At 43.8% G+C, this 72089-nt stretch overlaps 1 protein-coding gene and 1 long non-coding RNA gene across 3 annotated transcripts; both read left to right on the top strand.

Annotated features, from left to right (window-relative positions):
• Nucleotides 1-34615: 34615 nt before the first annotated feature.
• LOC119776105 lies at nucleotides 34616-40076 on the top strand. The gene is made up of 3 exons (XR_005279736.1): nucleotides 34616-34744; nucleotides 34836-35071; nucleotides 39948-40076. It is a non-coding gene; the product is annotated as an uncharacterized LOC119776105 (long non-coding RNA).
• Nucleotides 40077-59412: 19336 nt separating this feature from the next.
• Nucleotides 59413-70617, top strand: lrrc2 (leucine rich repeat containing 2). 2 transcript variants are annotated; one of them, XM_038274333.1, is made up of 10 exons: nucleotides 59413-59490; nucleotides 61507-61661; nucleotides 63855-63979; nucleotides 66034-66113; nucleotides 66183-66339; nucleotides 66458-66594; nucleotides 66668-66813; nucleotides 69045-69197; nucleotides 69274-69443; nucleotides 69612-70617. In XM_038274333.1, exons 2-10 carry the CDS (start codon nucleotides 61525-61527, stop codon nucleotides 69659-69661), a joined length of 1155 nt encoding a protein of 384 aa, XP_038130261.1. In that variant the 5' UTR covers nucleotides 59413-59490; nucleotides 61507-61524; the 3' UTR covers nucleotides 69662-70617. The 2 variants fall into 2 exon arrangements, with proteins under 2 accessions (XP_038130261.1, XP_038130262.1); XM_038274334.1 differs by having other exon boundaries at nucleotides 59480-59590.
• Nucleotides 70618-72089: the final 1472 nt, after the last annotated feature.

Below are 72089 nucleotides of genomic sequence, written 5' to 3'. Positions count from 1 at the left end.
GAAACAGCCACATTAATGGGAGCAATGAAAGGGGCCAGTTCAGGTTGAGCAAGTTCAACTACATCTAAAGCAATCATTCCAATATCAAGAGCAGCGTCAATGTATCCCAACGTGTCTTTTCTCTTTAAATCTTCCTCAACACTGTAAATCGCAAATCCAATTCCTACTATTGGAAGGACTTTCATTGTTCCTTTCATTGCAGGATTTCTCATTATTGTTGCTGCAGCCTTGGCATATCGGGCCTCTGAGGACAAAGCTGTTCTAGCGATAGCAGATGTTGCTAAACCCGTCGCTCCATGAACTGTTTGCACAGTTCCCATCACACCATCTTTGGTATCACCTTGTTCAAAAGCACGGACTGCTCCTTTTGCTCCCAGCATGAGACCCAGAACCCCAACAGCATTCCCTACATGCTCCACCGTCTTACTGACTGAATGGCTGGATGTTAAACTGTGCTCTTCCATTTCCTGAATGGATCTGTCCATGTTTCTCTGCAGTTCTTCGTGAACCTTTTGGGTTTTTGCTGATAACTTGGCTCTAAACTCAACAGGATCTACTGAACTGGACTCAAGCTGACATATAAAATGGCCATTTTCAATCCTTTCTGTTCCTTCCTTAACATGCATTCCCCCCAAGTCTTCTCCAAATCTGTTCCTAAGCTCAGTATGGATCTCCTCAGCCACTGATGCAGATGCCTTGGAGTAAAATGCTTCATGTTTAAATGAATTTTCTAATTCTGAGGCAGACTTTAAGTCTCTCATTGTTACAGAGCCGTCATCATGACCACTCAATGCTCCAGATGCTGAAGGTTGTCCAGATTGTGTTAAAGGTTCCACACGCTGCACTTTTTCTTTGAAATACTCGTAATTACTCTTTATCTCTGAGCTATCCTTAGAAATCTTATAGTTCTCAAACATTTCAAAAATACGATCCTCTACATTATCATTACTCTCTTTCCACTTTGTGAATATATCAGATTCTAATGTTACAATTTCTGTGAGTTTCTTAAATTTTTTCTTTGCCAAAGGATCGTTGTTTCTGACTTTTGCTGTTCCACTAAATCCTCGCATGCTTGGATCACTCCAGCTTCCTCCTCTTGCCATCGGATGATCTTCAAATAGAAACTTTAAATCCTCTTCGACATTGGATCCCCTGTGAATCATGTCAAGAGCCATAAGCATTAAAGGAAACGTACGGAAATTTCGGGCAGATTCAGCTATAACTGATGCAGCAAAGTACCAGGAGCACCACCGTTCCTGCTCAGCGGGGAAGTTTTGTGAGTTGGGTTCTCCAAGAAAAATATTTTTCACATGATCAGCATACAATTTTTTTCCTTGAATGTCACTACTGATGCTGGTGTCGATTTTTGTGTCTTGAATGCCATTCCTGATGTTTTCGTACATTTCTTTGCCTTTTTTATTCTGCTCAACAATCCATTGCATCACTTCTTCCCTGTTGACCAGTTTTTTTCCCACTGGATACACATACAAATTTGATGGATCAACAAGAAATATCCAGTCACTGATCTTCAGGTAAGTCGGTTTATTTTCTCCAGTCTTTGCATAGTGATGAATCACATGAAGGACATCCTCTCCAGAATTAATCTCATAACAGTCATAAAGAATGTTCTTTAGTTCCTTTGGGTCATTGACTGGTTCTATATTATTCCCATTTTTTTTCCCTATTATGTAGTCATATTCTGGATGTTCCAGGTTTTTAATATCGACTTTCTTTGGTTTTTGATGTTCTTGGTGAAACAGGCCCCAAGAAAGAGCCTCAAGTTCTTCAGAGGCCTGTTTTATTTGGTCAGCTTCGTTCTGATCAACTTTGTTATAAACATCAGGGTCAATAAATCTCCTTGGTTCTTCTGGCCAGCTGTTTTGGTAGTTTTCAGTTTGCTCATTCAGTATTCGTCTCTGTTGATCTTTCTTTGGTCCAAGAAAGTTTCTTTCATTGTTGAAAATTGCTTCTCCTTTACTGCCAGCTTCATTTCTAATGATGACATCTCCATTTTTATCCATGGTTGCCACCACTTTCTTGCTGTCATCTTCATGTCTCCAGATTTCTCCATCTGAGGAAAATTCTTGGGTGATTTTCTCTCCTGTGTGCTTAACCTGGACCAGAGAGTTCCTATAGTGTAACTCTGTCTCTATGCCGGCTTGATGAAGCCCTTTAGCCAGTTGTTTTACAAAATGTTCATCTGATCCCACATCACAGGCCACAACACTGGTTGTTTTAATTTCATCACTCACTCTATCAGTACTCTCAATGACTTTGATCACTTCTTGGGATGTAAATCCTGCCAGTCTCATCTCTCCTGACTTGTCTCTGTTTCCGTGACCGACCAGAACCAGTCTGCTGTTTTCTGAGAGAGGAGCTGGTTCACCTTGAATCAGTCGTGGTTTCAGGTTGTTATCAAGAACATAGAGTGAACTGACTGTTGGATGCTTCTCATAAAGAGATTCAGCAGCTGTTCTCACCACTTGGTTGTCTTGTAACATGATGATCTGCTGGTGGTCATACTGGGTGCTGTGGTCAACTGGTCTCTTCGGGGTTCTGTAGGTGGTGACTGTGTCGGGTTCTTCCATTACCGTGTACATGTGGTGATTGTCGTGAACAGTTTCTAAAGCCGCTTTGACTCCACGGACCATTAAAGTTCTGATGAAGCGGTGTTGAAACTCAGTGGTTGTGTTTCCATCCAGAGAGAAAACTCCTGCAGCTTCCAGTGATGGTTTTAGGATCAGTTCTGCCAGTGATGAACCAGTCAGACCAGAAATAGTTTGCCCATCTTCTGAAACACTTCCAAATACTTTGACAACAGTATTTATGTCGACATCTGGGACACAGGAATCATTGTTCAGGCATTCAACCTGAACTATCACTGAGTACTGAGGGTCCATGCTGTATTCCTGTCTAACTCTTTCACTTGTCGAAGGTTCTTTGTCAGTTAGGACCAGAAGCTTCTGTCCGTAGCTGTGTGAGATCTCTGAAGCTGTAATCAACCGATCATCTGTCTTCTGCTTTTCAAGATGTTCCAAGAAGGCTTGAAGATCCTGAAAAATAAGATACACAATGACTATTACCTAACATCCAAGCATCAATCAAGCCAAACACCCGCAACATCACAATAAAAGCTTTTGTTATCATAACTTTGGTTTTGTTTGTTGGTAGATTATGTGGACAGTATAAAGTTATAGGCATTAATTTCTTCTTTGACCTTTTCCCTGGAATGAGAACACCTGCCACCTGGTGAAGAAAGCTGAAATGGACCAACTATCTAATCAACTGCTCACAAACTTTTGGGCAACAATTAAAAGCTTCCTTTGCCTCAGAAGGACAGTGTTGTATGGGGGCTTCAGATGGGTGGTGGGGACCACACCAGGGATTGATGGATTTATGCTGCATGAATGCATAAAAGGACCTGATTCATTGCCACAGATCCCAACCACCCGCAAAATAATCAGTTTATCCCACTTTCATCAGGAAAGCAGTTCAGGGTGTGTAAGTCTATCACACCATGATAATACCTGCCTGTTACCTGTCAGAACTAATATTTTCCCAAGTAGTTTATCTAATTAGGACAGTTCCTCTATCAGGATAAAAAGTCAACTTGAGTCTGTACTCGGCAAAGATTTAGGAATGGAATGAAAGCAATATCCTTGATCTAAGACCATAGTGTAATATTTTGATACGGTTGGAGCCATGGATATCTCCCCATCTGCAAACATGTATGATGTAATGATGTGATGATGTGGCAGATTGGAGATGTTTAAAATGCTTCTTTAACTGTTGATCGTGGCCACTTCACGAGATGTGAGCCCTGAGGTGAGCAGCTGCCTTCTGTAACTCTAAGCAACTTCTCTGATCTGAGTAAGATTATAATTTCTGTTAAAATCTGTTGTTATGTCTCCTCTTTATTTAATACATAAACATTATGAAGTGTTATTTTAAGGGTTTGTCCCGAACAGTCTTTGCTCAGGAAAAAAAAATGGAGAGAGAAAGCTTCAAGGTGGAAAAAAAGAGCTTTCACTAACATCAGGGACTTGAAATCCTAAATGTTTGCTCCGACATATATGAAGGAAATTATTTAATTTAGTTTTTCTTTTTTTTTTTTCTTTTTTTTCTTATTTTTTCTGGTGCATGTAATTTATGGCTGTGTTTTACATGTGCATAAGCCTAAAACTGTAGGGTGGTGACTTAGGCTACGTTCACACTCCAACCTGAAATGACCCAAATCCCATTTTTTTGCTCATGTGTGACCTGAATCTGATCTTTTCATGACAGCCTGAATAACACAGATCTGATTTTTTCCCATATGACCCAGGACACTTGGCTCTGTGGTTCTGAATCCGATACGAATCTGATCAAATGCGACCTGTGTCTGAACAGCAAGGTCGCATTCATCTGACCTGAACGTCATTAATACTCAACAAAGATCATTCTGTGTCTTGCTACGCAGAAGCAGGAAGAAAAACAACAAACATGGAGGAAGATAATGCGGAGAGCAGTATTTTTTAACCATCCTAAGGTTGGAAAAGAAGATAGATGTGCTCCAGCATCCATGTTTACCTCTGTAAACCCAGAGCATGCTGGCCTGTGACGTCATTGCATCCTCTACTGCGCATGCAGGACATTTGCGTTGCATGACTGCAGTTCACACAGGAGATCAGATAGAAGTGCATATTTTTGGAAATGGGAAACGCCAACGCAAAAAAAAAAAAAACAGATTTCACCGAAAATCAGAATTGAGCATCAAGGCCTGTAGTGTAAATGTAGCAATAAAGACAATAAACCTATAATATAAGAAAAAGGCTGACAGTGTTGGGATCTGGAGGTCTGTCCACTTTCCTCCAGCAGAGGGCGCCTCTAGGTCTCCTGGAGCTGAGCTGACGACCACACCTGCGATCCATCAGTCATCAGGAGACCAGCATATAAGCAGCAGCAGGACTACACTCCAGCACCAGAGTGTTAAGTCAGTTATGGAAGAAACCTGACTGAACCCTGGAACTCTGGAAGAGTTTCTCTGCTGAAATCTGCCTGCCGGCTCTCAAGAAGAGGATCGAAAGTTAGACTCTGGATCTGAACACTGATAAGTCCGAAGTCAAGCCCTGCCGCTGCTTAGCCCTCTGCCAACTTCAAGCCTCTGGACCCAACTCGGTTCCCTCCCTCAGCTGCTAATCTGAATCACGTCACAGGTACAAACCTGCACAATTCCTCTGGCAAAGATCTACAGCATCCTGGCTAACCTAACTGTCCTTCTCTACAGAGAACCCTGTGTGACCACTCCCAGATCTGTTTCTCTGATTAATTCATTTAACTTGTGTTTATTTTCAATAAACAGTCAAACTTTTCACCTGCCTCCGTTGTGTTCTGCATGTGGGTTAGAACCCTGAACCCAATCATGACAGACAGATTCTTTGTGTACCAGAAACGAGGATTCTAAAATTTGCTTTTGAGATATTTGTTCAAATCTATTTCAGTACAGAAGTTTGTGTTGATAAGCACACCTATGGGCTGAACATAAAATAAAATCACTATCATTACTGTAGATCAATATATCTGATTATAAAGAAGCAAATTGCACTTTGATGGTTCAAGAACACATTTAGCATCTAAAATCACATTTGAGGGAAACTTTTGAGGTCATCTTATCCTATGACTGCTTTATAGATTTCTCCACAGTTTTACCAACCTTTTCCTTTGCCCTGAGATAATCTGCCCAGTTTTCACCGTCCTGAGGTCCATCCAGCAAACTTGAAACACTCTGATCAACGTTCCTGCCGAAAAAGAAATATGGAAATAAATTTTTCCAGAAACATGATTGACAATTAAATCTTCTGTAAACATTATCTGTTTCATCAGACTTTACATGTATCTTAATTAACTACCCTACATTTTTAGGAAGACAATAAGAAGCAGCTTTATTACCTATTGCCTAATTTTCTGGGACTTAAAGGGGAGCAATGATTTTTTTTTTTTTTTTTTTTTTTACATTGGACCCTTAATTTTATGTTATAACATAATGTTCTACTCACCCATATGGGTTTTGTGACTGGAGTTGTGACAGGCAGCCCGGGCCTCAGGCGGCTACGCTCTACTCCTTCTATTCATTCTAGCTAATCTGAATCGTCCATTTGGAGAGCGAGATCATCTGTGGTAGCAGCACTAGACATCTTCCAGGCATGTGAGGAAAACTAGCAGCAGTTCAGCAGACAGGATGAATGAACGGTAGCCGGCGTGCGCGGATGACGTCATACACGTGCCGCTTTGTTTTTAGAAGATATAAATATAAAAATATAACTGCGGATGTCTGGGGGACAGTGATTGGCCTCCATGTTCTGAATGCTGCGTACCATAAATTAAAATGATGAACAGTTTAGTTTGTGCCTTCAAGTCGTTGCCCATAGGAAGACGTTACTGGATATAACCTAACGGAATATCTTCAGAACGGCTCCAAATGACACTAAACTCATATGGGTGAGTAGAACATGATGGAATAACGGAAAATCAAGGACCAATGGAAAAAAAAACAACAGAGTTCCCCTTTAACATTGTAATTCTGTAATGTCAAACCAAAAGAAAATGTTGGACACTTGTATAATTGAGGCTCCATTGACATGGAGATGAGATCAGGTGCGCTGCAAACATAGTTTCAAATTAAAGCTCTGAATCAAAATGGATCCAGCATCTTCAAATTATTCCTGCAATCTTTATATGTATGATGTATAGAACTTTAATTATACACTATAGAAACTATTATGAGCTTATTAAGTGCATCTTTCGGGAAAAGTCCTCAAAGTGTAGAGAAAAAAAATCCTTTACCTGGAAACTGATCTTCTGACTCTTGTTGAGTCGCTGAAAGTGAAAAAAACATTCCTCATTATTACTATTATTATTATTAACATCATCATCATCACCATTATTATTATTATATTAAACATTTCTTTACAGGAGCCATTTTGGTTACTTAGGAGCAATAGGTCCCAGAGACTGTATGAACCATGAGGTCTCACAAAGAACACAGGTAGCCTTCCAGACTAGACTAATGCGCTTTAGGCTATTAAGTAGCTAGCAGCCCTAAGTTAGCTTGAAACTCCTCATTATTTCCCATTATAGAGAAACAGATGTAGCAGGTCTGACAAAGATATTAAAAGCTTTTCTAGCTTAAGAGTTGTTTTTTAATGTTTCTAATAATTACACGTTTTACTGTTCTTTAAAAGTCAAGCAGCACTATCCGAGCAGAACCAGAAGCTAACATATTTATGCTGTTGTTGATAAAGTTATGGCAACTCTATTTCAATCTGAAAAATTCGCTGAGAACTCGGCAGGAAAAATTAGCACTGTGTTTTGCTTTGATATGCATAAGCAGGGGTATAAGAACAGGGACATTCCCCCCCCAGGCCTGAAACTAGTGGTGGAGTGGAGATGGATGAAGTAGGTTGAGTCCATAGACTGTTGGTTGGCGAGACGGTCTGCTTGAGCTGTATTGGTGAGATCAGTAGACTGCATGAGCTAAGCTTCACTCAGGGACCTGGAAGATGGAAGTCCAGCTTGGATAACACAGGTTGAGAGAACCTGTCCATGCTGAGCAAGCATGAAGCGACAGTGGAGAGGAAAAACTCCCCTTTGGGAAGAAACCTCTGGCAGAACCAGGCTCAGTGGTCTTCTGCCAGACTGTGTCATGATCTTGGCGCTAATGGTTCAGTTTTTTCCTTTACTCCTGCTCTCCTGTCTAATTGGGCCTGCGGCTGATTAACGGTGATCTTTTCCATCTGGTTCCTCTGCTATTTATGTTGTTTGCTTACCTTTCATTAGCACCAGGTTAATCGAGCAGTGTGGTGAGATTAACTGTAGCATTCTGATTGCTGTTCTGTTCTCCTGATTGTGACCTGTTTCTGCCCTGTGGATCCCGAATTTCGCTTTGCCTCTTTCTGCTCTGTTTGTTTGATCTGTTCTGGACTGATTACTGCATTCTATCGGTTCTGGACCTGGACCTGTCTTCTGACTCCGTCTATGGATTTCCCATCAAGGAGACTGTTGCTGCTCAACGTCGGCTGGCGCCTGCTCTAGTCTCTCACTAGGAATTTTGGGGGGGCCGGGCCCCCCACAGGCTCAGGGAGTAACCGTCACGGCTTAGTCCTGAGCAGAAGCAGCACCGCATGCGGGCTAAGCTTTGTTTATACTGTGGTGAAGCCGGCCATTTTGTTTCTGTTTGTCCCCTTCTGCTAAAAGCCAGGTTCCACCAGTAAAGGCGAGGTTACTGGCGGACCAAAAAATCACTCCCACTTCTCCTTGTCTACTTTTGCCAGCTTCAATCCAAATAAACAATAAGTCTCTCTCTCTATCAGCACTTATAGACTCCGTATGTGAACAGAACTTATTGGATTCTTCTTTTGTGCAACAGATAGGTATCGAGACCATACCCCTACAAGCCCCCCTTCGAGTTTTTGCACTGGACGGCAGAAATCTGCCCCATGTAACTCATCAGACTCGTCCCATTCAACTGTTTTCGGTAATCACACTGAGCACATCTCCTTCTATGTGTTCCCAACTGCTAATTCTGCCTTAATTTTAGGGTTGGAATGGCTCCAACTACATAACCACATTATTAATTGGGCCAACAGACACATAGACTCATGGTCTGTTAACTGCTCCTCATGTTGTCTCCAATCCGCAGTTCAGGTTCTCAACCGGCTGAGGGATTTGAGGCAGACCCTCCTGGTCTCTCCTCTTTTCCTGCTGAATACCATGACCTCGTTCAGGTATTTAGCAAGTCTAAAGCCTGTTCTCTGCCTCCCCACAGACCCTATGATTGTGCCATTGATCTGCTCCCCGGAGCACCTCTGCCCAGCAGTCGCCTGTTTAATATCTCCAAGCCTGAGAGAGAGACAATGGAGAAATACATTCAGGAGTCCCTGGCTGCTGGCATCATTCGACCTTCTTCTTCCCCTCTAGGAGCAGGTTTTTTCTTTGTGGGTAAGAAGGATGGTTCCCTGAGACCCTGCATTGAATACAGAGGTCTGAACCAAATCACAGTTAAGAATAAGTACCCTTTGCCCCTCTTATCCTCCGCTTTTGAGCCTGTCCAAGGAGCTACGGTGTTCACCAAACTGGATCTAAGAAACGCCTATCATCTTCTTTGTATAAGGGCGGGGGATGAATGGTAGACCACCTTTAAGACCCATAGGACACTTTGAATATCGGGTGATGCCTTTTGGTTTGACTAATGCTCCTGCTTGTTTCCTGGCGCTAGTCAATGACATCCTGAGAGACTTCCTAAATGTCTTTGTGTTTGTCCAAATGGATGACTTCTTATCTTTTCTAAGAACCTGTCAGAGCACAGGATCTACGTTCGCCAAGTGCTTCAGCGCCCCCTGGAAAACAAGCTATTTGTCAAGGCTGAGAGGTGTGAATTCCACAGACCATCAGTCTCGTTCCTGGGCTTCATCCTAGAGGGCGGAAAGGTAAGACCCACAGAGGAAAAGATCAAATCAGTTTTGGAAATGAGACAAGAAAGCAATTGCAAAGATTTCTGGGATTTGCTAACTTCTATCGGTAGTTTATCCGCAATTACAGCCAGACAGTTCTACCCCTTACAGCTTTAACTTCCACCAAGACCCCCTTTAACTGGACTCCTGAGACTGACGCAGCTTTTAACCATTTAAAAGGCCTGTTTGCTAATGCACCTGTTCTCATTCAACCAGATCACTCCAAACAGTTCATTTTAGAGGTGGACACCTCTGATTCTGGAGTTGGAGCTGTCCTCACCCAGATGTTTGATACGGATCAGAAGATTCATCCTTGTGCCTTTTATTCCCGGAGACTGTCACCTGCCGAAAGGAATTATGATGTTGGGGACTGTTACGCCCACCAAGGACACAACATATTTGAGGACACGAGACAAAAAATGAGGGTTCAAAAAAAGATATTTTATTAATAAATTCTCTCCGTTTTAGTTGTTCTTGGTTCGGCTTCTTCAGATGTTCTGCGAAGAGAAAAATAGTTAACGGCCCTCAAATCCCGTGCCCCAAAAAAAGAAAAAAAAGAAACCCAAAGTAACAACAGAAAGTTGGACCTGGCAGGCCGATCAAACAGAATAAAACGGTACAGCAGGGGGCCAACCCTATACAGGGCTGTCGAAGCCCCTACTGGTACCGGACTAAAGGCAAAAAATAACCTAAGCGAAAGAAAAATCGAAAACAGGACTACCGGTCCCGCCAGGCCAAAAACCTCAAGAAAAAAGTAAGAAAAAGGTTAACAAAAATACCACATGGCAGGCTGGAACGTCCGCTGCAGGCCGCAGCGACAAGACAAGTGCGCACCGCGCACGATGGAGCAAATGAAGCAGGTGGGAAGTGGCGTCCAAACGAGGTTGGAAAGGAACGCGCTAACGTGCTGAAGGCCAGCCTATTTATAGGCGGACGACAGCACCACAAATTAACATAATTAACTTGCTAAAAGAATCCCAAAATATATTAACAAAAGATCCTTCAACTAAAGTTTATAAGAAACAAAGAAAAGAAATGGACAAAAATCATAATGTGCCCGAAGCACATAACACCCCCACCCAAAGACTCTGAATGGGGTCTGAAGTAAAAAAAAAAACCCAACCCATTCAGAGAAAAAAACAAACGGGACTAGAGACGCGAGAGTGCGTCGGCCACTACGTTGTCTTTACCACGAACATGCTGTATAGAGATGTTAAAGGATTGGAGTCGCAAAGACCAGTTCATCAAGCGGCGGTTTTTATTCCGCATGCGAGCCAGAAAAACTAACGGATTATGGTCCGTAAAAACAACCACAGATCCGCTAGAACCTCCAACATACACCTCAAAATGTTCCAAAGCAAGGATCAACGCTAATGCCTCCTTCTCAATGGTGGAATACCATCTCTGATACTTATCCAGTTTCTTAGAAAAATAAGAAACCGGATGTTCCACCCCATCAGTACCATCCTGGAGCAGGACAGCTCCGACACCAGAATCACAAGCGTCCACAGCCAACTTAAATGGTACATCAAAACGAGGAGCAGACAACACAGGAGCATTAACCAGCAAATGCTTAGTTTGCTCAAAAGCAGATTGACACCGATCAGACCAAATAAAAGCCACTTTAGGGCTAAGTAGGTCTGTCAACGGGGCAGCCACAGAGGAAAAGTTTTTACAAAACCCCCTGTAGTAGCCAACCATCGCCAGATAGCGGCGTAGCTCAGTACGAGTGGTGGGCACTGGGACAGAAAGAATAGCCTCTACTTTAGCCTCAACGGGGCGCACCTGACCTCCCCCGACCCTTTTTCCAAGATAGGTCACCGTCGCGTGGCCGAATTGGCATTTAGAAAGATTAACCGTCAAATTAGCCTCACTCAGACGCGTAAAAACAGTTTTTAAATGGTCAACGTGCTCAGTCCAGGTAGCAGAACAAATCACCACGTCATCCAAATAAGCCTCACAGAATGATAAACCCGACAAAACAACATTCATTAGCTGTTGAAACGTCGCTGGGGCGTTACGCATCCCAAAAGCCATCACGGTGTACTGAAGGAAATCATCGGGTGTGACAAAGGCGGAAATCTCCTGGGCTCTCGCCGTTAAGGGCACCTGCCAGTACCCCTTTAGCAAATCCAGCTTCGTAACGAACTGGGCAGCCCCCACATGGTCCACACAATCCTCCATACGAGGGAGTGGATAGCAATCCGGCCTAGTCACCCCATTTACCTTCCTGAAGTCCGTACAAAAACGGTCCTCCCCATTGGCTTTAACAGTCAGGAGACATGGTGAACTCCACGCACTACTGCTGGCAACAGCAAGTCCATGTTCCACCATGTACTCCACCTGCGTCTGCAAACGGCGCCGTTTGTCTGGGTTCACTCTGTACGGGTGTTGTTTAATTGGCCTGGAATCACCAACGTCAATGTCATGGCTGAGCACACGAGTCTGAGTGGGAATATCTGCAAACAGAGACCTATGAGACTGGATCAAATGAACCACATCAGCCTGCTTGGAAAAATCAAGGTGTGACAACAAGAGAGGCAAGTTCCCCAACACCGCTGAATTTGGAACCCTCCCTTCAGTAACAGCCGGGGAGAAAACGTCATCTTCAGGTTCAGCACCGGACAGCTCCTCCCGTGCATCTGCAGCTGCCCCGACATCTGCGTCATCTCGTTCACTGGAAACACAACTGATAGATTTATGCAGAGCAGATGCACGTTCGACGTACGGCTTCAGCATGTTCACATGACATAAGCGTGAAGTGCGCCTCCGATCAGGAGTAGAGATCAGATAATCACGATTACCAACCTTTCTCGTGATTGTATAAGGCCCACTATAGCGCGCTTGCAAGCTGGAACCAGGAACCGGAAGTAACGCTAACACTTTCTCCCCAGGCTGAAAAACTCTCAAAACTGCCCTTCTGTCAAACAAGGACTTCATTTTAGCCTGTGCAGTTTTAAGATTCTCTTTAGCAATCTCACACGCACGATTCAACATCATCCGGAAATTACTAACATAGTCTAACAAATTCAGGTCAGATTTGTCACACAACCACTTCTCTTTCAACAGCCTTAAAGGGCCGCGAACAGTGTGAGCAAAAACCAAGTCCGACGGGCTAAACCCCAGAGATTCCTGAACCACCTCCCGAATAGCAAACATTTGTAAATGTACACCTTCATCCCAGTCTTTTTCAAACTCCAAACAGTAGGTGCGAAGCATTGTTTTTAAAGTTTGATGGAAACGCTCGAGTGCGCCCTGACTCTCTGGGTGATAAGCGCTGGAATGACAGTGCTTTATGTCCAATTGACGTAAAACCTGTGCAAAAACTCTAGACATGAAATTAGACCCCTGGTCAGTCTGCACAACCCGAGGTAAACCAAACAATGAAAAAAACTTTGTCAATGCTTTAACCACTACGGGCGTAGTTATTTTACGCACCGGAAAAACCTCTGGAAAACGAGTAGAGGTGCACATCACCGTTACTAAGAATTTATTCCCCGCTTTGGTTCGAGGCAACGGACCCACACAGTCAACCAATACTCTCTCAAATGGTTCAGTGATGGCTGGGATGGGATACAAAGGAGCAGGAGAAATCGTCTGATTTGGCTTTCCAGACACTTGACAAAAGTGACACGAATTACAATAGCGCACGACATCGCTCTTCAATCCTGGCCAAAAGAAATGACGCAAAATGCGATCATAGGTCTTTCTGATGCCAAGGTGACCCGCTAACGGATTATCATGTGCCAACCGCAAAATTCCTGAACGATATGGAGATGGAACAACAATCTGCTTCACCACACTCCACTCTTCAACAGGAGACACATTCAAAGGGGTCCATTTACGCATCAGAAGACCATCATCCAAAAAATAGCCAGTAGAAATGGAGTCAGGCTTATCAGTTAATGCATCGCCGAACAATGACTCCAAACTCTTATCACTTTTCTGGAGCTCGATCAACTGCTTCCTAGACCATGATAGCGTATTCACATCCAACATGTCATCCTCCACAGTTCGCTTCAATGGAACATGTTCGGATTCAGCGTTGAACAAAAAACTTCCACTCAAGTCAAACTCATCTTTCCTCTCGGCTTGATGACGTTTAAGTGCTGCACGCGTAACTGCGCATGACGTGAAAACACCTGGGAATTTACGGGCGAGCGCATCTGGACAGTCGCTCAACACCGGAACAGGTGTAACCTCTGGGGTAACCAATACTCGACCCCCAGCCAAATCGTTGCCCATGATCATGGAGACGCCCGCTATTGGAAAACTAGGACGCACCCCAACCACAGCGTCACCAGACCACAGCTCAGACTGGATCACGATTTTATGCAGAGGAACGCAGATTTCTTGCATGCCAAAACCACGCACTGGAACATCAGAGCCAATCGCAGTGTCGTTATTCAACGGCAAGATTCCCTCCATAATAAAAGATTGAGAGGCAGCAGTGTCTCGTAATATTTTTACAGAGATCTTTTCACCAGTTAGAGACAAAGAAACAAATCCATCCATAATGAAAGGCTTAAAATCAGCATACTCGCAAGGCTGTGTTGAAAGCGGATGAACATCGTCTTTCACAGTTTTAATTAGAGCGACGGGCTTAGTGTTCTTTTTCTGCAAAACCGGGCAATTGGCTATAACGTGTCCACCCTTTTTACAATAAAAACACGTCCCATTAGTTTTTAATTCCAACCTGTTATCCGATTTGCCTCCCACGCCACCGAGCGCAGCAGATACATCTGTTTCAACAAGCGAGGCAGTTTTGGCCCACTCCTTCCCATTATTTTCAGAGTGGTCAAACTTACTAAAGAGATGTGAGCGCTCAAAATTACTTTTGTGCGTTAACATGTACTCATCAACGAGCACCGCAGCTTCTGACACATTTGAGACTTTATTTTCATTCAAGTAGGTGGTAACTTTCTCAGGCAAATTATTTTTAAAGTCTTCCAACAAAATAAGTTGCTTAAGCTGCGCAAAATCGGCAACCTTCTTAGAAGCGCACCAACGATCAAAGAGAATTTCCTTATCTCTAACAAAATCCACATAAGTTTGATTGTAGCGTTTTTTTAACTTACGAAATTTCTGACGATAAGCCTCTGGTACTAGTTCATATGCCCTCAAAACAGCACTTTTAACTTTTTCAAAATCAAGGCTATCAGCCACAGAAAGAGACGCATACGCCTCCTGCGCTTTGCCACTTAATGCACACTGTAACAACAAAGTCCACACATTTTTGGGCCACTTAAGTGTGAGTGCCACTCTTTCAAATAAAGTAAAGTATTTATCAACATCCCGCTCATTAAATGGAGGAACCAGGCGAACATTTCTACTCACGTCAAAATCAGTCGATTTGGGTTGTGAGGACTCAGCACCAAGCTCGAGTTCCTTCAAACGCAGTTCGGCTTGTATCTCTAATCGTCGCTGTTCAAGATGCAGCTCCTTTTCTCTCAAAGCAAGCCGACCCAATTCAACTTCCAGTTCCTTCAAACGCACCGGGTCATCTTTCAACGAAGCCTTCGATGGCGATCCAACAGGACTTTTCGGAAAAACTGTAGCAGGAAAAATTCCTATCTGCACCAGCGCTTCTAACAACTCAGCTTCAACTGTTCCCCTCTTAACGCGTTTATCTACGGTAACCTTGAAATGCTCGGCTATTAACAGCAACTGATCCTTTGTGCAGTTACGCAAAGTATCCAACGTGGGCCCTCGAACAAACTCATCCAGGTCAAACTCCATGTCTACCCCTGGAATCAAGCCACACCAAATCAGGAACACCTCTGCACAAATGAAGCTACAGCACCACCAGAACCGAATGCTCTAACTAATCAGCGCAACGCGCGTCAGCTGCGCAAAAATACACACAAACCCAGCACAACCGCCAACAAACAAGAACCAACCGTAGGACACGACCTGTCTCTAAAAGGCATACTTTGTTTAAACAAGCCCCCAAAAATATGTCACGTCCACCAAGGACACAACATATCGGAGGGCACTAAAGGCAAACATTGTTTTGACAAGCCCCCAAAAATATGTTACGCCCACCAAGGACACAACATATTTGAGGACACGAGACAAAAAATGAGGGTTCAAAAAAAGATATTTTATTAATAAATTCTCTCCGTTTTAGTTGTTCTTGGTTCGGCTTCTTCAGATGTTCTGCGAAGAGAAAAATAGTTAACAGCCCTCAAATCCCGTGCCCCAAAAAAATAAAAAAAATAAACCCAAAGTAACAACAGAAAGTTGGACCTGGCAGGCCGATCAAACAGAATAAAACGGTACAGCAGGGGGCCAACCCTATACAGGGCCGTCGAAGCCCCTACTGGTACCGGACTAAAGGCAAAAAATAACCTAAGCGAAAGAAAAATCGAAAACAGGACTACCGGTCCCGCCAGGCCAAAAACCTCAAGAAAAAAGTAAGAAAAAGGTTAACAAAAATACCACATGGCAGGCTGGAACGTCCGCTGCAGGCCGCAGCGACAAGACAAGTGCGCACCGCGCACGATGGAGCAAATGAAGCAGGTGGGAAGTGGCGTCCAAACGAGGTTGGAAAGGAACGCGCTAACGTGCTGAAGGCCAGCCTATTTATAGGTGGACGACAGCACCACAAATTAACATAATTAACTTGCTAAAAGAATCCCAAAATATATTAACAAAAGATCCTTCAACTAAAGTTTATAAGAAACAAAGAAAAGAAATGGACAAAAATCATAATGTGCCCGAAGCACATAACAGGGACCGAGAGCTGCTAGCTATTAAACTAACCCTTGAGGAGTGGAGGCACTGGCTAGAGGCCGCAGCTCATCCTGTAGTGGTTTGGACAGACCACAAGAATTTGTCATATATTCAGTCTGCTAAAAGACTTAACCCTCCTCAATCCCGTTGGGCTTTGTTTTTCTTTCGATTCAACCTCTCCATTTCCTACCGTCCAGGTTCAAGAAACATTAAGCCTGACGCTCTATCTAGACAGTTCACCCCAGACGACTCAGAGAAGACTCACCCTCCTATTCTCCCTCCTAGCTGTTCAGTTGCCACTGTAACTTGGGAGATTGAGGACCTTGTAAGGCAAGCACAGCAGTCAGAACCTGATGAAGAAGGATCTTTCCGTAACTTCTGTCCAGTACCATATCCGCCGCTTCAATACAGTTTGGGACAGGACTGCAGCGGCTTTAAATCGCACTACGGAGCAGAACCGTTGTTGGGCTAACCATAGGAGGAGGGTCGCTCCTACATTCACCCCTGGCCAAAAGGTTTGGCTATCTACTAGAGACATACCTTTAAAGTCAATGTCCAGAAAATTATCTCCCCACTTCATTGGCCCTTATGAGGTGGATAGAATTTTTGGCCCATCAGCTGTCTGCCTACGCCTGCCTACCTCTCTCAGAATCCCTTTCTACCACTAGATGGTGGAAAGGGATGGCAAACACTCTACCTCGACACCAGAGTGTTTGCCAGAATTGGGTACTCTAGCGAAAAGTAGCTGAGTCTAACTGTTGTCTAGACTCTCTGAGTCTAAGCTTTGCCTTTGTCTTTTTTTCTCTGGTAGGATGCCTTCCTGATCCACTGGATAAGCCTTGACCTTCTACCCCCCTGGAAGGAATTATTATAGTCACACTGAGCAAGCGGAAACCTCCACCAGATCCGTTTAAGTATACTTCAGGAAAACCTAGTGACAGTCTGCTCCATTGCTCCTCTGGACCCAACGCTTGTCTGCCTGTCCGCTATCCAACGAGTTCATTCATCTCTGGATTTAACCCCAGAAGCCCATAACCCCCCCAAATGTGGGTCCAATTCCTGCAGATCATAAGTCTCAGTCATATTTCCTACGGCCCCTGAACTGATCATTGTGATCTCCCCTTCAGAGTTTCCGGTTCCGGTTCACCAGTCCGCTGAGGTACAACTGAGTTTACCCTGCAGAATAATCCCTCTCTCTGTTTTTGTAAACCTCCAATAAACCTGTTAACTTTTACCCTTGTGTTTCTCTGCATGTGGGTGAGATCCTTAAAGCCCATCATGACAGTTGTAATTTGACTTGTTAATACACGTTTTTCCCCATCCGGCTCGGCAGCTGAAGATAATCATTTTTAGTGTCTCTTTTTCTCTTAAGAGAATTCTACCATTTTGAGCCACAACAAAGCATATGCTAAATTTTTTATAAATCCTTAAAGCATCAAGGGTACAAGGTACTTTACATTGGAAACTCCATGGGTTTCTTCAGAAGTATCACATTACACCACACTCCACTATGTAAGCATCCCCTGCAAACTTGATGCTCAACAGAGAACTGCAAAAAACATTGGATCAACTCAAACCTCCTACCCTAATGGACATTGTGCAGTCTGAGCATAGAAAACAAATAATGCACAGAGACATGCATTCCAAAGACCGAGTTTTACATCCTGGAGACACAGTGGTCACAAGGAACTACTTGGCTAAAATAAAGTGGGGAATTGCACAAACTGGACCAGTTTCATACACAGTAGAGGCAACTGATGGTGTTTGGCGCCACCATGTGGACTAACTGCTTATTGCACTTGCTATCACTCCTAAACTTTCTGATGAGGGCACTGTTGATACGTTTCTACATGCTCCATTACCTGCAGTGATCATAACCAATCCCGACACAGTTGTTCCCAACTCTGACACAGCAAAAGTGCAGGAGATCCTTGTTCTGAAACCCAGACTACAACAAACAGAGAATGATGTTTCTGCAGATTGTAGTTATCCCCAGTGTGAAAGAAGACCTCTTATATGCCTGAATTTGTAATCCTAAATAATTATTAAAACATTTAAAAAAGTTAAAACTATTAATGAGATTTAAGGTTAAGCAAGGTATATTTGATTTAACATGTTGGTAAGGGTGCTGTGATAAAATGCTAAATATTAGTTATATTCTTTTGAGTTTACTTAGACATCTTATGTAACTTACATAATGTAAGGGTGGAGAAGATGTTTTTTAGTTGGTAGTGACTGAGTTACCCTAGTTATGTGTGACGTAAGACATAAGAAGGTCATGGCTGTTAATGGAGAAGGCATGTGTTACCCGCTGTTGATTAAAAGTTCACATTCCCCTAAACCCGCCTCATCATTTACTCTCCAGGAAGGATGGTAGAAGATATAACAGCTGGAGTCCATGATACATTTTTGAAGATGCAGCTGATAAGTAGTGCAATCGATAAACTGACCTCTGCTTCTGTTCTTGGCTACATCATCGACGAAGGTGAACTATTCTCCGACACTGATCCCAGGGATTGGGGAATAGGGGTTGTCCTCTCCAAAATGAGAGAGTTCCAGCTTATGGGAGCAGGAGTCTTTCAGCTACACAACAGCATTACTGCACCACCAAACATGAACTGCTGGCGATTGTGGAGTTCACGTCTCACTTCAGGCAATAACTGCTCGACTGATCATTCACCACTTGCACCGATCACAGCAGCCTGCATTGGTTGACAAGGTTAAAGGAGTAGGAGGTGAAGTAGAGCAATCGATGGAGCAGCTGTGATGGGTTTGTTGGTAAGCTCAAAGAAATGTTTTCAAACTTAGAGTACATTCACTGTCTGGCATATATACTTTAGCTGGCTGTCAAAGACACAATGGAAGAAGTGGCTGTATATCTACTCTACAATCAGTCCAACAGGAAAATCAGATTGTTAAGAGAAATGGCAAAAAAGTCTTGCCTGGAAATACTGAAAATAGGTTAAAGTTTTTAAAGGAATATTAAAGTTTTACCTTTGGTTGTATAGAAAGATTTTCCTGCACTTACACTCTATTTATAGACCAGCAGTTAGGATACAACACAAACTGATCTTGGTAGAGAAAATATAAGGACTGTGCAAGAACCTAGTTAACTCAAGATTTGTATGGCCATAAAATAAATCCTCTCTAAACTCCAAAGCCCCTCTCTTACTGTAGAAAAGGCTATGGACATTACGGACATTTAGTTTGACAAGTAGTGTTCTCTAGTTATTTACTGTACTTCTTTAATTAGTTTAAGGTCTCTTATTTTGACATCCCTAGTTTCAGGATATGACATCACGTGTTCCTCCATCTTTGTTTAGTTCAGAGCCCATGATTCAGTCACCTGACTTTAATCCAGAGTAATCCTTGTGTTTGTGTTCATAAATGACCAAAGTAAGTAACCAAGTATTTTTATTTAAATAAGTTCAGTTTATTTTGATGCATATTTTGGTATATTTTTCATGTTACCCTGTAGTTATTTGGTAGATTGTGCCGAACCTGCCTAGATCACCTGTTGCCTATGCGATTAATGTAATTCCAGTTCATCTACCTCAGTTACAGTGTTGGGCACGTTACTTTGAAAAAGTAATTAGTTATAGTTACTAGTTACTTCTCCCAAAAAGTAAATGAGTTACTAACTGAGTTATTCCACAATAAAAGTAACTAGTTACTAGTAAAAGTAACTATTGCGTTACTTTTGCGTTTCTCGCCCCGTAACCCTCACCACCCAGCCCCCACCTTCTCGCCGTGTGTTTCCAAAGCCAGATGAATAGTGCGGACGACAAAGACAAGAACCTGCAGAGAGTTTAGCATTTATTGCAACTCAACGTAAATGACATCAGGGGGGAACGCCATGTGAAGTTTTTTAACAGGGCGTTCAGATCTGGTGAAATTAATAACTGGGGATGTCTAATTCTGAAATCCTGTGTGTTTGGGTTGTTATAGATACTGCAACATCTATCTATCATCTATCTATCTAGATCTATACTCTGTGTGTGACATAAAATATGGATCTCCATCCCTGCAACAAAGGCCATCAAATAATGTTTAAAATAAAAAATACAGTAGGTTGAGAAGGCAGAGCATCCATCCATCCATCCATCCATCCATCCATCCATCCATCATCCATCCATCCATCCATCCATCCACCTATCCAGATTTCTCCCTTTCATTTGATCGTTCACGCTCTCCATAGTTCTCCTGTGGCGCGAGCACAGGGCGACTGTTGCGCGCCTTTAGCGAGCATGCGCGTTTCCTGTCGCTTGCGCGGTGAATCGTGCCGCCTGCGCTGTGCGGAGATGCAGAGGAAACCGTATCTGATGGGGAAACGCAGCTCGACGTAACACCGGTATTTCCATCAGGAAAACACTGTTTGCTGCTGGATCCTCCTGACTCTCCATCTCTCTGTGTGTGCTGTACGTTAACACCCGCCAGCAGAAACACCCACCTACCCAACTGACAGACGGAATCTCACTATACATCAGCCATTCTCATCCTCCCCTCTCTCATGACAAGGCGCACACCTCTGGATGACCTAAAAAAATAATCTTTAATATCTCTTAAACAAAAGTAGCACAAACAATATTTTTTTCTGCACAAATCTGCACTAACGTTGCACTAACCATTCAGTCTATTTGCAGAGTTTTTTGACGTGGGTGGGGTGTCAGCTTCACGCAGCTGCGCACGAGTCCTATCATGAAAAAAGGTTAATTGTGCGACCTGAGTAACGCGCAGTAACGGGGTGTCAGCAATGGTAACTGCGTTATAGTTACAGTCAAAGTAATTAGTTAGATTACTTTGACTGCTTCCGGAACCTGCTACTGCTTCCTGTTTGGACCTGTTCACTTCCTGTTTGGATTAACTGAGTGTGCAGCTGCTGCAGCTGTCCAGAGGAACTCCATCTGACGTTAAGTTATTTTCTCTGTGATATCTCTGTATCTAAGTAACTCTAACTGACTACTTTAAAACATAGCACCTTCTGCTGCACTTTTCTACTGAGCACTTGTCAGTTTCACACGGTTTTATTTCTGATAGCAAGGAGTAGCTAGCCTAGGCTAGCGCTAGCTTAGCATTGCTATGGCTTCTCTCTCTCCCTCCCTCTCTTTTCCAACTCTTCCTTCTTCCTCTCCTCTCTCCTGCTCTCTGTGTCAGATGTTCAGTTATTCCTCTGCCTTCTTTAGTGATAATGGGATGTGTAATAAGTGTAGTATTTTTGTAGCTTTGGAGGCGAGGGTGTCAGAGTTAGAATCCAGGCTTCAGGCTGTTGAACATCCAGGAGTTAAAGTAGGCCCCCCACGTAGCTGTCCTCCAAAAGTGCCTGAGCAGCCAGGCGATTGGGTAACTGTACGCAGAAAGCGTAGTCGTGGATCTCTGCCCACTGGTCACCACCAACCCGTTCACGTTTCTAACCGGTTTTCCCCACTCAGTGACACACCCACTGAGAAGCCCACTCTGGTGATTGGCAGCTCCATAGTCAGAAACTTGGCATTAGAGACACCAGGGACCATAGTCAAATGTTTGCCGGGGGCCAGAACGGGCGACATCAAATCCTACCTGAAACTGCTGGCTAAGGATAAGGTTAAATACAGTAAGATTGTTATTCACGCTGGTGGTAATGACACCCGGTTACGCCGATCGGAGGTCACTAAAATTAGTGTTGCTTCGGTGTGTAAGTTTGCCAAAAAAATGTCGGACTCCGTAATTTTCTCTGGTCCCCTCCCTGATCTGACCAGTGATGACATGTTTAGCCGCATGTCGTCATTCAACCGCTGGTTGTCTAGGTGGTGTCCTGAAAACAACGTGGGCTACATTAGTAATTGGCAATCCTTTTGGGGAAAGCCTGGTCTGATTCGGAGAGACTTCATCCATCCCACTTTGGATGGTGCAGCTCTTCTTTCTAGGAATCTGGCCACATTTATTAGTCCTCCAAAACCCTGACCACCCAGGGTGCAGACCAGGAAGCAGAGTTGTAGTTTAACACACATCTCTGCAGCTTCTCTACTGTTACCCACTCTTTACTCCATCCAGACAGTGTCTTGCCCATGACCAAAATCTAATAAATTAGCAAAGATTCCCAAAGGAGTAAATCATGATAATCTAATTAAAATCAAAATAACTCCAAGTGGGGAAAAAGTTAAAACAATTAAATGCGGTCTGTTTAACATAAGATCGCTTTCCTCTAAAAGTCTGCTAGTTAATGACTTGATTTGTGATAATCACATTGACTTGTTTTGCCTTACAGAAACCTGGCTGCAGCAAGAGGATTATGTGAGCATAAACGAGGCAACTCCTTCAAGCTATTTAAATTTTCACATACCCAGAAGTTCTGGGCGAGGAGGAGGAGTAGCAACAATCTTCCAGTCTGACTTACTGATTACTCCCAAAACAGTTAATACCTACAACTCTTTTGAACATTTAACCCTTAATTTCCCTGATCCAAATTTCAAGGCAAGAAAACCTCTTCTTTTTGTAACTTTGTATCGTCCGCCAGGTCCTTACTCTGAATGTTTAGATGAGTTTTCAGAGTTCCTTTCTGATTTGGTATTAAATACTGACAGGGTCATCATAGTGGGAGATTTTAACATCCATGCTGACATTGAAGGCGATAGCTTAAGAGCAGCCTTTAATGCTATCTTAGACACTATTGGCTTTGTTCAAAATGTGAATAGTCCCACACATTCTCATCTTCATACTTTGGATCTTGTGCTGACATACGGCATAGAATGTGAAGAAATAACAGTATTTCCTCACAACCCTGTCCTCTCTGACCACTTTCTAATAACCTTCAGGATTACTTTAACAGAGTTCTCCTCCCCCAAAAGAAGGTTCAATTTTAGTAGATCTTTATCAGATAGTGCAGTTATAAATTTTAAAGAATCGGCTTCACTTTCTCTCTCCTCTGTGTCGCTGAGCAGTGCTGCAGAGTGCAAAAGTATAGCTTATTCCCCTTCACAGGTTGATGATTTTGTTGATGGGGTTGCTAGTTCTCTGCGTACTGCCTTAGACAACGCAGCTCCTTTGAAAATGAAAACCGTTAAAAATAGAAAGCTTGCTCCTTGGTTTAATGCAGAGCTGCGTACTTTGAAGCAAAATGCTAGGAAACTGGAGAGAAAATATCGCTCCACAGGCCTGCAGGAGTCCTTCCTAGTCTGGAAAAATGGTTTACTGCTGTATAAGAGGACCCTTTGTAAAGCAAGAGCAGCATACTTCTCCTCATTAATAGAGGAGAATAAGAATAATCCTAGATTTCTTTTTAATACAGTTGCCAAACTCACCCAGAGCCATAGCTCTGTTGAACCGTCCATTCCACCTGCTCTTAGCAGCAATGATTTTATGGGATTCTTTATAAATAAGATTGATCTTATTAAAAATAAGATCATAAGCACTCCTCTATCCGCGATTGTACCTGAGGTAGTCATGGAATCTGAACCGGGTTTAGACTGCTTTGATCCAGTTGAACTTTCTGAATTAGCAAAATTATTGTCTTCATCTAAGCCTTCAACTTGTATGTTAGATCCAGTTCCAACCAGGTTATTTAAGGAGGTATTCCCTTTTATCTCCTCCTCCATTTTAGATGTGATTAATCTATCTCTGTTACAGGGATATGTACCTAAAGCTTTTAAGGTTGCTGTAATTAAACCTCTGCTTAAGAAACAGTCTCTTGACCCAGATGACTTGGTTAATTATAGACCTATATCCAATCTTCCTTTCTTATCCAAAATTCTTGAGAAAGTAGTTGCCAAACAAGTTTGCGATCACTTCCACCATAATGAACTTTTTGAAGAGTTTCAGTCTGGCTTTAGAGCTCATCATAGCACTGAAACAGCTCTGGTGAAAGTCACTAATGATATTCTCATGGCCTCAGATAATGGACTTGTATCAGTGCTCGTCCTGTTGGATCTTAGTGCTGCATTTGATACAGTTGACCATAATATTCTTTTAGAAAGACTTGAATATTTTGTTGGAATTAAAGGAACAGCACTAGACTGGTTTAAATCTGATCTATCTGATCGAATTCAGTTTGTTTATGTTAATGATAGATCTTCAACACGCTCAAAGGTTACCTGTGGAGTACCACAGGGATCAGTGCTAGGACCAATTCTCTTTACTTTATACATGCTCCCAATTGGTAGAGTTATTAGACAGCATGGGATTAATTTTCACTGTTATGCTGATGATACCCAGCTATATCTGTCTATAAATCCAGATGAAGCTAACCCATTACATAGATTACAGGCATGTCTTGAAGACATAAAAACCTGGATGACTCTTAACTTTCTGCTTCTGAATGCAGACAAAACAGAAGTTATAGTCTTTGGACCAGAGTCTCTGAAAAAGAAACTGATTAGCCAGTCACTTCATTTGGATGGGATTAAACTGATTACAGATAATAAAGTAAAAAATCTTGGTGTTATTTTTGATCAGGACCTGTCATTTAAATCCCAGATCAAAGAGGTTTCTAGAATTTCCTTCTTTCATCTGAGGAACATTGCAAAAATTAGAAATATCCTGTCCAGGGGTGATGCTGAGAAACTAGTCCATGCATTTGTTACTTCAAGGCTGGACTATTGTAATTCTTTACTATCAGGAAGTCCACAAACTGTAGTTAAAAGCCTTCAGCTGATCCAAAATGCTGCAGCCAGAGTTCTGATGAAAATTAAAAAGAGAGATCATATCTCTCCTATCCTGGCTTCTCTTCATTGGCTTCCTGTTAAATCAAGAATAGAATTTTAAATCCTCCTTCTCACATATAAAGCCTTAAATGGCCAAGCTCCATCTTATATCAGAGATCTGATTGTTCCTTATGTTCCTAACAGAGCACTTCGCTCTCAATCTGCAGGTTTACTAGTGGTTCCTAGAATTTCTAAAAGTAGAATGGGAGGCAGATCTTTTAGTTATCAGGCTCCTCTCCTGTGGAACCAACTACCAGTTTTAGTCCGTGAGGCAGACACCCTGTCTACTTTTAAGGCTAGGCTTAAAACTTTCCTTTTTGATAAAGCTTGTAGTTAGAGTGGCTCAGGTTATCCTGAGCTATCTCTATAGTTCTGCTGCTATAGGCTTAGACTGCTGGAGGACATAGGGACCCCCATTTCATCATTCTGCTTCATTCTCTCTCTGTTCTCCTATTCTGCAGAATCTGTTTGTTCAATCTCTAACCTTCTGCTCTCTCTGCTTTTCCTCAGAGTAGCTTTGCCTCGTCTGTTCCTGTTTGGCTGTGACGTCATCCAGGAAAGAAACATCAGCTGTGCTGCTTCTATCAACACCCTTGTTTGTAGATGTTGGAGATCGGCCTGTCTTCAGGTGTGGTCCTGTTTCTCTGGCCGTGGCTGGGTGGATGTGCTCTCTTCGTCCTCTGGCATGGGAGCTGCCTTGGAGCTCGTCTGCCTGGCTGTGTGTTTCCTGGACGGGGCCGCCTTTTACAGCTGCTTTTTGTATCTCTGCTTCTGTCTCCTTGAACCCCAGTGGGCCTCAGCAGATGGCCGCTCACACTGAGCCTGGTTCTGCTGGAGGTTTCTTCCTGTTAAAAGGGAGTTTTTCCTCTCCACTGTCGCTACAAGCATGCTTAGTGTGAGGGATTGTATTTGAGTCAATGAGTCAATGCAATCAACTGGTTTTCCTTAGATAGAAAACTTTGTATCAATTTGACTGTATGATCTGGTTGAACTGTAAAGTGCCTTGAGATGACATGTGTTGTGAATTTGGCGCTATATAAATAAACTGAATTGAATTGAATTGAATAGATTACTCGTTACTTAAACAAGGTAACGGCGTTAGTAACGCCGTTACTTACAACGCCGTTAGTCCCATCACTGCTCAGTTATGTGTATCATTGCTACTAATTATTACTATGGAGTTTAGTCGGAAGGTTGTAGTAACTCTACAGACAGCATTTGAGTTATTGTATCTTTATTTCTCTTGTGTTTAGGATCACGCAGATGCATTATTACAGATCCAAACCCATGTATGATACAAAAGAAAGTCAAGTTTAAATCAACTCGTCTGGTGTCCTCCTTTCTGACCTAATCCCCATTCAACATCCTTCTGGGCTTAAGTAGTGCTCTGGCCGGCACTTCTCTTGACTGTGTCCGATGGAAAACTAAAAGGCGCAACCTAATAGTTCAATATACAGTCCAACCACCTGCTATCTCCCCTACACTAACATTACAAAACAGAGAAGTGTCTCTTGTCAATTTAAGTATTATCATTCAGAAAGTATGCAAGTTTTGACTGTCATAAAAACAACTGATAGAGGAAAATCAAGCAAGAAGACTGAACCATCCCGTGCATGTGATCTTTTATGAGTGCAGAGCTGAATAAAGGTTTCACAAAGTCACCAGGTTTTGTTTTGTATGAATCAGTGATTGAATCTCTTTGTGCGAGTATGACAAATTAAAATTTCATTGTGAAACTCAAAGCTCTTGACAGGCATCTTTGGCCAGCAACAAGCCTGATTTTGCATAGGTAAACAGACGTATTCTGCATCACAAAAGCATTTGAAGAAACAGCTAGGGAGACCATGGACAATTAGCCTTAGCTAAAATGTTGTAGTGTGTGACATGATTCATGAAACATACTTTGTCCCTATCAAATAAACGAATAAAATAAAACTGTTAACAGTGCATGTATCTCATCAGCAGAGTGTGAAACACAGACAACCAGATAAGCAACAGGTGGCACGAAGACAACACTTTTGTTTGCTGACCTCAATGTACTTAGGGAGCCCACCCAAATTCGGACAGGTTTTTCACACACTGACTAGAAGCTTTAGAAAACAGAGTCAGACAATCCTTAGCAGCAGGATTAACTGCTGTGTTTGATCAGTATGGATTTCTGAATGGTGGATCAACGGATGTAGAATATTCAAAGAATCTCTGTTTTCTAATTAAACAATCTTGTCCTCTATAGGTAGCTGGTTCTCATGTTTATAGATGCTGGAGATCGACCTGTTTTTCAGTGTAGTCCTGTTTCTGTGACTGTGACTAACTGGATGTGCTCTCTTCGTCCTCTGGCATGGGAGCCTTCTCGGAGCTCGTCTGCCTGGCTGTGTGTTTCCTGGACGGGGCCGCCTTTTACAGCTGCTTTCTGTATCTATGCTTCTTTTTCTATGTCTGCTTCTGTCTCCTTGAACCCCAGTCGGCCTCAGCAGATGGCCGCTCACACTGAGCCTGGTTCTGCTGGAGGTTTCTTCCTGTTCAAAGGGAGTTTTTCCTCTCCACTGTCGCTACAAGCATGCTTAGTGTGAGGGATTGCTGAAGAGTCAATGAGTCGATGCAATCAGCTGGTTTTCCTTAGATAGAAAACTTTGAATCAATCTGACTGGATGATCTGGTTGAACTGTAAAGTTCCTTGAGATGACATATGTTGTGAATTTGGCGCTATATAAATAAACTGAATTGAATTGAATAGTGACGATAGTGAAAATATGGTTTTTCACTCCTGCAGCTTTAGGTTAGCTTATTACTCAGGCTGGGAGAGGTTTGTTACAGGGTTCATCAGACAGAAAGCTTGGTGGTAACCCTGTCTACAATGGTTATCATTTTAGCTAATAGCAATAAGTAGCATTCATCTGTCAGAGTCTAAACAGTCTGTTAACCAGAATGTGGGGGGTTTGCGTTTAGGATTACCATGTCCTCAACAACTGAGAATCAGCACCTCCTCCACATCTTAACTAAGGATTTTTTAGAGCCCCCTTCATCCATAAACAGAATTAACCTTGGGTATGAAGTAGCTGAGTGGGTATAAACCTTATATCTGAAGAGTTGTTGAGTTGCTCGTGGATCATGTGTCCAGAAAGTCCTTTGAGGCGATGCAGAGCAGAAAGTTCAGGGCTCAGCTCCTCCCAGTCTTCTTCTCTTACCTCTGCAAAAAAAAAAAAAGACTTGGAGTTCAACCAGAAGGTTCTTGAAAATCTTATTTCTGACAAATTTTAGCAGTGGGCATGTTCTTATGTTTTAGGGTCAAAACAATGACTGGATGTTGAATAAGAACCTAACAGCTCTAATATGTCCTACATTTAAAGGTATTATTTTTTTTATGCTGAGCAGGTTGGTTTAAGATTAATCATTAATATCAAAGCAGTTTGTTGGTTTGACAAAGCATGACTTTAGGTTTTAGGATGAGTCAAAACAAAGTAAACCATAATTATTCCTGAAATGAAGACGTTATTTCCAACAAGTTACTGACAGACAAACCTGCATGTAGGGTCTTATAACTTTATCATACCTCGCATTGTTTTGGGGCTAGTAGTGATTCCCAGGAAACAAACCTTTGTTTAGCAACCTGAAATCTGTTAGCATGAGTAATGTTTTAAGACCTTGCCTCAGAAATCTGAGATAACGGCTCTTTGTCTGTAAATGGAGTAAATGAGACCCATGTCCCAATCTCATTCAATCCATAAATCCATTGGACAGAAATCTAAAGGAACCTTAGAAGAGTCCTTGACTTTCCTTTAAAATCCTGTACAATAAGCAAAATGTTAAACGTTGAAAATGAAAAATAATTTCCTACCAAATCCTTTGGTGATATACAGGAGGGTAAAGATGACCAGGAACCCACAGATCGTCCATCTCCCTCCGCTTTCTGCCATCTTGCTGCAAAATATGGTATAGAAAGAATTTCAAGAAACTGTTGCAACAAACTAAAAACAGAGGCAGTTGTACCTTTGCTGTTTTCCTAAAAAAATAAAAAAAAATAAATAAATAAAGGTAAACCATACACCATACACTGGTTAATGCCGCATTTTCCATAAATTAGATAAATAAACCTTGAGTTACTGGAACTCGAATTCCTTATTTAGACTCGATAATGCGTTTACTAATTTTAACGTCAGCTGAGATAACATTTGCGTTCTGGTGTTTATATTTATAATAAAAAAAATGCTGCCTTTTAGGCAATGCTTATCACGTAACGTTAAAGTATTGGTCCCCTAGCAGAGACTTAACCTTTATCGTCTTTAAACTAAATAACGTGTAATTTTCAAGCCTCATGGAGTCATTGTATATTTTCTTTTGGAGAGTTGACCAAGTTTTATTGTCATTTGGTGACCCAGTAAGAAGCTAACGATAATAATAATAATAATAATGAATTTTATTTATCATGCACTTTACATTTGATTTCAAATCTCAAAGTGCTACAAAACAAGTTTAAAAGACCATAACATTAAAAACAGAGTAAAAAGACAGTCATTAAAATCAATACATTAAAAGGCATACGTAGCCTATTAAAAAAAAATCTAAAATCAACAATTGTAGGAATTTCTAAAAAGGAAAGTTTTTAGTCCTTTCTTAAAACAATCCACCGTCTGTGGGGCCCTAAGGTGGTCTGGGAGGGCATTCCACAGACGGGGAGCTGCAGCTTCGAAGGCCCTGTCGCCCATTGTTTTTAGCCGTGTCCTGGGTGGGGCCAGACGGTGCTGTTGGCCTGACCGGGTCCGGGAAGAGGTGTGTGGTGTGAGCAGTTCAGTGAGATACATGGGGGCCGCACCGTGCACACAGTGATGGGTGTGCAGAAGAATCTTGTACTCTATACGGGCGTGAATGGGCAGCCAGTGTAAAGTGTGAAGGATGGGAGTGATGTGCTGGTGTTTCCTCACCCTCATCAGGACCCTGGCAGCGCTGTTCTGTACATACTGGAGCTTCTGAAGGCTCCTGCCAGAGATCCCGACGAGGAGAGCGTTGCAGTAATCCAGCCTGGAGGAGACGAAGGCGTGGACGAGCTTCTCTGCAGCAGGGAGGGATAGGGAGGGACGGAGTTTAGAGATATTACGGAGGTGAAAGAAGGACGTTTTGCAGATGGAGGTGACATGATTGTCAAAGGAGAGGTGGGGGTCAAGCTTGACCCCAAGGCTTGTAACAGAGGGAGAGAGGGGAATGGTATGACCACAGAATGAAACAGAGGTGAGAGGAGAGGAACGGAGTTGATGAGGAGTACCAGTTTGGATGGCCTCTGTTTTTGAGGCATTAAGCTGCAGGAAGTTTTGATTCATCCACGCCTTTATATCCTCCAGGCAGGAGCTGAGGCGGGTGACAGAGTTGGCGGGGGAGCTGGGAGGAGTCATAACGATGTGTCTGCTGCGCCTGTCGTCTGGTGATTATGTGGCCCACTGCATTCATTAAAGCTACAGTGTGTAACTTTTAGCGACATCTAGCGGTCAGACTGCAGACTGCAGCAACATGAACATCCCCCCCCCCACCGCTTCTCCCCCCCAACAGTACGGCGAGCGTTACGGGACAAAATGTCTTCCACGACGTCCGCATCACCTACCTTCTCAAGTGATGAGGTTTGTTTACATAGATAATTTTACAGATAGTATTTCATTAGTCTGTGTAGGGTATAGATTTCATGTAGACTTAAGATAATAAATATACCCGTAATGGGCGATCTCGCAATCGCTAGTTTGTTGGCTCTGCGCTGCCGTAGCGCAAAGATGTCTGCCTCCATGGCTGCGAGACCCGCTCCTATGTAATTATAAATAACGAATTCTAAGGCAACGCAAATATTAAGGTTAAGAGGCTGAGCTCGTAGATGATGATAAATAACATAGTTATGTATAATATATTACATTTCTGACTGTATATCCCTGTAATTATTACACACTGTAGCTTTAATCTCTGCATTTAGTTTTATAGATCATCAACTGCATGTCTCAATGCCAGCACAGTCACAGGCATTACCTCGCCGCTTTGTTTCTATCTGAATCTGCACCGTGTTAGACGCAGTTCATTGCAATGAGCGCTTTATGGCATCCCTTTCTCATCGCTGCATGTGCCATGATGCCCTCTATCATCGTGGCAGGCGCTTATGGTGCCCTTCATTCATTGTGAATGAGGAAACACTGGAGCCTTGAAGTAATAAATTTAACCTGAGTAGATTTAGTGTCGCGAGCTGAACGCAGAGCGAGCCAGCTGACTGCTGATGGCTGAGACACAGAAATGCTTGGAGACGGGGAAACAGGGCGTGGCAGAGCCGCGAATCTCTGCAGCATTGCATGGATCAAGAGTTGTCTCAGAGGATGAAACCACTCTTTAGCCGGTGCAGAGGGGCCAAAGCTCACTTCGAATTGAATCAGGACATCTGAACAGACGTCTGAACTCTGCCCGCGCCCTAGGCGACTTCTTTGAGATGTGGATGGGGTCCCTTTTAAGATTAACAATAGATGCTGATTGGCCTGTGACGGAGGAGAATAGCAATTGTTTCTTAAATTGAACTTCAACCTAAGCTCCATTTAAATTTATTTTTGCCAAATGAAGTGAGATTAGCCAAGCTCTAGGATGTGATCACAGCGCTCTATTGGCAACATATTTTAGCTATCATAATCCTTTCCACAAAAACCTTTAATGCCATAAAGAGTTTTATTGTCAATACAGACATACCTGACTCCTGCTAAGTTATAGGAGCCAAGTTAGTAAAATTGCATTATAAATAGTCATTGATTTGTTACTTTTTGATCAATTCCATAAAAAGAGGATATATTTTTTATAATTTACCTTTTAATTTACATATATTGATTAATGAGTGCTGAGCTTCATTCATTTAGTCCTCAGAGCCGCAAGACCTCACCTATCTACACCTTCTCACCTATCTGCCAACAGCCTGTATGAAGAATACAGGCTGTTGTCACCTCAGGTGTGCCCCAGGGCTCTGTCCTGGGGCACACCTGAGGTGCCAACAGCCTGTATGAAGAATACAGGCTGTTGTCACCTCAGGTGTGCCCCAGGGCTCTGTCCTGGGACCCCTGCTCTTCATCATCTACCTCCTTCCCCTTGGCAATATCTAAATTTAACATCCACTTCCATTGCTATGGCGATGACACCCAGCTCTACCTCACCACGCAACCATCGTCCTCTCTTCCGCCTGCCTCCCTCATAGATTGCATCTGTGAATTAAAAGCCTGGTTCACCAACAACTTCCTTCAATTAAACAGCAGTAAAACTGAGGTTCTCCTCATTGGCACCAAATCAACTCTTTCCAAAACGGACAGTTTCCAAGTTACTATTGATAGCTCCTCCATCTCCCCCTCCCCCCAGGTTAAGAGTCTGGGTGTCATCCTCGATAGCACACTCTCTTTCCAATCCCATATAAATAACATTACCCGGTCTGCCTACTTCCACTTAAGAAACATCAACCGCCTCCGTCCCTCCCTTACCCCAGACACTACTGCCATACTTGTGCACAGCCTTGTCACCTCCCGACTAGATTACTGCAACTCCCTCCTCTTTGGACTTCCTCAGAAATCACTCCACAAACTACAACTGGTCCAGAACTCAGCTGCTCGAATCATAACAAGAACTCCCTCTATCCACCACATCACTCCGGTCCTCCGACAGCTCCACTGGCTCCCCATACAGTTCCGCATTCACTATACAAGTATCATGATGACTTTCAAGGCACTTCACCATCTTGCCCCCCCATATCTGTCAGACCTCCTGCATGTTCCCACCCCCTCCCGTGCTCTTAGATCCTCATCTGCTTTGCACCTGTCTGTCCCCTCCGCCCGTCTCACCATCATGGGGAGCAGAGCATTCAGCCGCTCTGCCCCCCGCCTCTGGAACTCTCTACCACCCCAACTTAGAAACACGGACTCAATTCTCCATTTTAAAATACAACTCAAAACTCATCTGTTTAAGATTGCGTATTCTCTTTAAATATCAATTTCACTGTCACAGCCTCTGTATTTTTTAAATGTTTTTATTTTGTTTCTGACACTGTGTTTTTTATGCTTTTTGTACGGTGACCTTGAGTGTCCAGAAAGGCGCCTTTTAAATAAAATGTATTATTATTATTCAGACTACAAGGTAGCTAAGGGAAAGGGGTTTAGCCTATAAAGGAGTGTTTGGAATGAAAAATAATAGTTCTAATAACAAGCTAGACTGTTTTTCTGGGTTTATTTCATAACATTTCATTTAGCTCAAGCTGTCTGTAGTTGTTTTAAGTAACGCTATGTGGAGACCTGCAGTCTTTTTGCAGGGTTTAAATAAGTGGGACTAACCTTTATGTCGTGTTTGTTCTCTTTCTTTGTAAAGAAGACAAAATGCCGACTGATTGAAATACATCAATGTCAGTTTATTTAGCCGGACTGTATAGTTGAAAACCTTTTTCGCACTTTTATTAAGCAGGTTTATAACCCTTGACTGTCAGTGAGAGACTGTGGAGAGAGACTATGTTTTATATTTTAGTTATACTTTTCAATTATTTCTGTGACTACAACATTAACTACTTTCTATTCTATTTGTGTTATATGATGTTTTGCTTGTTTATTTACTTTTTTCATGTTTTGTGGCGACTAAGGAAACACTTCAGATGGTTTCATATAGAAAGTTGGCACCACATAAAAGATAAACGAGTGCATCACAGGAGACAGGACACTTTACTCTTTTGGGGAGGTTTGGTTTTCACATGACAAACGGAATGGATCGCTCTTCATGTATAGCATAGGCCACATATGCACACACGTAGTTATTAGTGAGTTGGTTTTCTAGACCACCTCAAAGAGGGCATCTAGATTTGTTTATTTGAAGGATTTTGTTAAACATGAAAGGAATAAATTCTGTTAATACTTAAAGATGTTTTCTTTCTCTTTGTACACTTTCTGATGGTGCCTTCAAACCAGAAGCAAACTCTGCTATATCTTCACCAAGTTTGTGCTTTTATTCGACTTGAAATTCACCTGGCCAACAAAAGTTATTCGTAAGAAAGTCGAATTTGCCCAGGGGAGCGAAAGGCTCCTATATCATCCAGTCTGCTGATTACTGACTTCCAAAATGGCAGATATTGATTTCTTGGAGCAAATTGCAGTGCTTATTGTACTTTTAAAAGCCGAACGAAACTTTCAGCACAGACGTTCTCCTCAGTATGCAGTCGTTCCTCCAGAGTCCTCTCAACTCAGGGTTCAGACCAAGAAGCAGAGTCCGAGTTTAACACACGTCTTTGCAGCTTCTCTTCCCAGACAGTGTCTTGCCCTTGACCAAAATCTAATAAATTAGAAAAGAATCCCAAAGGAGTAAATCCTGATAATCTAATTACAATTAAAAGAACTAAATTGGGGAAAAAGTTTAAACGATTAAATGTGTTTTGTTTAACATAAGATCACTTTGTTCAAAAATTGTCTTGCCTTCTTTCATCCACAGTAAACATTATGAAACGTCTATAATAGAAAAACATTCTGATGAAGGTTGATGTGATTTGATAAGCAGGTTAAATAAAGCAAGAAGATCAATTTCTTGCTCAAGCTGTACTTTGTAGCTTGCCCTGATACAACCCTCCACTGCCAGGTTAAATACACTGAAACACAAACAGTCATATGAATAAACTAGGACACCTTGTAAATGTTTGTCTATGTCAGGGTACATTGATGTTGTTGGGATCTGGAGCTGTACCACCTGTCTCCGGCAGAGTTCGCTGTGGATCCTCCTGAGCTGAGCCTTCGACACACCTGAAGCCCATCTCGTCATCAGGAGGATCCTCCACCATATAAGCAGCCCTCAGACCTCGCATCAACGCCGCAGTGTTTATCCAGTTTGGTTAGCACCTGAGCCTCACTACCTCTGTGAAATCTTTGTTGCTTCTAGTCTCCTAGTTGGATTCTAATTCCCTTTTTGTCTCTGCCTACAGGAAACCTGTTTTTGTCCTGTAAGCTCTGGATGAGCTTAACCTGTCGAGCCTGCCCTCTGAGCCAAACCTGAAGACCCTTCTCTGGATTCCCATGCTGCTCTGGACTAAGAGCTGGAATACCAAGGTCTGTCCAAACGTTAGATGCAAGACGCTGAAGCTGAAACAGAACTCTGCTGAATTAAACAGTCTCTGGACCCAACAGTGCCTCTCTCAAAGCCAAACCCGGATTCTTCAAGGTAGATCTCAGTTCAATTCAATTCAGTTTATTTATATAGCGCCAAATTCACAACACATGTCATCTCAAGGCACTTTACAGTTCAACCAGATCATACAGTCAAATTGATACAAAGTTTTCTATCTAAGGAAAACCAGTTGATTGCATTGACTCATTGACTCAAATACAATCCCCCACACTAAGCATGCTTGTAGCGACAGTGGAGAGGAAAAACTCCCTTTTAACAGGAAGAAACCTCCAGCAGAACCAGGCTCAGAAGAAAACAATTCCACATTCATCTGCTACGTGGCTAACTGAACTGTCTCCCTTACAGTATCCTGTGAACCAGTTCCCCAGAAGTGAACCAGTACCTGACATATTTCCGTGTGCTTGTGTACAATAAACATTGTTGAACTTTTACTCCAGTTTCCGTCTCCGTGGTGTTCTGCATATTGGGCCTCTCTGAACCAATCATGACAGAACACTGCGGCCAAACACAAGGCCCAGCAGACCATCTCCAGTGCCATTTGGAGGAGCGAGATGCTCAGATTTATGGGAACACCCAAGCTCTATGTGAGTTAAACACCTACATTGAAAGGCAAAATCAAATGATTCAAAGCCTCGCTAACAGTTTGAGCAATGCTAACGCCACGCCGCTAGCACAACCATTTCCGGGTCCAGTTCCTCCTCCAAGGTCACCAGCGGTGACGTCATCATCAGAGTTCCGACCTAGCCTCCCTGAAAAGTTTTCAGGTAACATTAGTGACTGTAAAGGATTTTTATTTCAATGTCGATTAATCGTCAAAAATTCCCCTGGCAGTTTTCCTACTGATTACAAGAAAATATCATTTATTTTGTCTCAATTGACCGGAAGAGCCCTGGAATGGGCGCAGGCTAGGTTTTCTTCTGACGAGAGCCTTAGTTGCCAATACTCCGACTTTATTTCTGAGTTTTCACAAGTCTTCAACCAGGAAACAGATCAAACTGTTGATTCTCGAGCTCTTTTGAAACTAAGAGAAGGAAATTCTTCTGTAGCTGAATTCTCCATTAACTTCCGGGTTAAAGCCGCAGCTTCCAGTTGGAACCAATGTGCTCTAAAGACTGCATTTTTTGAAGCTCTCAACGAAAACATAAAAGATGAACTTGCAACCCTCGACGAACCCGCCACTCTCGAGGAATTAATCCGCCTGACAATCAGGCTGGATAATAGGATTCGAGCCAGAAATAGCTCTAAACCAAGGAATCATGGCCCTTTAAATTCTGTTTCTGCCTCTAACAATGCTCCTGCCTTCTCCTCTTCCACAGAACCTTTTTCTCAGCCAAGATCTAAGATCCAATCTCTCTCGTTGCCAGTTCAGGCCTCTCATGCGGTTGAAATGGAGGCCGAACCCATCCAGGTTGGACATACAAGGCTAACTCCAGAGGAAAGGCTAAGGCGTGTCAGGAGCAAGCTGTGCATCTACTGTGGTCAGAGTGCCCATTTCATTGCCTCATGCCCAGCTAAATCAAAAGCCGGGGCCTGTCAGAGGATCTGAGGAGTCTGACGGGCCATGTTATTTCTGAGAAATCTCCTCGCCTATTACTCCCAGCCACGTTGTTTTTTGCTGATCAAAACCTCACTTTATCTGCATTCATCGATTCAGGCTGTGAAAGGAACCTAATTGACTCCAATTTGGTTGAACAACTACAGATTGAAACTGTTCCTCTCACCCAGCCTCTCTGTGTCTCCGCGATCGATGGAAAGAAGCTTCACCAAGTTACCCACCAAACACAACCCCTCGAGCTGTTGGTCTCAGGTAACCATCGAGAAACCTTATCTTTCTTTGTTTTTCCCTCTGCATGTTCTCCATTGGTTTTGGGATTCGAGTGGCTGGAACGACATAACCCCCACATAAACTGGACTGATCGCCATGTTGAGTCTTGGTCGACCTCATGCCATGAGACGTGTCTTCGTTCAGCGGGCCCCGCTGTAAGATCTCCTAGGGGTGGGGGGGAGATGGACTCTCCTGACCTTACTTCTGTTCCTCCAGAGTACCATGATCTAGCTCCTGTCTTCAGTAAGGTTTGTGCTACGTCCCTTCCACCTCACAGACCATATGACTGTGCTATCGAGCTATTACCAGGAGCTCCTCTACCCGGCAGTAGACTTTATAATATCTCCAAACCCGAACGGGAGACAATGGAAAAATATATAAATGAGTCACTAGCTGCTGGAATAATCCGCCCCTCTTCATCTCCGTTAGGAGCAGGCTTCTTTTTTGTGGGTAAAAAGGATGGATCACTTAGACCATGCATCGACTACAGAGGTTTGAACCAAATCACTGTTAAGAATAAGTACCCACTTCCTCTACTCGCTTCTGCATTCGAACCAGTTCAAGGCGCCACTGTCTTTACTAAGCTCGACTTAAGGAACGCCTATCACCTTCTCAGAATCAGAGATGGCGATGAATGGAAGACTGCCTTTAAGACCCCTCTGGGTCAAATTGAGTATTTAGTCATGCCCTTTGGTCTCACAAACGCTCCTGCGTGTTTTCAAGCCTTAGTCAACGACGTTCTCAGAGATTTTTTGAACGTGTTTGTTTTTGTCTACATTGATGACATTCTCATTTACTCCAAGGACCTCACAGAACACAAGAAACATGTCCGCCTGGTCTTACAAAGACTCCTAGAGAATAAACTTTTCGTCAAAGCCGAAAAATGCGAGTTTCACCAACCTTCAGTCACCTTTTTGGGGTTTGTGCTCGAGGGCGGACAGGTTAAGCCATCTGAGGATAAGATAAAGGCAGTTTTGGAGTGGCCGGTTCCCGAAAACCGCAAACAGCTGCAGAGATTCCTGGGTTTTGCTAACTTTTATCGACGATTCATCAGGAATTATAGTCAGACAGCTCTTCCTCTAACTTCTCTTACTTCAGTCAAAAGAACCTTCCAATGGTCCCCCGAGGCACAAACTGCCTTTGACAAACTAAAGATGTTGTTTTCCAGAGCTCCAGTGTTAATCCAGCCTGATTCATCAAAACAATTCATCCTCGAAGTCGACGCTTCCGACTCAGGAGTTGGTGCTGTCTTATCTCAGAGACTCGATTCAGACCAAAGAGTTCACCAATGTGCTTTCTTCTCCCGTAGACTTTCCTCTGCTGAGCAAAATTACGAAGTTGGTGACCGCGAACTACTGGCCATCAAATTGGCATTAGAGGAGTGGAGACACTGGCTTGAGGGGGCAGAACACCCGGTTCTTGTTTGGACAGATCATAAGAACCTTGCCTATATCCAATCCGCCAAACAGGCCAATCCTCGACAGTCAAGGTGGTCACTATTTTTCTCTCGATTCAATGTCATCATCTCTTACAGACCCGGATCCAAAAACATCAAACCCGATTCTCTCTCTCGTCTTTATTCCACTGATCAATCCGAGACGCCTGAACCTGTTCTACCCGCTTCCTGCACTGTTGGGGTGGTTACCTGGGAGATCACTGACCTAATAAATTCTGCCCTGGCTTCAGAACCTGACCCAGGTAACGGTCCCCCAAACAAATCTTATGTTCCTTCTTCAGTCAGGTCTCGCCTAATTCAGTGGATGCACAATGCCAAATTTTCCGCTCATCCGGGGGTGAGTAGAACCATCAACCTCATTTCAAGACGTTTCTGGTGGCCCACCCTGCACAGAGATGTTAAGGAGTATGTGCTGGCCTGTTCTACCTGCGCCAGAAACAAGTCCACACATCAACCTCCTTCTGGCCTGTTGCATCCACTTCCTATTCCTTCTCGTCCCTGGTCTCACATCGCAATTGACTTCGTTACTGGTCTTCCCATTTCTCGAAGTATGTCCACAATTCTCACCATTGTTGACCGATTTTCCAAGTCCTGCCATCTTGTTCCCCTCAGGAAGCTTCCCACGGCTTTTCAGACCGCCCAGCTCCTTATAAAACACGTTTTCCGTCTACATGGCATCCCTCAGGAGATTCTTTCCGACCGAGGACCACAATTTATCTCTCAGGTTTGGAAGGCCTTTTGCTCAGCCCTTAACTGCAAATCATCTCTCACCTCAGGTTATCACCCACAGTCCAATGGCCAAACGGAAAGAATGAATCAACAGCTCGAATCCTCCCTTCGTTGTCTGACCTCCAGTAATCCCACCGACTGGAGCCAACACCTCCCATGGATCGAATATGCTCACAACTCTCTAAAATCAGCTTCCACCGGCCAGTCTCCGTTCCAGGTCAGTCTTGGTTACCAACCTCCACTTTTCCCCTCAGACGAGAGAGAGATTTCGGTCAAATCAGTCAACCACCACATCCGCCGCAGTCATCGCATCTGGAGAGACACCATAGCCACCCTCAACCGTTCCATGGAAACCACTAAACGTTTCGCCGACTCCAAAAGACGCCCTGCTCCAGTTTACTCTGTCGGTCAGGAGGTATGGCTCTCCACTCGGGACATTCCCCTCAAGGGGATGTCCCGTAAACTCTCTCCCAGATTCATTGGCCCCTACAGGATTTCCCAGGTCATTAACCCATCAGCCATTCGACTGCAACTTCCTCCGACTCTTCGCATTCATCCCACATTCCACGTCTCACAGATCAGGCCTGTGATCTCCAGCCCTTTGTGCCCTCCGTCCGACTCCCCTCCACCAGCCCTGGAAGTCGATGGTTATCTGGCTTTCACCGTCCGCCGGATCGTGGACTCCCGTCGGTGAGGTCGTGGCTGGCAGTACCTCGTCGACTGGCAGGGCTACGGTCCGGAGGATCGCCAGTGGGTTCCTGGTTCCTACATCCTTGACCCGTCCCTCATCGAGGAGTACGAGCGATCCCTCCCATCGACGTCTTCTGGACCGCCAAGAGGCGGTCGTTGAGGGGGGGGGTACTGTTGGGATCTGGAGCTGTACCACCTGTCTCCGGCAGAGTTTGCTGTGGATCCTCCTGAGCTGAGCCTTCGACACACCTGAAGCCCATCTCGTCATCAGGAGGATCCTCCACCATATAAGCAGCCCTCAGACCTCGCATCAACGCTGCAGTGTTTATCCAGTTTGGTTAGCACCTGAGCCTCACTACCTCTGTGAAATCTTTGTTGCTTCTAGTCTCCTAGTTGGATTCTAATTCCCTTTTTGTCTCTGCCTACAGGAAACCGGTTTTTGTCCTGTAAGCTCTGGATGAGCCTGCCCTCTGAGCCAAACCTGAAGACCCTTCTCTGGATTCCCATGCTGCTCTGGACTAAGAGCTGGAATACCAAGGTCTGTCCAAACGTTAGATGCAAGACGCTGAAGCTGAAACAGAACTCTGCTGAATTAAACAGTCTCTGGACCCAACAGTGCCTCTCTCAAAGCCAAACCCGGATTCTTCAAGGTAGATCTCAGAAGAAAACAATTCCACATTCATCTGCTACGTGGCTAACTGAACTGTCTCCCTTACAGTATCCTGTGAACCAGTTCCCCAGAAGTGAACCAGTACCTGACATATTTCCGTGTGCTTGTGTACAATAAACATTGTTGAACTTTTACTCCAGTTTCCGTCTCCGTGGTGTTCTGCATATTGGGCCTCTCTGAACCAATCATGACAGATGTAGGTCTAACATTGTGTTTCAGATCGCACAAAACTCATGCAAATTTTCACAGCACATCTTGATGTCCTCTTTTCATGGGTCCTTAGTTGGGGTTTAATTTACTGATTTTCTATCATCCAGAACATAATCTACTGTATTTTGTGATTTTTACAATAAAACTTTTATAGAGAGTAAATAGGATAAATTAATATATAATTAAAAGAGAAATAAAAATTTTCTGACAACACATGCCACTTTATTTTGTTTCATTGAAGACATTGCAAATTGTTGAAATACCAAAGCAAAAAAAAAAACAAGTGTCTCCTGTTTTTAGCAGGAAGCAAAATAGCCTCTATGCCCGAAAAAAATAAATAAAAAAAACTTCCTGCACTAGAGAAAAGGAGGCAGCTTATTTCAGCAGCTCCCTTTATTTTACCAGAGTTTTTACTATTTCGATTCAATTCAGTTTATTTATATAGTGCCAAATTCACAACGCATGTCATCTCAAGGCACTTTACAGTTCAACCAGATCATCCAGTCAAATTGATACAAAGTTTCTATCTAAGGAAAACCAGCCATCGACTCATTGACTCTTCAGCAATCCCTCACACTAAGCATGCTTGTAGCGACAGTGGAGAGGAAAAACTCCCTTTTAACAGGAAGAAACCTCCAGCAGAACCAGGCTCAGTGTGAGCAGCCATCTGCCGAGGCCAACTGGGGTTCAAGGAGACAGAAGCAGAGACACAAACTACTTTTATGTACCTTTAATTATTTTTTGTTTTTGGTGGGACTGTTTTGGCTGTCTTTGAGTGTGGAGCCCACGTGTTTGAACAAGAACCAACTGCTATTGTTTACACCTGGGACCAGCTTCTCGCCCTACAGAGCTCTGCTGTACTGCCACCCACGGGGTCAGCCCATGTCCCCCGCAAACTGAGCAGGAAGAGATGTGGCAGCCGTGCGGGAGTCGGACAATACTTGCAGCAGACATGGGCAATGTGGAGTCAACAAGTCATCTCCATGTCATGTATTTGTTCTACCCAGCCACTGAAGCAGGTAAGTCCAATCTTCACCGTGAATTAACCTGTGCAGATTGGACTCACCTGGTTAATTGTCTGGGTAGATTAAATACATGACATGGAGATGGCTTGTTGACTCCATATTGCCCATGTCTGACTTGCGGTGAAGGAGGTACAGTCCAGCCGTCCCATCCGTCATCATGGGCAACATCAGATCTCTCTCTCACAAAGTGGACAAGCTGGCGGTTTGAACTCGACCTCAAAGACGGTGCTGCGAGTCTAGCATCCTATGCCTGACTGAGATGTGGCTAGCCACACTACCTCCACTGCAGCTTGCCTACCGTCCTGGGATTGGGGCAGATGATGCCATCATCTTCTTCCTGCTCTAAGCTCTGACTCACCTAAAGAAACCTGGAAGCACTGAGAGGATCGTCCCAGTGGATTCTGGACTACCTCACTGGTTCCCACAGTATGTGAGGGCACAGGGTTGTGTCTCAGATAGATTGGTTTTCGGTATGGGGGTCCCACAGACAACAGTGCTGCCACTGTTCCTCTTCACCGTCTGCCACCTACATAAGTTATCTGATGACTCTGCCATAGTAGCCTCATCTTGCTGGTGCTTTATAATTTTTCACACTGTGGGAACATATTTCAAGGCCTTATACATATTTAGCAACACATAGAGAAAATAGTAGACAGGGTCTTTGAACCCTAGCACACAATTCAATTCAGTTTATTTATATAGCGCCAAATTCACAACACATGTCCTCTCAAGGCACTTTACAGTTCAACCAGATCATCCAAATTGATACAAAGTTTTCTATCTAAGGAAACCCAGCTGATTACATCGACTCATTGACTCAAATACAATCCCTCACACTAAGCATGCTTGTAGCGACAGTGGAGAGGAAAAACTCCCTTTGAACAGGAAGAAACCTCCAGCAGAACCAGGCTCAGTGTGAGCGGCCATCTGCTGAGGCCCACTGGGGTTCAAGGAGGCAGAAGCAGACATAGAAAAAGAAGCATAGATACAAAAGGCAACTGTCAACCAGCTCCACAGGCGGCCCCGTCCAGGAAACACACAGCCAGGCAGACGAGCTCCGAGCCAGCTCCCATGTCAGAGGATGAAGAGAGCACATCCACCCAGTCACAGGACCACACTGGAAAACGGCCGATCACACAGAAATCTCTTTTGGCAGTAAGAGGTAAGGAAGCCTCTTTTTTTTGTCCATAATTGGCCATACGGGCTGTAGGACAAGTACGCCAAGTGATCTTGAAGAGCATGCAACACATATTTCCACATTTAATCCTGCGTGTGCATATTCATGCACAGCTACAGCAATCAGAGCCAAAAACAGACACATATATTTCACACACACTCACACACCATAGTAAAGGTTGGGTATACATATACTGAGACAGGTGCGCCATATTCGGGGGGGAAAACTAAGACGTCTGATGATGATGATGATGATGATGAGCGCTGAACTTATGAAGTGTTTGGAATTCGATTAATCAATAAATGTTTTCCCGCCTCCGGTGGACAAAATTGAGTGAATTGTGTTTCCTTGATTTTTGAGAATCTACCACTTTGAGCCTCCACATTCTTAGGTGAGAACGACTCAGAGAACAGACAGCAGACCCAGGACTTCGTAGACTGGTCCCAGCAGAACCACCTTCTGGTTAATGAAGGGCAAACCAGGGAGCTAGTGGTGGACTTTCACATGGTAATCCAATGTCACCGCTGTCTCAGGGCCACAGAAACATTTTATGGTCTCGCCGCCAGCACTTACTTGGACATCAGATTAAAAAACCTAGGGTTCCATGACTTATGAAATGTGGAGCCTGTGAAAGCTCAACTTATAACAGAAATGCAATCAATACATCAGATCTCAAAAGCACCTCTGCTTCAACTGCCACAAGCTCTGCCTCCAGCTCTACCACAGCTTCTTCACCTTCTACATATGCAGCAAAAAGTGGGATTTGGACAAATTTGACTCTGAAGTCCTTTTTTCTCAGCGTCATCGGAAATCAAGTACTGATGCACTAATTGAAATGCGCAGATACACTGAAGGAAGGCCCATCCCAAGGGATCAGGATCCACTACTTTGCTGGAAAAACAACACATCGACATTCCCCTGTCTGAGCAAACTTGCAAAGAGATATTTAGGAGTTGTTGCAGCCTCAGTGCCAGCTGAGAGGATATTTTCAAAGGCAGGAGAGCTACTGAGCATCAAGCGATGTTCACTGAAACCAAAAAATGTGAACATTACACTGTTCTTGAACAAAAACCTCTAAGCAAATCCTTTGTTCTCAACTGTGGGAGAGGCCCTACAGCCTTGTGAGACCATCCTGATCTCGCGAGCTTTCAAGATTTCACTCGCAGATCAGTCCGGAGACTAGAGTCCTGCACGGGTCTAGTTTTACCAACCTGCACCCGCCCGAACCCATTAGGATGACTACCGAACCCGACCCGTCACCCGCGGATATCTTCAATTCAAATCCGAACCCGACCCGTCACCCGCGGATATCTTCAATTCAAATTCGAACCCGACCCGACTCGTTGATATTTAACCCGCAACCCGACCCGTTAACACATCCAGTAATAGGCTATAGTGCGCTGCGCTGCAGAACAGCGCCATTAACACTGCAGCAGATGTGTATGCACTGACTGTGGCCTTTTTGGAGGGAAGCCCACACTGCCGGCAGGGCTTTAAGCTACAGCAAGGGGGACCCCAGTGCCTGATTAATAGAACATTTCGGATGTCCATAACAATAGACACGCATAAAAAAAAAAAAAATCACCAACTACCCGCCCGCACTAAAGAAATATCCGCATTTTAGCGGGTGACCCGCGGGTACCCGACCCGTTGCAGGACTCTACTGGAGACTCTCCACCAAACGAACGTCCAATCAGCGTTGGCTTTGAGGCGGGTTGAGGTGTGACGCAACGAGAAGCGCGACAGTTCAGTCTAAAGAACATGGCGGCTTCAGCCGCTGAAACTAGCGTTAGCGTGGCTATCGAGCAAGTTTTATGGGAATTACAGAGTATTTCTTTACTGAAAGAAGAGCAAAACACTGCTCTGGAGGCTTTTCTCAGAGGAAAAGATGTTTTTGCTCTTCTCCCGACTGGTTTCGGCAAGAGTTTGATCTATCAATTGGCTCCTCTTCGTCGTCGCTCTGTTAGTACGTCATATGCTTCGTTGATCTGATTGGTTTATTTGGCCCGTCTATCACCAACATAGGCCAATCAGCTAACCAGTATTTTCGCCTCTTCCCAAAATTACTTCAACGGAAGGTTTCCAGATGGATATGCGGAGCAAATCCATCTGGCGGAGTCAGGTTACCACACTGTGGCTTCAGTAAATTATTCTTTGACCTTATACTTTCATTATTTATACTTTATTTCATTTGTACTTATCTTTTTAAATTTGTTTAAGGCCAAAAATCAGTGCACCAAAGGTTGAAACTGTCTACAATATTTTTTTGTAGTGTGCTAATAATTGTTTTATGGTAAGATTTTGTTTTAAATTGCTTTGAAACTTTGTTTTGTTCATGTTCCATTGTTCAGTTGTAAGAATAAAATGAAAATCACAATAAAAAAAAAGCACAAAAGCCTCAACAGTTTCATTATACATCTAGGTAGGAAATCGAAACTTTATTTAAAAAAATCCGATTTAACATGCTGCCATATCTTTATTAACTGTGCTTTGGAACTGATGGTGTCCATAAAATGACCTTGGTGTTTGAATTGGGGTGAATCTAATATTTCTAAGGATGTATAACAGGTCTATATTGGTATAAGTATAACTAGTGTTATTTTCAAGCGTACTTCTGTGTTTAAAATATTTACACTAAACATAGTGGCAGCAATCAGGTGGATGTTAAAGGCATCGTATATTTACTTGGTTTCAGATGGTTTAAAAAATCCCAGTATCACCCACCTTTAACTAAACCTGAGAGACTGGTGGAAAAAGGAGAAATAGACTGACTGACACAAAGTTACTGACTGTAAACAGTTCATCATCACCTATTATGTAGGCCTGCAGTTCAGAATTCACATTTATCTGAATAAACACAAATTAAACACAAATAAATCGAACTGAATATTTATTTCCATCACCAGTTGTCATAGTAGAAAAGCTTTCTCAAGCAGTTTGTGATGTATTTTGGAAACAGGAGATGAGCTCCTGGTCTAACGAACATGCTTGAGTTCAAATACTTACTTTTATTTATTATTTAAGTAGCACTCACATGTTCTTATCTACTTTTATTCTTATCCTTATTTTATTTTATTCTTATCTGATTTTATTTTATTCTTATCTGATTTTATTGAAATATCTTTTTTTGTAAGATCTTATTTTTCTCTATTCTTTACACTGTTGCACTGCAAGAAAAAAATTTCCCACAAGGGATTAATAAAAATGAATAAAGTAATTAGTAAAGTAATTCTGAACCATGAAGCCTTCTGGCAGAATTTAAATGAAATATTTTAACCCAGATTAATCTAGATTAATTCAAAATTACATTGAGATTAATCCTGATTTTAAAATTTAATCTATGCCCACCACTAGTTTTTACATTCATGCAATTTTTTTTCAGTTTCTGTCTTAGTGGGTTAACTAAGATGCTGGTGTCATTTTTGTTGCTGCTATTTTTCACATATCAATTACTGTAAAAATGTCCAAAGATGTTTTTTTTTTTCTGTAATTCTTCAGATACAGAGAATTTCTATTGTAAAAACACATTACAGTACAATACTCAGGGAGGTGCACATAGTGTGATCACTTCTACTAAAACCTTTTGCTGGTTTAACACTAACATTGCCCCATTGTGGGACAATAAAGTGATTTTCCATTCTTTTCTATTTCATCTCTTTTCCTAGAGCATAACTCCATGTCTTCAGTCATATTTCCACTGCTTTCTTTGGAAATCCTAAATAAATAAATTTTTGAGGGTTTTTGCTATTCCTGTTTTCTGTGTCCAGAGTGTCGGTTTAAACCTGAGGTTTTGTTTACTCTACTGATTCTTTAACACTAAGAGCTTCTGTTCACTATCCTGTTTACATGGACTCAGAAAACCACACTCACATGTTTACACCTCTAGCAGTGAAATAAAGTTTCATTTTCCTTGAATATTCCAAGTTAGTTTTGGAAATGACAAAAAGAAGCATATCACAGAGATCTGCTCACCTAACGCTGAGATTAAGCTTAAACACAAAGTTAAATTTGGTTACATGTGATACCCGCCCGTTAACAGTCGTCCGCTCAAATTACCTGAATGGGATGTTTTCTGCTTTAGGTGAGGAGGTTCCTTCTGCCGTCCACAAACATCTAAAGACCTTTTAACTTTCAATAGGATCTTATATGGATCAGATTTTACATCACGGGGTGGGAACTTCCAGGAAAACCAGCCCTGGAGGTCGACCCATTGAAACAGCAACGATTTCCAGACACTGTAAGAGGCCTGACCTCTTTGGATAAGGTCCAAACTGATGCCACTCCTTGTAGGGAAAATAAAGTACACTACTTATGTGTATGGCAAAGTAAGCTGATGAAGGTTCTCAGTCATCCAGGTCAAAGTCATTCCGTAAAAATTCAAAAAATATCCACTGGACTTGGTTTTCAAGATTTGAAGACGTTTCGCCACCTCTCCAGGAAGCTTTCTCAATTCAAATAATGGCAATCCCCCCTTTAACGACCGACCCCTAGAATCATAGACAGGTTCAGATATTACAGGCTAACGATGGAACTAACGACCCATTCATCGGTTACCATTGCTTGTTTCCAAGCGATACAAGGCGTTGTCTATATAAACTCAAACTCACTGCGGATCCAGACATTTGAATTGAGAAAGCTTCCTGGAGAGGTGGCGAAACGTCTTCAAATCTTGAAAACCAAGTCCAGTGGATATTTTTTGAATTTTTACGGTATGGCAAAGTAAGTAATCTTTTGTCAGAGTAAAAAGTAAGTACAGATACGTTGGTTAAACAGTAACATGTGATGAATAAACCTTGAGAAAGAATCTGGTTTGTTATGGGAAGAAGCTATGTCTGGTCTACAAACACCCTCACTCAGTCATTGTGAGGCGTTGCAGGTGAAACAGGCTGAGTGTTCAACATGGCAGGGAAGAACACAGCAAATCTCAAGTGACATCTGAGGAGCCAACATGCTGCCATATGGAAGAAGGTAAGGAACGGGTGGGCGTGTGCCAGTGTTGGGGAGAAACGGATTACATGTAACGACGTTACGTAATTTAATCACAAAAAAAAGAGTAACTGTAATTCGTTACAGTTACAATGAGAAAATATGTAATTCAGTTACAGCTACTTCCGAAAATATTAAAAATTACAAATTTAGTTACATTTTAAAAAAATATATAAAGAAAAATCTTTGCGAAATAAGTAACGATATTTTATTGCTTTGCGCCCTGTATCGCCGTTTCCCGCTACGGCTCCTTGTCTCTATATTTGCCACTCTGATGATCCACCCTGTGCTGGTGGATTCTCCTTGAGGAACAGCAAGCGATCGAACGGTTCTATTTCAGCTCAAGCAGCGCATCAAACAGTGATGGGCAGTAGCGCCGCTACATGTAGCGCAGCTATTAGTTTAACTACATTTTCCAGTAGCTTGACCGTAGCTTCGCTGCTTCATTTATCAGGTAACTTTCCAGTATTGACGTTATTGCTTTGATCAAGTAGCGACGTAGCGTCCACAACCGCTACAAAATCCAGGGCATCACTAAGAAATGAAACCAGGTTTTCTATTTTTGAAACATCAGAGTTATTTGTTGGACATTCATGCATGAGCCTCTATTCTGCCTCTTCTGTGTGTATCTACCGAAACATGCGCACTGCAGTGGAACTCAAAGAATGACACCCACAGACACACGCAGACACACAGAGCCACACACACAGGATGGAGGAGGAGACAGGAGCAGAGCGAGAAGAGCAGCGAAAAAAAAAAGGTTCTTGGCCATAGAGAGCTCATGTGGCCAAGATTAGCCATTTGTTTTACATAGCTAAATACTAATTAAAACAGTCAACTATAGTATATTTTTTGAAATAAAAATGTGAAAAATATATCAGCTTTAACTTTATTGGCACCTTTAATTTCCAGATAGTTCAATCTGATGAATGCCACTAAGATACTCTAATTAGAGAGCAGTAGTGAAACTTCGATATTGTAGATAGGGCTGTACAGGTGCGAATTGAAGAGGAACACTGTACAAATGTTGGGATGGTACAGTAAGGTATGGATAGAGGGGAAGGAAAGACTGGTCTTTGGGAAGAGTTCAATAAGGTGACCGCTGTAGGAAAGAAGTGGTTTCTGAACCAGCTTGTGTTAGTCTGCAAACTGCGTAAATGGTAGAGCCTGGGAGAGGAACATAAAAGGCAATGTTTGCATAAACAGTAGTGTATAGGATTTCCTGAAAGCGCGTTCACGACACTACGGAAGCCGGCAGACCAAACCAGATGAAAGTGCGCATTCAGCTCGGCAAAGAACTCATGCTCTTCCTCAACACTGAAGTCCTCAGATATTTTTCTTTCGTTGTTTCTTTCTTTGCACAGGTAAACAGCACATTTCTTCTTCTACGCTTGCATTATTGGAAGAGCAGACGCTGAATGCGCACTTTCATCTGGTTTGATCTGCCGGCTTCCGTAGCGTCGTGAGCGCGCGTGTGCGCGCTTTCAGGAAATCCTATACACTACGGTTTATGCTCTAAAAACATTCTAAATGACTTCGTTTCGAGTAAATTCTGGATGCTACCCACTCAGGACACTTGGAATACATTGGACGAGCAGTATGGAGGAATATTGACACGTTTTTTGTGGACTTTTATGGACCTTTCTGCCTCGGTCACCATAGACCTCCATTATTTGAATGTCAGCAGACAGCAAGAAGCCTCCCAGATCTCCAGATGCATTTGAGATATCAAAAAAGTACTCCAGGGTGTTGTTCAGCATGGGGGTGAGTAGAAAATGAAGGCTAATCATGTTTTGGGTGTACTATTCCTTTAAGGTTCACATTCAGTTCTCAAAAATTCAATGTTGAACATGGGTCAATACTCATTAAAACCTTAAATTAATCAAAAAGTAATCAAAAGTAATTAGTTACATTACTTTTTAAAAGTAATCAAAAAAGTTACACTACAATTACATTTTAAACAAGGTAACTTGTAACTGTAACGGTTTACATTTTTAAAGTAACTTACGGTACCCAACACTGGTGTGTGCACACGGGCACATGCATGTGGCTGTGTGTGTCTGTGTGCCTTCCTGTGCCTGTATCTGTCTGTCTCTCTGTCATAGAAGAAAGATGTTCTACTGATACTCTGGATATTAATTGTTTACATTTCTTCCTCGCAACTAGATTCCTGACACAGTAGTGACACCACAGCCAGATCAGAGGTTGGGGAAGGAAGGAAAGTCTGTTGCAGAGATGTCGGGAGCCCCCCCACCACACAAACCTGACGCCAAAGAGCAGAAAGCCCTGGAGAACTCAGTGGCAAAGTGGATTGGGCGTTCTGGCCTGCCTGCAACGACCATTGAGGATGAAGACTTTGTGGATATGATGAAACAAGCCAACAAAAGGTTCAATGTGTGCAGTGGGATATATGTTAAAAAGAGAATCACTGTATGAAGTTCTATTCTGCACAGTGTGATATAAAGAAAATAAAGAAAAAGAGAAGCAGTGTGTGAAGAATTTTCATTCTGTACAGTGTTACATATATATATATATATATATATATATATATATATATATATATATATATATATATATATATATATATATATATATATTTAAAAAAAGCAGTGTATGGAAAAGTTCTATTATTTACAGCGTTGACTAAAATGACCAAAATTTGACTAAGACTAAAATTGATGTTCGTCATTTAGACTAAGAATAATACTAAATCGGGAAGGCAATGACTAAATATTACTAAGACTCAAATTGATTTTTGTCATTGTGACTAAGACTAAATTAAAAAAGGCTGACGAAATTAACACTGCGTAGCATAAGGGTGGTTGTCCACAACCTAACAGGAGCTGATGTTTGGCTCCTCTGGTATTTTTACAGATTCTCTTCTGAGCTGTGCTCATGTATTGATCCATCTGCCTGCTTACCTTACCTGCTATGATGCCGGACATGAGCTTCCTCGTTATGGAGAGGCAGGTCATTGACCAATAGTTGGATGGGACTATATGTCATGTCTGGCTGAACCTTACGGACCCACATGCAGAATCAGGCACGGACACCAACTGAACGAAGAAGTTTTATTGTAAACTCAGCCAAACTGGATGGGGAAGGACTGTGAGTCCCTGGGGTGCAGAGATGGGAAGTAACGAAGTACAAATACTTTGTTACTGTACTCAAGTAGATTTTTCTGATATTTTTACTTTACTTTACTACTTATTTTTTTTCAAAAACTCTTATGATGAGCACAACAACGAGGCAAGTGACGTCGCCCGGTACGGCGGAGCCGGGACCCCACCCTGGAGCCAGGCCTGGGGTTGGGGTTCGTTGGCGAGCGCCTGGTGGTCGGGTTCTTCCTCGCGGGACCCGGCCAGGCCCAGCCCGAAGGAGCGACGCGAGGCCATCCCCCAGTGGGCCCAGCACCTGCAGGGGAACCATGAGGGACCGGTGCAAAGTGGATTGGGCGGCAGCCAGAGGCGGAGACCTCGGCGACCCGATCCGCGGGCGCTTAGACTGGCTCTGGGGACGTGGAATGTCACCTCACTGGCGGGGAAGGAGCCCGAACTTGTGCGGGAGGTGGAGCGATACCAGCTAGAAATAGTTGGGCTCACCTCTACACACAGCCAGGGCTCTGGAACCGAGCTCCTTGAGAGAGGCTGGACTCTCTTCTACTCTGGAGTGACCCGCGGGGAGAGGCAGAGGGTGGGGGTGGGGCTGCTTGTCTCCCCCCAGCTCAGCCGTCTCGTGTTGGAGTTCACCCCTGTAGACGAGAGGGTCGCATCCCTTCGCCTTCGGGTTGAGGGAAGGACTCTGACAGTTGTTTCGGCCTATGGGCCGAACGGCAGTACGGAGTACCAGGCCTTCTTAGCATCCCTGGGGAGGGTGTTAGAAAGCACCCCTCCCGGGGATTCCATCATTCTACTGGGAGACTTCAACGCCCACGTGGGAAACGACAGTGACACCTGGACGGGCGTGATCGGGAGGAACGGGCCCCCAGCTCTGAACCCGAGCGGTGTCTCATTATTGGACTTCTGTGCAAGTCACATAATGAACACCATGTTCAGGCATAAGGATGTCCATCGGTGCACTTGGCACCAGGACACCCTAGGCCGAAGGTCGATGATCGACTTTGTAGTCGTATCTTCTGATCTTCGGCCGCATGTCCTGGACACTCAGGTGAAGAGAGGGGCGGAGCTGTCCACCGACCACCACCTGGTGGTGAGCTGGATACGCTGGAAGAGGAGGAAGCCTGAAAGACTCGGCAGGCCCAAACGTGTAGTGAGGGTCTGCTGGGAACGTCTGGTGGAACCCTCGGTCAGGGACGTGTTCAACTCCCACCTCCGGCAGAGCTTCTCTCAGGTTCCGAGGGAGGTTGGAGACATGGAGTCCGAATGGGCTCTGTTCTCTGCCTCTATTGTCGATGCAGCTGCCCGTAGCTGTGGCTGTAAGGTTTGCGGTGCCTGTCGTGGTGGCAATCCCCGAACCCGGTGGTGGACACCGATAGTAAGGGATGCTGTCAAGCTGAAGAAGGAGTCGTATCGAGCTTGGCTGGCTTGTGGGACTCCTGAAGCAGCAAGCAGGTACCGTGAGGCCAAGCGTGTCGCGGCCCGGGCGGTTGCAGAGGCAAAATCTCGGGCCTGGGAGGAGTTCGGAGAGGCCATGGAAAAAGACTATCGGTTGGCCTCAAAGCGATTCTGGCAAACCGTCCGGTGCCTCCGGAGGTGAAAGCAGTGCTTCGCTAACACTGTTTTCAGTGGAAGTGGGGAGCTGCTGACCTTGAAGGAGGATATTGTCGGGCGGTGGAAGGAATACTTTGAGGATCTCCTCAACCCGACGGACACGCCTTCCGTGGGGGAAGAAGAGACAGGGTGCTTGGGGCTGGAATCTTTCATCACCCAGGCCGAAGTCACCGAGATGGTCAAAAAACTCCATGGTGGCAAGGCTTCGGGGGTGGACGAGATCCGTCCTGAGTATCTTAGAGCTCTGGATGTTGTCGGGCTGTCATGGTTGACACGTCTCTTCAACATTTATGGACAGGATTTCTAGGCGCAGCCAAGGACCGGAGGGGATCTGGTTTGGGGAACAGCGGATCTCGTCCCTGCTTTTTGCAGATGACATAGTTCTGCTGGCTCCCTCCTGCCAAGACCTACAGCATGCGCTGGGGCGGTTCGCAGCCGAGTGTGAAGCGGCCGGGATGAGAATCAGCTCCTCCAAGTCCGAGGCCATGGTTCTCGACCGGAAAAAGGTGGCTTGTCCCCTTCAGGTTGGAGGAGAGTCCCTGCCTCAAGTGGAGGAGTTCAAGTATCTTGGGGTCCTGTTCACGAGTGAGGGAAGAATGGAGTTGGAGATCGATAGACGGATCGGTGCGGCTGCTGCAATAATGCGGACGCTGCACCGGTCTGTCGTGGTGAAGAGAGAGCTGAGCGAAAAGGCAAAGCTCTCAATTTACCGGTCGGTCTACGTTCCTACCCTCACCTATGGTCATGAAATTTGCATCATGAACGAAAGAACGAGATCCCAGATACAAGCGGCTGAAATGAGCTTTCTCCGCGGGGTGGCAGGGCTCTCCCTTAGAGATAGGGTGAGGAGCTCGGTCATTCGGGAGAGGCTCAGTGTAGAGCCGGTTCTCCTCCACATCGACAGGAGTGGCTCGGACATCTTCTTCGGATGCCCCCTGGACGCCTCCCTCGGGAGGTGTTCCAGGCACGTCCCACCGGGAGGAGGCCCAGGGGATGACCCAGGACACGCTGGAGAGACTATGTCTCTCGTCTGGCCTGGGAGCGCCTAGGGCTTCCCCCAACAGAGCTGGAGGAGGTGTCTGCGGAGAGGGAAGTCTGGGAGTCTCTGCTTAGTCTGCTGCCCCCGCGACCCGGTTCCGGATAAAGTGGGAGACGACGAGTACGAGTACTTATTTTTATGGCGACTTTTTACTTCTACTCCTTACATTTTTACACAAATATCTGTACTTTCTACTCCTTACATTTAAAAAAATTGGCTCGTTACTTTAGTTTTGAATCATTTCAATGGAGTTACCGTTATTATTTTTCACGTCATCAATACCAAATTCAATCTAATTGGATGGGAATCTACGTTGCATTTGACGCACCACTACAAGATTGTGAAAACTAAGCCGTTTTCCCCCTCTGTTCCTAAAGTAGCCATGGTCTATCACAAACAGCGTCGCATCCTTCACTACATTTCCCAGCATGCACCACAGACCGGCCGTCATGGCGGCGGCAATTTACACTAAAACCCGGTAATTTACACTAGTTCTGAAATTACAATGTCACCTTTCATTCAACACTTTACTTACTCACCAGCGTAGCAAACTCTCAAGGTACCCACTGCGAAAGCTTCAGTATACATTCCGTAGTCGGCAATAAAACTTCCCAGTCAAATTACACTTTCTCGCCCTTGGTCCGTCAGCATACTGGTCCGTGTGGAAACACGTACCGCATCGGAGCCAGTCTCTTATCCATTGTCCCAGGGCATTGGAAAAGACTATGTGGGGACAGGGGTGTTAAGTGGGATTTCAATGTATGTAATAATTGTTAGAATGGTAATTAGTAGGTGAATTGGGACTGTTAGCATGGTTAAACTATTTCATAATTATGTATGTTTTTTTGTATGAATGATGCTATTGTCTGTATTTTTTTTTTACAATGTTAACTGTGCTTTATTGGCGATTTGCCTTCCTGTTTAGTTGGGCTGTCCCAATTGGCTGGTTATTGGTGGACCTATTTAAGGGACACACTCACAATGGCTTGGGAGGGCTGCTTGGAAAGACTGGTTGGAGAAACTGCTTTTGAAGGTCTGCTTAGAGAGACTATATTTAAAGTCAGCTTGCTGTGAGGCTGTCAGTGTTTTGTATTGCCTGAAATGGCTGGTTTTGTTTTCTTTATTTGAAAGTATTTTGTTTGTTTAGTTTTTTTTTTTGTCTTCACCGTCACACCAGTAAAAAAACCGCTACACGCTTTTGAACTGGAATTTTGTCGTCCGCTGGTTCTTACCACCTTTTGCAAGTCATCTGCTTACACCTCCTCTGACGTGAGACGAGACCTGGCGAGCCGTTATCTCACAAAGATGAATCGACAGATTCGGCGGTATTCATTGGCGGCAAATCATTGCAGCTTGGTGGCGGTGGCGTTAGCATAGTAGCATTGACGACGAGATGATTGAAAATAAACACAACGGAGATCTAGTCCTATTGGCAGACATCCATTTAAAATGTAGGCAACGGCATGAAAAAAGTGGTTTCTACTTTTACTTTTATACTTTAAGTAAATTTACAAGCCTGTACTTTGTTACTTTTACTTGAGTAAAGAAGTTTAATCAGTACTTCCAATTTTACCAGAGTATTTTTTAAAGCTACAGTGTGTAATTTTCAGCGACATCTAACGTCCAGACTGCAGACCGCAGCAACATGAACATCTCCCCCCCACCGCTTCTCCCCCCCAACAGTGCGGCGAGCGTTACGGGACAAAATGTCTTCCACGACGTCCGCATCACCTACCTTCTCAAGTGATGAGGTTTGTTTACATAGATAATTTTACAGATAGTATTTCATTAGTCTGAGTAGGGTATAGATTTCATGTAGACTTAAGATAATAAATATACCCGTTATTTTTTCTACGTCGTTGTGACGTTTTGGTGAGCTGCTTTGCATGGTGATATAAACAGACAAAGTAATTGTAGTCATTAGTTTAACTGCGAGGTTGTGTTCGCTGGAAGAATATATATTCCCCGTTTACAGAGTCCAAGTCTTGTTTGTGGCACGGGGATTACAAGGCGAGGAAGAGGGAGAGGAAGAGGGCAGAGAGGGCGGGGTGGGCGTGCAGCCAGGGCCAGGCGAGGGAGAGGTGCCAGCGGGGTGAGAACAGAGGAGAAAAGGCTTGAAGATCTCCAAAGGAGCCAGAGAGAAGTAACTGAGGTATATATCTAGAAAATTATTTTACAGAAAATTACTGAATCATTACCTGTGAAACGTCAGGGACGTTACTGAATACGTATACTGGAGAGTAACAGCATCATCACGCAGCATGTTATTGTAATGGGAGATCTCGCAATCGCTAGTTTGTTGGCTCTGCGCTGCCGTAGCGCAAAGATGTCTGCCTCCATGGCTGCGAGACCCGCTCCTATGTAATTATAAATAACGAATTCTAAGGCAACACAAATATTAAGGTTAAGAGGCTGAGCTCGTAGATGATGATAAATAACATAGTTATGTATAATATATTACATTTCTGACTGTATATCCCTGTAACTATTACACACTGTAGCTTTAACACAAGTATCTGTACTTTTACTCAAGTACGGAAAGTGAGTACTTTTGCCATCTCTGCTGGGGAGACACTGCCACTGTGCAGGTGGCTGGAGGCTCACGCAGAAGGAGGAGGCGATCGTCAGAGAGCTGTCACAGAGGCTGACTGAACCAAACTGCAGATGGGAGCAGCTCACGGAGTTAGACGCTAAAGGAATCAGTCCAGGAGTGCATCGATTGAACCTGGGAATCCAGAGAGACAAAAGGTGAGCAATTAGGAACTTTTCACTGGGAATCAGACAGAACTTTCTCATGGGGAATTTAACATTGGCTAGATTGGTACCAGAGTATGGGACCATCAGGCGAGGAAGAGATGGCTGCAGCTCCTTAAATCCCTGACAGGTAGATGGGTTGATGGAGCTCAGGTGCTCAGATAGCTGGCCACGCCCACCTGCAGAGCTCCAGAAGAAATAGAAAAACACTCTACACAAGGGTTTGTGTACAACCTTTTGAGGGATCCTTCAGGATCAGGATTGTGCGCCCTTCAGTTAGCTATTCAGGGTGCTTCCCATCTCTTAGCAGTTGGTTAATTTTTCCTGCCAAATGCTCATGGACTATTAAGAGTTTCTTTGGTCAGTAGGTGTGAATCATGTCAGGGTCTGGTGCTGTCCAGCTGTCCTCATACCTGAGACTCTTTCTTGGATGTCTGCCACTGTGATAGTGACTGGATTCTGTTCAGTTCTGTTCTGCTATTGCTCCCCCGCCATTGAGCATAGACTTTTGCTGGTTGAGCAGCTGGTTTATCCGTGTGGCATCATTATCTCTCATGTACCTCTTTAGGCCACTGGCCAAGGCTTGAAGCCTTTGTTTGCCATTTTCCAGGGCTTCAGGTATGGGCATTAGACGTGGGCATATCGATCCTAGGATCGATACTATCGATAACAACGCTGGTATTGATACTAAATAATATTCTTCTAACAAGATCCATACTTTTAATTCTGTCTCGTACGCACTAACTGCAGCAGATTCACCAGTCTCCCCGTCTGTGTCACAGCGCTTTGCTGCTCTCCCTCCTCTCTCGTCACCGGCTCAGCCTAGCCCCGCCCACTCTGCTCTCTCTCCACTTGACACACAAAGAACTGCACTGTTCAGAAGCTGGAGAGAGAAAGAGACCATTGGAGTAGAAAATACCATACATGAAAACCACAGCAAACTGTATGGTTTATAAAACGTCAGTTAGATGCAGTTTAAATATATACACATGAAACACCATGAGTAAGAAGAGGAAAGAAGAGACGAAAGTTGGCTCATTGACCGACCCTCAGCCCTCAGATAGACATGAATGACAGAGACGTTTCAGAACTCCAGAATATATCCAGGTAGATAAGAGTGATTTTCACAATTTTTGAAAAAACTCGCCCTCTGAACTTTAAAAAAAAGAAGCTACATATTATAGCAGGTCTGAACACGTGCCAGTGGGCAGTTTATCCACCAGGGGCCGCCAGAGGGCCTTAAAGCTGCCAGTTTTTACCACCCAGACTCTCCACTGAATCCTTTTAAATCTATTTTCTGTATCGCTGAGTTACTGAAGGAGGTTTATATAATAAGCTGAAGTTTTTTTAGCAGTTTTTTGGCAACCCAACAAACACTACCCTAGATCCTTATAAACTTAACTCTGTACACTTACATTTAAGTTGAACATTTACTAGGGGTGTAAATCACATCCATCATGGCGATTCGATTCAGTATCGATTTCCTGACCCAACGATTCGATTATTTTCGATACTTAAGAATACACCACGATTCGATTCGATTAATCGATTAATCGGTTAATTTTTTTTAATTATTATTATTATATATTTTTTTTTTTACACCTTACAGGCTAAACAAAGTTTCAAGTTTGAAATAAATCAATGAAAGCTGTAAAATCATTATGCATTTTCTTTAGGAACAACAGCAAATAACAGAAGTAGAAAAGTTGCATCAAAAAATACTGCAAAAATACTGCACAATATCAGTGTAACGAGTTCAATGCAATACCTCGGCTCCAGAGAAACTGTCCAACATATTTTTTTAGAATGTAATAAATATACTCAGGAAAGAGAGATGTTGTGTAGAGAGGTAGACAGGAATAAAAATAAACTAGATATAAGGGAATTGTTTCAAAGGTCATCTGGGGATGTAGTTTTTGGTAGTATTTTAAATTTTCTAAGAAGAACGGGTATTTTAGGGAGAATATAATAGTTTTTCTGGTCCATACTCCATTCTGGAAGGTGGCGGTAATGCAACTATAAGTTGTTTGCCAACCGCCATTAAAAAAAAGAAGAAGAAGAAGGCTCCAGAGTGTCGACGTCACCGCCCCCTTGAGAGACGCTCCGCTGCTCCTCTCCCAGATTGTAGCTGACCGCAAACAGTGCACCAGACAGGAGGCCGGCTTGTTTTGTTTTTATGACCGAAATTGCGGAAAACAACTTGTGAAGTTTGACCCGCTAGAAGAGCGAGGTGCGCGAGAACGCTGGACCCTTTTTCCAGCTGAATCTCTGCTCTTTTTGCCCCATTGTCCCTCCGTCGTCGGACTAAACTCGCCGCCACTTCCTCACCGCCTCGGCCGTATCTAGACCCACAGCGTGTAGCCCAGACCACGCTTCAATACTGAGCATAATTTAAAAATGTCTGTGTGAAGCTTGCTGCAACAAACTGCTGTAAGAGTATAACCAGGAAGCGCGGTAGGAGGGAAAAATAGGTTTAGCGCCACCGCAGCACGGGAGGGAGAATTACGCCCAGGAGCAAATGGATAAAAATAGACCGGAGGAAAAAAAAACATTAATCGATTATCTTGCGGACGTGTCGATGCATCGGATCGTCGGCTTTTGGATCGATGTATCGATACAAAACGATTATTATTTACACCCCTAACATTTACTGAATGTGGATAAAGGAGGAAATTCCTAAGTGATCATATTTTCAACATGGAGAACAGCAGGGATTTATTTTATAAAGAAAATATGTCGTCCTTGCTGTCTATGCAGTAGCTTATCTATTCCCAACACTATAATTAACAGAAAACATTATAGAACCTAAAACTAAAGCCTTAGAGTAGAATATCATCCTCCCTTTTAATGGGATCACTCCGTATTTAACCGATTAGGGTCTTGTTTGGTCACATGTGTAAAGGTTAGAGTCTAGCTGGGATTCAGGCTTTATACTGGTCTGTATTGGTCCAGTTAGCTCCTCAGCATCCACAGCATGATGGCACAGATTAAAGCCCTGCTGTGTGCGAGGAGCGCAGCCGTCATGTGACGCTCACGCACATGCAGCAGGATGCTGGTAAAAATAGTTTGTTGGGTCACACACACACACAGCCGGGTCAGTGTGCGTCTGTGTCGGTAAACAAGTTGGTGAAAGCAGAGAGGACGCTGACAGGGACACACAGGTAGGACCCCCAACTGACTGATTCTGGGTCACAGCGCAGAAATAAAACTGTTCCCATGATCTATTGGCTCTCCTGATGTTTAACAGCTGCTAACTTTAAGGTAAACAAATAAAGACATGTTTTTTCATGTTGGAGAAGTTAAAATTAGCTGCGTGTCACTGAACCGTTGGAGGATCTTTAGTTAAAATATTTTGGATTTTCTACAAAAAGTCAGAAGAAAAATATCTGCAGGTTTTTATTTGAGCTTCAGATAAAAATCCAACTGAAATCTGTTTACAGTCAGTTCATCAAATAAAGCAGTTTTGGTTTTATTGGTGATATTAATCTGGAGAACAGCCTGCTGCTCCAGAAGACATCGGCCCATTTAAAGTTCTTCAGAACACAGGGGGCCTCCAAGGTTCTTTAAGATCAAATCCGTTCCCAAACATAAAATCATTTCCATTAAAGCTTGAGCTCCTCTTTCTTCCTCCTAATAGAGCTGCAGCTCATAAAAAACAGATTTCTGTCTTCCTTTAGGAACACTATTAAAGAGAAAAATCCAACATGAAAATTTTAAAGAATAGAGAAGAAGAAAGTCTGACTAGAACCAATAACCCAGAATCAGACTGTTGAGATTCCGCAAACTTTGGTCTGTGAGGAGCTAAGATGAGGGAACATTTAGGGTCTGCTTTAGATCTAAGGATGTGTTATAATGTAAGAAAACAATAAAGGTTTGGTGATGAGTAACAACAATCATTTCAACAAGCTTAGAATCTACGCTGTCCAACCCAGTCCTGCTTTCTGACTTCATTGGTCCAGATTCTCCGTTTACTCCGTAGCCTCTATGAGCTGATATCAGACTCATTAAGGCGAGATGAAGTCAGAAGCCTCGTCTTCGATCCGATATCACAGGTTTATTCAGAGCGCAGCTGCAAATTATCCAAAAGTAACATGCAATCAGGGATTGTTAAACCTAAAGAGACATTTTATTGTGTGACAGCCTTGATTGTTATTTAACAGTTTGTTTAATAATTTCAATTCCCTTAACTTCTTATGCTCAGTTTCTGGACCCACCTGCTGGCTAATCAGACCCAACCTGATTTAAAACATTTATAAATCACTGCATGTTGTCTAATTTCACTTGCGCCTCTTCTCCTGTTAATACGGTAAAGCCCTGGGGAGCGTCCGGCTCCAGGCTGTACGTGATCCAAATGAGCCAATGAGCTGTCAGTCTGGGTTGCTGCTGCTGCTACTTTTAGACACAGCAGGCAAACCTGTGGCAAGCCGGGCGATGGGAAAGAAGGAGAAGATGATGAGAAAAAGAGAGCAGAGAAAGTGTGGACTGCTGGAAGAACTGCGGTGAACTGGTGAAAGAAAAGTGAAATGGCGTGCTCAAAGATGACCCTGCACATTTAGAGGATGTTTGGCTCAACCTGCTGCTGTGAAGCAGGATTCTCCACCATGAACAAAATCAACAATAAATCTGGATCCAGGCTCAAAATGAGCTCCTTGATATGTGCTTGAGAATGGCTTAGTCTCCGGTTAAACCCAGGTTTAAAGCCTCGCAGGGCAGCCTAAAGCCCACTGCCAACATTAAGACAGAAAAAAGAAAGAAAATTAGGAAATTCTCTGTATACCAAACTGAACGCTTGTTCAAAAACACTTTCAATTTTAAAATGGAAAAGAAAAATTATATTTTTTTATTTAAAAATTCAATGTATAACATGGATGCATAAAAACCTCATTTTATTTTAGTGTTAAATTCTGATTAAAAATGTCTCTGGACCTTTTCTGGTTGATGATTTTCTTTATTCCAACCGCACCGATCTTTAATTGGTTACCCCTGATATAGACCAATAAAACACGTCACAAAAACCAGAATGTTTTCGCCTCAAGGTGGCGCAATGGCAGAAACAAAGGCAAATACCAACAAGTCAAACAGTTGCACAACAGTCATCAAGAGGAATAAAGAAACCTTATTATCTTGTGTCAAATCTAGCTTTCATAAATGAAATGAATTTTCTTGCGATGTTTCAGGTCCAAACCCCAACACAGATGGGTCCGAACAGGAAGGTGGCGGCTCCGGTGTACGATCTGTCTCTGATCCGAGGAATCTGGGAGGTCCGAGTGAAGAAGTACAGACACAGACAGAAGAAGGAGCAGGAGAGAGTGGAAAAGAGCGCCCTCGCCAGGTCAGTGAGCATCATGTCTCATTAACGCGTTAAAGTCAGGACAGCGTTGATGTTCACATCACGGCCTGATGGTCGCGGTGTTGTTTAATCCAGCTGTTTAATGGACATGATGGCGCTTTTCTTCATTCCTTCAGGGAGCGTTAGATCTACATGATACATTTCTACACCACAACCTGCTGCATGTCCTCAAAAACATAAATCTCTAAGACCAAACTCCTTCAAGGCTGGAAAGGACGCCAACATGTATCTTTACTGTGTTCATCAAGGATAATCTGAGTCTCTGAGATCTAAAACATTTCCAGTTGGTGATAGAAAATAATTCAAATTGAAGATAATAATCAGAGAAGGAAAGATTGGAAAGCAGAACTCCATGGAACCATCAAGGAAACTGGAGTAATGAGCTGAGCAGATCCCTCAACCCATTCCTAACCCAGAACCGTCCTCCATCCACAGCTGATGAACAAAGACCTGCCGCACAACCCAGAGTTATAATCAGTCAGCATATTTTTAATGACGTCCATGGAGCATCCTAACCAGACACCAAAGACACCATTTCAAACCAAACAGACCCTGAAACAGAGACTAGTCCATCCTAAAGACCTAATCTGAGCAGAGTGTCTGCAGTTCAATGCAGAGAGGAATGCTCTGATCTTTATATTGGAGAAACCAAACAACCTCTCCACAGACGCATGGCCCAACACAGGGGAGCGCCCTCCTCTGGACAAGACTCTGCGGTACATCTACGCCTGATGGACAAAGGACATTCTTTGGAGGACCAGAATGTTCACATTTTGGACAAAGAAGACAGGCGGTTTGAGAGGGGCGTGACGGAAGTGTGAAGTTAAAATTGTATATTTAACTCATATCTTTCTTTTTAACCAATCAGTATATTTTTTGAAGGTCACAAGGGTGTAAGATGACCTTGCAGAAGCTTAGCAGAGTTTCTTAACAGGATAAACATTTGTGCAGAAGCTGGGAACGGTCAGTTTGAAATACTGTAGGTGTTGTTTAAATAGTAACAAGCAAAAGCAATTAGTGGTAAAACAGGTCAGTCCTGTGGAAACCGTTGTGTTGTGCAAAAGTTTCTGGTAATGTTTTGTAACCTCTTTTATGCACAAAAGTCATCTATATGTTGAGGGGGAATGAGCCACTGCAGTCAGAGCTCAAGTTTCTAAATTAAAAGGAAGCTTTGTTCCTTTCAGTCTGCTGTGTCTCAGTCTCCAATTTCTAAATGACTTTACAAATAACATCTATGTTACGAAAGAAACACCAACCTTAAACAGGGGGGGTGCACTCAGATTCCAGCTTTCAAAAACCTCCAATGCAGCGACAGAGTTGATTCCTTGCCGCTATCATCACATTCCCAACCCCTTTACAGGAGAACAGAAGACCTCACCTATTCAGCCAGGCCAACTATTCCCTCTAACGACCCCCCTTTCAGAGGCATAGACAGGTATGGGGCATTGCAGGCTAACAAAGAAGCCAAACGACCCCCATTCCAAAGGGGGGGACCCGTTCATCCGTTTCTATTTGCATGTTTTCTAAACTAAAACCAGGCTTTGTTGGGCTGCTGGATAAAACCTGGAACTAAACGCTATTTCTGACATTTTGAATTGAAAAATCTTCCTGGATGGAAGAGAAACGTCTTCAAACTTGGAAACAAAGTCCAGAGGATTGATTTTAACTTTTTTGGAACACCAAAGAGACTCCAGCTATACACTCCTTAGACACTGCATTTGCAGCAAGGAACACCTGGAGTCACACCTGGAGATCTTCAGGATCAACACTAGGAGCGTTTAAAATCGTGGAGATGTGAGAACAAAGAGCGTAAGGAAAGTCAGGTGGTTTAGGAAACCGTCTCAGTCTGGAAAGAAGAAATGGACAAACATTAGCAAACAGGCATAAGTTTAATAAGTGAGGAACAAAACCAATCTACGCTCCCATGAGAAGAGTTCTCAAAGTCAATGAAACTATTTAGTGAGACTGAGTCAGGCAGACACAGCTGACTGATGGTTGTAAACCATGAGAGCAGAGGCTGTTTTGGTAGGATGAACACACACAGGGCTATTTATATCCCAGCGTTAATGCAGAAGGTCAGATATCTGGATAACAAGTCAAACATCCAGCATGCCGAATCCGTCAGCGCAGAAACGTTCTGCTGCTGTTCTCTCATTAACACGTCTGTCTGCGCAGGATTGACCAGCAGTGGCAGTATCGCATCTACTGCAAGACCATGAAGACCAAAGAGCTGAATCAGCTGCATCAATATCTGGAGCGATCCATGCTGACGGACATGGGATGTTTGGACCAGAATACAGGTACAGCTGATCCTCTCAAAGCTCTACACAGGAGTATAAGATACAGGCCAGATGGAGGATTTTATGGCAGTTTGTTTACCTCCTGCTAGTAAAGAATGCCACTTTTTCTTTTTCTTTTTTTTTTAACAGTGTCCTGTCTGGCGATTAGATTAGATTAGATTAGATTAGATTAGATGAGCTATATTGATCTTACAGCGGAGAAATTCACTCGTCACATATTGGCATAGAAGTTACAGAAGGTGCAAACAGGGAGGAAAAAGGTACATTAAGAATAAACAATATTTATACAGTATATCCAGGTTTATACAGTATATCAAGATAAATAGGATTAAGGTGCAAGTGTACATGTATCGCACACAATGAAAAACTAAATAAAAATATGTACAATCCGAATGGCTTATATACAGGGGGAGAAATATTGCACATTCAGCATATTGCACTGGATATTGCACAGTCAATAAAAAAAAAAACTATAATATAGCTGCACAGTGGTTTTTACAGGAGTTATTGTGGTTATAGTGCATTATTATAGAGTCTGGTGGCAGCAGGAAGGAATGACCTGCGGTAGAACTCCTTCCTACAGACAGGGTGTCTAAGTCTCTGACTAAAGGAGCTGCTAAGCTCCTCTACAGTCTGGTGCAGGAGGTGAGAGGTGGTGTCCATGATGGATGCGAGTTTGGACAGCATCCTCCTCTCAGACACTTCCTCCACTGAATCCAGAGGGCAGCCCAGGACAGAAGTGGCCTTCCTCACCAGCTTATTATGTGGTAATAGGAATAATTGTCATGATGCCAAAAAGAGCCCAACAGATTTTGCTTTCAGAAGTGGAGCAGTACGGCTATTGCCATAGTGTTCCGCTTGATTAATGCATATAAATAGCTTTATTATAAGTCATGCAGGGAGTTTTACAGATTATATGGACACTCCAATGTAACCAGAACAAAGAGCCCAACAGATTTTGCTTTCAGAAGTGGAGCAGTACGGCTATCGCCATAGTGTTCCGCTTGATTAATGCATATAAATAGCTTTATTATAAGTCATGCAGGGAGTTTTACAGATTATATGGACACTCCAATGTAACCAGAACAGGAAAGGAAAAACGGGAATAAGGAGAAAAGATGAAAGAAAGAGGAGATAAAAGGGAGATTATGATAAAACATCTTCAGTCTGCTTCATCACCTGCAAAGAGATGTAAAAAGAACAGAACAACCAACGGATATAAGAGATACAATAAAGAAACACCTTGATACTATGGCTGAAGAATAAGTGGTATTATTTAATCTAACAAGCACCTGTCGTTGATTGTTAGAGTGCACTTGTGCATGTAAAGTTTATCCAAAGGAAAAATGCTCAATAGTGGTTGTGAGGAGCCAAACACGCACCCCCCCTGACACCTGACACTACAGGTGTCAGTTTTTCTGCATCACAGTCTACCTAAGTTACCTGATTCATCAGGATCCATAGATGAATATAACGGAGTATCGTCAGCGTAGCGGTAAACATTCATCTCATGCTGTCCGATTATTTTATCGAAGGGAAGCTGGATATCGATTCCCATTTGAAGAATCGATTGGTTTCAGTTTCTTAAGATTTGACATCAGATTTCCTGATTTAATGACTGTTTAGTTATGCAACATATAGAGGTTCTGTCAGCAAACGTACGAAGCAACAATATGAGAATCGATTCACAATTTGGAAACTAATTTCTTTTTACACGGATGAAATGACCACTGAGAAACGGTCCAAGCGGTGGACCCTGTGATACCACATAAGCAACCATGCTAGCTAAACAGGGGGCTGCTTAGATGCAGTCCGGCTAATTGGACGGAACTGCTTCTGGTTCTGAACCAGTCAGAACAAAGAGGCTAAAAGGGTTTTTGGGCCACTATCCATCCTGGAGGCCCTGCTGGTAGCAGCTGCGAACCGCACAGCGATGGATGAGTAGAACATTAGAGGAAAGTTGGAAAAATCTCTTTTTTTAGTATTTAGCAAAGGGGGGAGTTTAGTCTGTTTTAGTGTCAGATGGTGAGGAGATGTGTTTGTCTTTCTATTAGAAGTCCAGCAGCAGGATCAGAGTGAGAAACATCCAGATCAGAAGAACCTGATCTTCCAGCTGGAAGGAGAGCGCTGGATGGTGAGTTTGCTCGTTCACGCGTCGAAGGAACTCTCCATGATGCTCATGTGACAGAGAACCGTTCTGCAGGACGTACCCCGGGAGCTGCAGTGGAGGACTTACCTGCAGGAGTGGCACATCCAGAGGACACGGATCCGCCAGCTACCGGACTTCCTGGCCCTGTTCACCCAGCTGACTGTGCTGGAGATTCCCAAAAATCTGATCACGGAGCTGCCGCCGGAGATCGGTGAGAGAGAGGACTCAGTCTGACTGGTTCCGTCTTCTTTACTGGGACACAGGTGGCCTGTTCCACCCAGAGCTGCTGTCTCTGTCCTGATGGAAACATCTGACCCCTGTCTGTTCAGGGAAGCTGACCCAGCTAAGGAGGCTGAACGTCAGCTACAACCGTCTGTTCAGAGTTCCTCCGGAGCTTGGAGAATGCGAGAAGCTGGAGAGACTGGAACTGGCAGGAAACCATAACCTGTGTGAGCTGCCGTTTGAGGTGAGGACACAGGCGTTTGGACGGTCCGTCCGATAAGCTCCTGCCGACTCAGAGGGTTGATTTCTGTCCACAGCTCAGCAGCCTGAAGCAGCTGGTCCACCTGGACATCTCGGAGAACAGGTTCGTCTCCATCCCCATCTGTGCACTGAGGATGACTGGCCTGCTGCTGCTGGATCTCAGCAACAACCACCTGACCGACCTGCCGCAGGACATGGACAGGTGAGTGATGATGTCATCACTACACCTGGCGGGAGTACAGGGAGCAGGAAGGAGGCACACCCTGTTCCTGCTTCCCATCATTCTGAGCTAAGAGGCCATTTTCACGCTAATGAAACCAACAGCCAAGTTTAACCATAGCAGGTCCTTCCAAAGGCCCGGCATGGTGGAGAGGGACGGTGATGTGGGCTTTTTCTGCAGACCTATTAGATGGACCGGCGGGAAGCTGTTAGCTTCAGCTAGCAGATCCTGCTGCTGATAGTCGTAGTTGACTTTTACAGGAAAAGTCCCGTCAGCAGGAATAACCAATGCATCATTATCTATACCTAAAACTGATACATTTGCGGTGATTTAATTAATTTATTGTTGATTAGTAAAAAAAATTGAATCAATCATTTTCATTGCGATCACTGAGTCTGGGAGCGGCCATTTTTGTCCAAATATAGTAGCCCCTCCCTCCTGCCATCTTCCAGCAGTGACGTCACGGTGCGGTAAGCCTAGCGCCATTCTCCCCGCTTTCCAAGCTAAATCAATGGGAACTACTAGACACATCTGCAATCAGCAACAATTATTGAAGATTTCCAGAGGACTTCACCATTGAAATTCACCAGAGCTATAGTGAAACTGACAATGCCCACGTGCATGGCAGCTGGATGCTGGAATACATCGGGTAAAAGTGAAAAAAAGAGTTATTCCACCTTTCTGAGGCCCCGTCCACACGAAGTCAAACCCTGGCCTAAACGCACTAATTTTTCCCCAAACCAGCCTCTCATCCATACGAAGCCGGCGTTTCGGGGGTCTGTAAACGATCTTTTTTTATTCAGCCTTCAGAGTGGGAAGATTTTGAAACGCCGTTTTCGCGTTTCCATCTTTAAGCTCTAACTGCATATTTTTTCTTACACGCATGCGTCATAGCATCGCCTCTAACCCCCGGCTCACACCGACTCCGGTCTTACCGTCGCGGTGCGGTGGGTGCGGCGCCGCAGTGATTCCAAGTCATTAAAAAGATGTAAACCTCTCTCACCGGCTGCTGAGCTGTCCGGCTGCGGTTACCGAGACACTCCGGCGCTGCAGAAAATTCAGCAAGAAAGCTATCCTTGCGGCGTGCCGGAGCCCTCCGCAACAAGCTCTCGCAAATATCCTTATTTGGGCCGTGTTATCGCGGGAAGTTACGTGAACTCAAGTGAACTTCTGTTCTCGCGAGTTAAATCTCCGGACCTGTTGCCGGAGCCGCAGAGCTGCACGGCACCGTAGTCAAAAGGGCGGCGTGAGAGAGGGTGTGCGGGAGTTGCGGTCTCCGTCGGCTCGGTAACCGCACCGGAGCCAGTGTGAGCAAGGGGTAAACACGCATGCGCGACACAGTATCACAACAACAATGGCGCCGCACTGTGTTGAATGGTTGCTGCTCATGCTACTCACCCTGCTGTCGGGCTTACAACAGAATCTTCTTCTTCTGGAATATCTCCAGGAAGAACAGAGCAATATCGACCACATAGTTCAGCACCTGAATTTGACTGAACCACCAAATGGACCCGCAGGGCAACCATGTATAAATATTAGTGCGCATGCCCAACATTTCCTCGCCTATTTTTGCTTTGGCACCACAGCGCCACTTACAGGCTTGGCATACATTTTGCAGCGTTTTCATGCATTCGTGTGGTCGATCACTTTTATTTTACGTCTCCGTCTTTACGACAAACGTTCTGGAAAATATTAGTGTTTCGTGTTCGTTTTGACTTCGTGTGGACGGGGCCTGATTCCTGATCCTCCACGGACGGGTTGGTCGTTGGATCGCCAACTTGAAGAGGGAGGATTTGCCATCGAACTTCTGGCCAGAGAAAAAACCCGTAATATGTAGCCAACATTTGGAAGAAGAATGTTTTCAAGATGACTTGGATAATAGCGCGTTGTGACAAACACCAGATACAGCACTGGGACTTGATCAACAGCCGATACCGCACCGTGACAATGTCACTAACCAGTAGGTGGCAGTAGTGTTCTTTGACAAACATGGATGCCTCCAGTAAAGCACATTCACATGAAAATTACTCTGAATTAAAAACACTGATCATTTATTGAACAGGATGGAATCATTTCAGATTTAAAGAACTTTCAGAAGTTTGGATTCTGAATATAACCGGACTTTTCCATGAACATAATTATCTCTATCATGTCCAGACCTGGAGGAGGTTCATGTTCTTTCTTCTTTGACCTCAAGCCGTTTGTGTGTTCAGGCTGGAGGAGCTCACCACCTTGTACGTCCATAAGAACCACCTCTCTTACCTCCCGCTGTGTCTCACCAACATCTCCACCCTGAAGATGATCGTCGTCAGCGGCGACGAGCTGACCAGCGCCCCGACCAAGCTGTGCAGCAGCCCGGAAATCAAGTACCAACATCACATCATCCTCATCCATCAACACCCTCATGTCCCGCTGATCAGTCTGCTTCTCCTGCTGCGACAGGTTCATCCGCCTGTATGACAATCCTTCCAGGGAGAAGAGGAGGAAGGAGGAAGAGGAGAAGAAAATGAGAGAGAAGGAGAATAGGAGGTGGAGGGAGCAGAAGGAGGAGGTGAAGGACAGCAGCGAGAAGGAGTTCATGGAGGCGTACATCAGCACGCTGAAGGACAGAGGTAAGACCCTGAACCTCAGGAAGAATTCACATCATCTCCTCCATGGTGCAGCCGGTACCAGTAGAACCGGCGGCGGACCGCTTTGGTGCCGCCAACATCAAACAAGGAGCAGCTCAGGACGTCTCTTTGTCCGTATTAAACAGCTTTCCTCTGTTTGTCCCCACCCAGACACCGTCCCCTTCTCCACCACCAAGGTTTCCATCTCCTGTCTGCTGTGAGGAGGACAATGAAGATTCCCACCTGGACCCAGGAGTCCAAACGGGTCCAGAAGAAGCTGCTGAATGTTTGCAGAAGGTTTTTGGTTTAATTAGAGCTGAAATGATTCCTGATTGTTTTTAATGATGGAGGCTGATGAGCTGCGTTCAATAAACCAGGAAGGTTTAGCTGGAAAAGTCAGACAGCGGGAGGAAAAGGTTCATTCTATTTCCCTGAGAATCCAAAACAGTTAGTTATGAATTAATCATTAATGCCAGGATGGATGGAAATTAAAGCTGTGGTTCAAAATACAAAACTTTTTATCTTAGTTAATGAGATTTAAACAAATATTAAGTAACTTTTCAACCTTCATAACTTCTGTGATATACATTAACTTCCATCTAGTAGACTGAGCTCTCTGCATGGCTGTAGCTGCTCTGCACCACCTGCTCCATCACTAAGGGACTCTGAGGAGGATGGCAGTGACTCTGCCACACAGAACACCTCCAGATGTGCAGACCTCTTCACGGCATACGTTACTTCCTCCATCCGTTCCAAAGGCATAAAGTTTTCCTGGAGGCTGGATATTCCAGAAACTGTGCAGGGTTGATATTCGGGTGATGCGTCTCCTTCCTGCTGGGATCTATACGTGTTTACTGGGAAATGATCAAACATATTTATCTGTGTCAAGGCTCTAAACATTTCTGTTGGGTGGCAGGAGTGCAGGAATACGATACAAAACCAGAGTTAAACGTTTCTAAAGAGTCTTTCCCACTGGAAGTAGCAGGTTAACGCATGTTTTTCAAACATGGGTCGCCTCCCTAACGACCGGCATCTGGCCTCCTTCCCACAGGCATAAAAAGCTGGGATTGCAGCCTGCTGTATGCTCAGAAACCAGGTCGTCTGCGTCGTAGTTAAGGTTGTAAATCACATCCATCATGGCGATTCGATTCAGATTCAGATTTCCTGACCCAACGATTCGATTATTTTTGATACTCAAGAATACACAATGATACGATTTTTTTTTTACACCTTACAGGCTAGACAATGTTTCAAATTCGAAATAAATCAATGAAAGCTGTAATATCGTTATGCTTTTTATTTGAGAAACAGCAGCAAATAACAGAAGTAGAAAAGTTTTACTCCACATTTTCCTATTAAAACCTCATTCACTGAAATAATAATAATATAGATTCTGAAAGGCTTTGCATCAGAAAATACTGCATAAAATCAGTGCAATGAGTTCAAAGCAATACCTCGGCTCCAGACGTCCCGCCCCCTCCACAGACGCTCCACTGCTCCTCCCCCACATTGTAGCTGACCGCAGACAGGAGGCCGGCTTGATTTGTTTTTATGACCGAAATTATGGAAAACAACTCGTGAAGTTTGACCCGCTAGAAGAGCGAGGTTCGTTAGAACGCTGGGACCCTTTTTCCACCTGGATCTCCGCTCTTTTTGGCCCTCATGTCCCTCCGTCGTCGGACTAAACTCGCCCCCACTTCCTCGCCGCCTCGGCCGTATCTAGACCCACAGCGTGTAGCACAGACCACGCTGCAATACTGAGCATAAATCAAAAATGTCTGCATCAAGCTCACTGCAACAAACTGCTGTAAGAGTATAACCAGGAAGCGAGGTAGGAGGGCAAAATAGGTTTAGCGCCACCGCAGCACGGGAGGGAGAATTACACCCAGGAGCAAATGGATAAAAATAGACCGGAGGGAAAAAAAACATGAATCGATTCTCTTGCGGACGTATCGATGCATCGGATCGTCGGCTGTTGGATCGATGCATCGATACAAAACGATCATTATTTACACCCCTAGTCGTAGTTAACGCAGATATACCACCACCCTTCCGCAGACACTGAGGTGCACCTCCCCAAAATTGTAGGTGACCGCAGACAGTGCTGCAGACAGGAGGTCTCTGATTTCTGATTGGTCGATTCAATTTGGGAAGTTCCACAATCTCCACTGGTCAGCCGCGATGTTTTCCCACTTGGTTGTTGTGGGTAATGGCAGAAACTCTGGCTGTAGCGCCGTCCACAGCGCCTGGCACACCTCAGACTCTATCCCAGACATCGTGCAGGACGCTAGTTTGTAGCTCTGAGCGACGGTCTGTTGGTTTGCATCCAAAGCCAGAACGCGCAGCGCCACGGCCAGTCTCTGGGGAACACTCACGGGTGAACTGTGTGTCGTCTGGGTTTGGATGAGGGGTTGTAGACGGCGAACAAGCTCGTCAAACCGACACGGACACCCACTATCAAAGCTAGTTCATGATTGTCCCTCTGGCGTTGTGGCGTGGAATAATATAACACAGACCACGCTTCAAATTTGGGCATAAATCAAAAATATCTGCATCAAACCTGCGACAAGCTAACCGCCACACGCTGCTGCGGGAGGATAACCAGCCCTTAACCCCTCGCTGGCAGCTGCGTGGCCTCTGTCCCCCTGC

Source organism: Cyprinodon tularosa, unplaced genomic scaffold, assembly GCF_016077235.1.
Source record: "Cyprinodon tularosa strain WSP-4 unplaced genomic scaffold, ASM1607723v1 ctg909, whole genome shotgun sequence".
Lineage (NCBI taxonomy): Eukaryota > Metazoa > Chordata > Actinopteri > Cyprinodontiformes > Cyprinodontidae > Cyprinodon > Cyprinodon tularosa.
The sequence above is the reverse complement of the archived record's forward strand: the minus strand, read 5'-3'. Positions and strand labels throughout refer to the sequence as shown.

Bases quoted from the DNA above. Each gene is read 5' to 3' on its own strand.
- lrrc2 (XM_038274333.1), top strand. From the start codon at position 61,525: ATGGGTCCGAACAGGAAGGTGGCGGCTCCGGTGTACGATCTGTCTCTG. The intron at 61,662-63,854 runs GTCAGTGAGCAT...CTGTCTGCGCAG, and splicing joins GAAAAGAGCGCCCTCGCCAG to GATTGACCAGCAGTGGCAGT. The intron at 66,595-66,667 runs GTGAGGACACAG...TTCTGTCCACAG, and splicing joins TGTGTGAGCTGCCGTTTGAG to CTCAGCAGCCTGAAGCAGCT.